This window comes from Equus przewalskii, chromosome 1, assembly GCF_037783145.1.
Source record: "Equus przewalskii isolate Varuska chromosome 1, EquPr2, whole genome shotgun sequence".
In the NCBI taxonomy this organism is placed as follows: domain Eukaryota; kingdom Metazoa; phylum Chordata; class Mammalia; order Perissodactyla; family Equidae; genus Equus; species Equus przewalskii.
The window spans coordinates 185,076,393-185,138,757 of NC_091831.1; the positions used below are offsets into that span (position 1 = coordinate 185,076,393).

Sequence of the window (62,365 nt, forward strand, 5' to 3'; positions counted from 1 at the left end):
CTGAAACTCCAAAGAAAAGTGCTGTTGGCCCATTTAATGGTTTTGTTTTGTTTTTGTTTTTGATATCCTCTTAAGGTTGGGCTCCACAGAGCACCAAGAAAAGGAAAGAATTTTCAGCTTTGATGTGTGGTTAATTTGACTGGGGGTCTATCCGGCAGGAAATCCGATCAAGGGTCCACTGTGGGCCCTGAAATGTGCCTCTCTGGCTGTGCCGGTTGCCAAGGAGCTGGGGTTTCGCTTTGCCCAGTCCTCAGCCTACATCAGGCTCAGCCAGTCTTGAGCTCTGAGTTCACTCCAGACTTTCTTGTCTGTTTGTGGATTTAAGTGTCAAAAGCTCTAACTGAAGCGCGTAATCTCTCTCGAGTAACCCAGTTTTGCCTCAAAACTGGAACCAAGAACAAAGTGAAGAGTCACGACTTCTTCAGAGGTGTTTATTCCTCCTTCCATCTTTATATCCCTGGACAACAAAGGCAACAGAAGATGGGGGTGGTGGGAGCCTGAAGACCTTTTTCTGGTACTCGACCTGAAAGATGAAAATCTTCAGAGAACATGACAAGTCCCAGTAGCTCTTCAGGCTCGTGGAAGAGCAGCAGGCAGGGCTGGTTTTCCAGAGGCTGGGATCCAGAGGTAGAAATGGCCCACAAAACTCTTCTGCTTGGGCATGTCTTGCTCAGGAATCATTCCCTCTGTTGGGTGCAGTCTGATGGGTGAAAGAAAAGGCCAGGATGCTGGACCTCCATCCCAGCTGTGGAAGCTCTGCCCCAGTGGAGGCGCTGTCTCTGCTGCCTGCCCCCAGGGCTCCTCACCTGTTGTCTTCTCACTTTCAGGCTCCTCCTCCTCCTTCTTAGCATTCTTCTTCTTATTTAAAAGATGAGTGCATTGTAGAAATTTACACACACAGAAGAGAAACAAAACCGAAATAACACACCATATTCCTGCCACCAAAAAATTTGCATTATCAACACCTTAGTGTATGTCCTTCCAGATATTTATGTATGTGTGTGTTTTACCAAAATGAGACACACTGTGCTGTTTTGTTATCTGCTCATTTTACTTAAGGTTCTCCCATTTCCGTGTGAATGCATTTTCATCTTGCCTAATGCCTACTCCGTATTCAAGGCCCACAATTTGTTCCCAAATGTCCTTTACAGGCCTTAGTCCAAACCACAACCCAACCCAGGACACACTGTGCATCTGGTGATTACGTCCCTCTGGTCTCTTGATCTAGCGCATTCTCCTTTTTTCTTTTTAATGAATCGTGCTTGTAGAAGAATCCAGCCAGCTGTCCCACTTTCTGAGTTTGTCTGCTGGCCTCTTTGTCATGCCATTCAACTTCTTCAACCCCTGAAATTTAAATCTGAAAGTTAAAAGTAAAGACTTGATGAATTCAAGTTAATTTTTATTTCAGCTAGAATTTGACATAGATGACGTTGTAGTTCATGTTGCATTTTCATCATATCAGAGAAGACACACATTAACTGGTTGCTAGGATTCACCCTGGTCAGGGCAATAAATAGTCTGAGCCTTTTATTGACCAGTTAACACCCCTTTGCAACAGGAAAGTGGTCTCTGTGGTACTACTTGTGGTTTTATAGGAATGTCTGGTTCCCTTCAGTCATGCACCTAAATGTTTTAATAGCAACTGAACATCTTGTCTGTGTCAGTAATTTTAATAGGGGTGACAGAATGATGGCTTTCTAATTCTGTCACTCCTTCTACATTCTTGGCCAGCATTCCTCTGTAAAATAGAACTTTCTCTCATCAATTGAGCCTATTTGGTGTAAGATACACTTCTTACAGGACAGGTTGGATAAATGCTTAAGTGTTTTTCTTTAGTTACCAATTGTCAAGCTAAGAAGTTGATTTACAAGCCTTCTTAATTGGTGACTATGGGTTCCCTTTTGGCTTTCTCTTTTTCTGAGTATCTTTATGTAGACCCATGGATTTTTATAATTCGGTGTGATTGAAATCCACTAAACCATTATTCTTTTTGATGCTCAAATTGTTGCAACTTTAGGCAGTGCTGGGCTCTCTATTTTGACATTTTTTAGCTTAGATTTTACGGATAATGTTCCATCTTCTGGGTACTGTCCCAGTCCTCAATTCATGCTTAATATTTTTTGCTAATGTTCTCTGTCATTAATTTAGGCAATACTCTTTATTATATATCTGTGCATGTTTTGTGTAATATAAACAACTTTCTACCTTTTAGTTTTCAACTTACAGATCATGATCATAGAAAGTATTTCTCTCTGGCCTGCCAAATCAGTAATTTTTTGTCCATTTTTCTTTTCAATTTTCAGAATTTTCTTGCTGTTGTTTCTTCCCCTATTATCTTCGTCTCCATCGAGGGGTAGGAAGGAGCCTGAGCAGGACGGGTCTTATGTGAGGAATTTAGACTTTAACTCGAAGGCGAGGGGGAGACACTGACCAGTTACAAGCAGAGGGGTACCATGCCCAGATCTCCTTTTTGGAATTATCACTCAGGCTGTAATATGGAGAATTGAACTCGAAAACCAGTCAGGAAGCTTTTAACCTGCAGTCTGTCAGGTAACCAGAGCTCAGACGGTGAGGTGGGGAGAGACAGGTGGACTGACCAGAGAGGGAGGGGAGGAAGGGAGGGGGCGAGTCCAACACGACCTAGGTTTCTGGCCTGGGCAACTGCATGGGCAATGATGCCATTCACTGAGACAGAGAACAAAGTCTGAGAAACCAGCTTGAGGGGTGCTCCATGCTGTGAGCTCCCCGCAGCTTGTCCTAACGTAGACAGAAATGGCCACGTGTTGCGTTTTGGTCTTTCCTGCTCTGGAGGCCATTACACACCGTTTCTACTTGAAATCACCCACATTCCTGCTTCCTCCTCTCCAGGACAGCCTCCTCACCTTTATGCAGTTCCGCCCACCCACCTATGTCTGTGCCTCATCCGCTGACACCCCTGCAGCTTCAGGGGGAGAGGTGTGCCCACCTTTCTCCTCGGCCCCTAAATCCTTCTCTCAAAGTTCTCGAGGGCTCCGCACTGGCAATTACTGATTCTCTCTCCTGTGTCAGCTTTCTCTTCCTCTCTACAGGATGATTTCCATCTCTATGCTCTCACCCATTTTAAAAAGGGAACTCCACGACCCTTCCAGTACCACTGAATTTCTCAGCCCCACATAGCTCTCCAAATGCATTTCTGCTGTTGTCTCTGTTCCTGTGTTCCCTCTCTCACCTTTGGTTCTCTCTCCTAGCTCCTCTCATCTCAGGTTTTTGTCCTGACCACCCCACCAAAAGAGCTCTTAGCAGGGTCACCAATGGCGGGCCTCCTGCCAAAGTCACTGGCCGGTTTTCTGCACCCACTGTATTAGACCTCTCAGCAGCACTGGCCCAGCCCACCATGCCCTCCTGTATTCATTCAACACTATTTACTGAGTGCCCACTCTATGCCAGGCACTGTTCTGATTTTGGGATACATCGATGAATTGAAGAGACAAAGACCCCTCCCCTCTAGGAACTGGTCTGACATTCTATCAGAGGGAGATAGTTAACAAGCAAAGAACAGGAAGCAACTAAGTTGTGTGGTGTGCGGAAAGGCAGTAAGGGCTGTGGAGAAGAGAAAACGTAGAGTTCAGCAATGCCTTGTGGAATCTCCCTTAAACACACAATTATCACCATCACAAAACACTCTGTGAGAATATTTAATATCAAATCAAATTATAGGCCATGTCTGTATATCCCCACCTAGTAAAGATGAAACACACATTCATCTGCCATCTTTCTTACGTCACTACACTTCTCCTCCTGGATCTGAGGATGCTGGAGGAAAGAAAAAGTGGGAACTCAGGAGAAGGGCGAGTGGGGATTTGTATTTCTTAGTTTGCGATGGTATGTATTGGGTCCTGGGGGCAGGAAATGGAAATCAAAAATGGAAGTGGCTGAACCACCAGGGCAAAAGCTGACTCATTTTTCACCCCTTAAGAAAGTCGTGTCAAGTGATAGCTACTTTCTGACAGTGAAGACTCAGTCAGGAGCTCAAAGTTTAACAGCCTGGTCAAGGAGTGGAATTTTCTCTGGGTAATACTTTTTGTTCTAATCATAAAGAAAATAAAGCTACTATGTTAAGAATAGTGATTGTAATAAGTGTAGATTTCGTAGTAGGTGTAGCAAATTGTTTGCAAATGGCTTCAGCATTTCCTCCCTCCTCACACCAGCTCCCCACATTAGGAGGGAAGGTCTATTCCCCACCCCTTGAGTCCAGACTGGCCTTGGGACTGACTTTGACTAATAGACAGTGGTGACATGATGGTGTGAAACTACCAGGACAGCTTCCACTTTCACCCTGTGGAACTGAGTGCCACCAGGGAGCAGCTCGGGCTAGCCTGCTGGAAAACGACCAGCCCTGCCAGCTGAGGCCCCTGGACCAACTGCTCCCCAGTCTAGCCACCAGATGACCTCAGCCACAAGAGCGATCCCATACAGACCAGCACAGAAAGCACCACCGGGCTGAGTCCAGTCTGACATTACTAATCATGAGACATAAAATGACCTTTTTAAACCATTAAATTTTGGAATGGTTTGTTACACAGAAATAGACAACTGATACAGTAGGTATTAAATATTTATTATTTATTAAGATGATAAAAACTCATTTTAAAATTGAGCATTGATCCTTTAATAAGCCAAATTTTAATAAGTAATTTAATATTTATGAAGAAAAATAATAGTTGGGAGTATATACTGGAACTTATTTTTATATGAAAAGTTCACTAACGATGTATCTCAGTATTTATTTCTTGGAAATTAAACCCTATTATACATAGTGTTCCATGACTCACTTCACTCATAGTTGCACAACATCCTATTGAACAGGAACCTCTAATGTGTTTACATAACTCCCTTTTACTTGGCATTTAGGTTAGTTCCTACAGCAACATATAAACAATCCTGAAAGGACCTCCCTCGTACTTACAACTCTGAGCATTGGTCCTTCCAGTCTCAGTTTGCTCATCTGTGAAACGACGCCTCTGACACTTCCCATGGAACTGTTCGAGAAGCTAACAAGAGGGTGCGTGTGAAGCCACCAGCAGTTTAGCAGATCTAGCAAGCCCTTAATACACTGTAGTCTTTTCATTATTACTATCATCTGATTAGGAGCTGCATTAGGGCAAGGACCATACTAGGTTACTCAGGACCTTGCTCAGCAATAAAAGGACTGACCCCTGCTGAGTGCTAGCTGTGGTCAGGCTGAGTTTAGCCGCGACCTGTGAAGTAGGCACTGTTCTTATCCCCGTGTGACAGATGAGGAAATAGAGGCACATAGAAGCAAGATAACTCGCCTAAGAGCAGAACTAAAATTTGAATTCAAAGCAATCTGACTCCAGACCCCATGCTCTTAAAACTATACTGTGCTGCCTCAGTAAACAGATGTCGTAATGAATCATTGTTGCGTGAATAAATAAACGGATTATAGATTTCTAGAAGTGCGGTTTCTGGGTCTCAGAGCATGCACATTTTTAAGGCCCTTAATACATATTGCAACAGAAGCTATTCATTATAAAGTTTTTAAAAAACCATATAAAAATTTATCTATAATATATTATCACAACTATGGAAACAAAAAAAGCTGCATAGAAGAAAAATTGAAGGAAACACATCCAAATGCTGAGTGGTCAATTTTGATGGATACATTCACGGGTGAGTTTTCTTCTTCCTTCCGTTTTTCCAAAGTGTCTGTGATGAGTTGTTGCTTTAAGTTGAATAACCATTGCCTTGCTTTTGTGTTACATGTGCTTTTCTCTGTCCCTGGAAGCAAATCTTTCTAAGAAAAGAGAGTGTTCATGATTATGCTGGGTTTTCATCTACCAGTCTTAAAAAGGAAGTTAGAATCCCAAGTAATTTGCCTCCTAGCATCATCAAGTGACTCATTTCATCTAACTCCTGGCGCTAATAAGCAGTGTGTGGATTTACCTTTCTGACATTTCCTGCCTGAGGACAAGAGAACTGTTGTAATCTTACAACCATTTGCAATGCACTTTTTATTGACTCAGGGATTTGCGAAGACTTTATCAAGCTGTTTGTCAAACACTCCTGTGAGGTTGTGATAAGCGACACACACATGCCAAATGAATGCAGATGTAGCTGGACACTAATTGGACATGTTTACTATGTATTTTTTGCCCAGTACTTCCTGAAACTCCAGATCTTGCCCCAGTTTTAGCAGCAGCTGGGGCGTTCTGTGCTGACTGGTTCAGAGAAAGGACAGTGCAACGGAACACAGGCATCAATTCTTGGCTTATGACTTTCGAAACACTAGGCCTAAGAAGACCCAGAGGAGACGATGAGGAGCAAAGTTGCTCCACTTCCCCCAGCTCGTTCCATAGGCTGCAGAGGAGGAAAGTGAAGTGCAAGAGAACAAGAGAGCTTAGATGTCAACACGTGGGTTTCTTAGATAATGTGGCCTGTACCCCAAATCTCAGAGAGGCTTGAGGAATCTGAGAGCATAGAAAACCCCTGCTTCGCTTCTTGGGTGGAAACAGGGCGCGCAGCAGGAGCCGAGTTCTCTCAGCCTCACACAGCGTGGAAGGAGTGAGAATACTTCCCACGAGCACAGAAGCAATGACGACATGGAAGGAAAGGCGACCCGATATGCCTAGTCTTTCTTCTACCACCTCCAAGTTCTGTAAATTGTAGTTCTAGAATTTCCATTTGGTTCTTTTTTATAGTTTCCATTTCTCTACTAAGATTCTCTACCCGCCCACTCACAATTTCCCTGAATTCTTTGAACGTATCTCCAAGCTGGTTTCTATTGACTGCTCTTTTGTGGTTTTGACCATTTGACTTTTTGTTACCACCTTTATGAGAGAGGGACTTTTTGGTGATAGTTGTGTCAGAACTGGGTTAAGCAGTGACCCTAAGGGATGACAAGAATCTAATGTCACAACAGTCACTTGAAGGGGGCAGGGCATGATCTCATTAGAAATGGTGCACAATGTGTGATGATTTCCAGTCTTCAAATAGGAAGGACAGTTGCAAAACCCATGTGAAAAATGTAAGGATAGCATCTCCAATCTTCTTGACCAGGATCAAGCAACTGGCAAGACCATCTATTCCAAATGTAGAACTGGAAGAGAATTTATTTTTCTTTATTTATTTTTTTATTTTTTAGTGGAAGATTAGCCCTGAGCTAACTGCTGCCAATTCTCCTCTTTTCTCTGAGGAAGATTGGCCCTGAGCTAACATCCATGCCCATCTTTCTCTACTTTATATGTGGGATGCCTACCACAGCATGGCTTGCCAAGCAGTGCCATGTCTGACCCCAGGATCCGAACTGGCAAACCACAGGCCACTGAAGCGGAACAAGTGCACTTAACCGCTGTGCCACCAGGCCAGCCCTGGAAGGGAATTTAAACATTAGCACCTAACTCCTTGCCTTCTGCCAAGTAGAAAAGACAGTCTCCTCTAATGATTAAATATTTCTAAACAAAAAGCAGCTTCCTTGAATTTCCTAATATAAAGGTAATACATACTTACAGAAAAATCAACCAAAGCAGACAACCATAAAGAAGACAGTATTTGGGCGGCCCTGTGGCTGAGTGGTTAAGTTCTGCGCTCTGTTTCACTTGCTCAGGGTTTCGCTGGTTCAGAGCCTGGGTGTGGACATGGCACCACTCATCAAGCCATGCTGAGGCAGCGTCCCACAGAGCACAACCAGATGGACTGACAACTAGAATATACAACTATGACTGGGGGCCTTTGGGGAGAAGAAGAAGAAGGGGAAAAAAAGAAGCTTGGCAACAGATGTTAGTCTGTAAAGATGTTAGCTCATCTTTAAAAAAAAAGATTTGAGGAACTTGACAAAGTTAGAAAAGAAAGAAGAAAGTATTACCCAGAGAAATTACCATTGAAACTGCTGTTCATCATACTTCTAGATGTTGCTCTATGCAAATAATTACACATATAATTTTATATGAATGGAATAATATACATGCTTTTAACTCAGTATGTGGTAAAGACCATTATTAATAAATGCAGATATGCATCATCCTTTTAATGACTATATTCCATTGCATAGGTATAGCAAAATTTATTAAACCAATCCTCTATGGAAGGACATTTAGTTCTAGATTCTTGCAATAATGAACATTCTTTCTGCTCCGTGTGTGTGTGTGTGTGTGTCTAACATCTTCGTGTACTTGTCAATAATGTCTCCCTAGGGCAATACATTTCTATAACATTATTTCTGGGATGAAGCATATTTGAAATTTCTAATAATGAATAAACTTTTCCCACCAGAAAGGTTGCACTCCCACCAACGGTGGCCCATTTCTATCTTTGGTCATACTGGGTATGTGCAATCTTTTCAACCTTTACCAATGTGTCAGGCAAAAAGTGACATCTGAATTGTGTTGAGTGATTTGCCAATGAGTTCTGGTGTAGCACTGAGGATGGTTATCTTGTTATGTGTGCCTTTATGGCTTTAAATGGACCATGTGTGCAATATACAGGGGCCTGGGATGTAAATAAGATGGTCTGACTCCCATACTGCTAGCTTTATTGCACTAACTCTGTGTGTCTTTGGGTAAGTCAACCTTTCTATGCCTCAGTTTTGTCAAACACAAATGAAGGACTTGGAGTGGGTGTTCTTGAACGTTCCTTCCAGCCATAAGGAGGGGATGGTGGGGAACGCACTGTGCATATCTCAGCAGACACCGTCAGTTGACTAACCCATGCCAGTCCCAGCCCCTTCCTCCTTGCCTGCCTCTGCTCTAGAAGAGGCTGGAAATGCTCAATACCCTGTTTCTCAGCCTCATCTGGAGCTAAGGGGAGGCCATTTTACCAAGTTCTGGCTAATGAGATATGAAGGGAAGTCTATTGGAGTGCTTCTAGAAAACCTTTTGCTTTCCTAATGAAAGAAACAGGCACAGGAGAGAGCAAGCTCATGGTGCTGTCTCTCCCTTGCTCTCCGCCTTCAGTGCAGACTTGACACCTGGACCTGTGGGACAGTGTGGTGACTTTGTACTGTGTCAGCTCAGCTATGCAGGATCCCCTTTCCAGAATCCTGCATGGTTTCAGGTTAATGTTGGCCATGAGAGAGATGTTGCATGAGATCTGGAAGGCAGATGCAAAGCAACAGCCATGGTTTCCATGCTCTGAAGGACACTGCGGGGCTCCAGGCAAGGGGGTAACTCTGGCACACTGTCACTGATCTGCTGGCACACCTTGTTGGCACGAGACCACACCCAGACTCCAGCTGCTCCAAGTCCTAACCCAAGAACAGGTGCAGCTCAGTGACAGGGGCAGCTTCTCTTGCAGTACAACTGTGTTACTGAGTTTGAAGGTAATGAGAGACACATGTGGATCCAGACTGTCTTTGAGGATTCCAGTTGTTCATGAATTCCAGTTTGTCCTGGCAGGCTCCAAGTCTGTTTTTGCTCTCAAGCACATCCAGCTTTCTACCCTGACTGAACTTCTGGCTGACCTATGGTGACTTCAGCCTCAACATTCGAACCAAAGACAGCAAATAGACCTGCACAGACTCCTCCATCAGCTCCCATGATCACGTAAGGTCTAATGCAGCACTGTCCAACAGAATTTCTGTGCTGATGAAAGTGTTTTATATATGAGCTGAGCAATATGATAACCACTAGTCACATGTGGCTATTGGGCACTTGAACTGTACCTAGTGCAACTGAGAAGCTAAGTTTTTATTCATTTCATTTTAATTCATTTAAATTTAAATAGCCACATGTAGCTAGTGGCTACCATATTGAACAGCGTAGGTCTAGTGCCTAATAATAAATCTCTTGGGCTGGCCATGTTCCCGAATGGTTAAGTCCCCACACTCACTTATGTGGCATAGAGCTCCCTGGTTTGGATCCTGGGTGCGGACCTACACACCACTCATCAAGCCACGCTATGGCAGCATCCCACACAGAAGAACCACAGCGACCTACAACTCAGATATACAACTATGTACTGGGGCTTTGGGGAGGGGAAAAAAAAAAAAAAGAGGAAGAGTGGCAACAGATGTGCACTCAGGGCCAATCTTCCTCAAGCAAAAAGAGGAAGATTGACAACAGATGTGAGCTCAGGGCCAATCTTCCTCACTAACAAAAGCATACCTTCCAAAAAAAAAAAAAAAGAATCTTTCATTCTTTGTCACTCATAGTGGTTCTGTTTCTCTAGTTGAATCCTCATGATACAGGCAGCACTGGTGACCACGTGGGGAGGAGCACGTAGACAGAAGGCCAGCATGTTAGGAATGACGGGCTGGAGGGGAGTCCTGGGAGGGCCACCAGCCGGCCCCACTGAACTTCTTATATGAGAAAAATAGGCCCCCTGTGAGCGTGCCCTGTTGGGAACCCCATCACTTCCCGATCCCCAGGGCGGATTACCAGGGGGAGCCGACATACTCCTGGAGAGCAAGCTGGCTGTAGTGAGGTGCGCTCCTCAGCGGGCCATCTTCCCTTTACGCCAACATCGCGACGTTTTTCCAGCCCAGTTCCGCATGCGGATCATTCCAGTCCTCCCTTCCCTGAGTGAAAAGAACCTTCCTTACACAATGTAATTACCCACATCATCTGTCAAACCGGAATTTTTTTTGTTTTAAACATCAGCCCATTTTCAGACTCTGCAATTACGACAATAGCTGGTCAGCAACCATTTTTTGTCAGTTCCAGTCTCTGAAACTGGCCACTTACCAATAAACTTTACCAGGAATGGGTCTTCCGGACGGTTAACTGAACGTGGAAAAAATTAATGGCTAAACATTTTCTTTGAAGACTGAGCTTGAGTCCAGAGCAATGTGCAGTGGTGTCAAGCTGTGTCCGCAAACACAATTCTACAGAATTACAAGGAACGTTTCTTTTTTCCTTTTGTAAATGGTTGCTTAAACAAGTGGTTGTCACTACGATGTTGACATAGGAAAAGGCGAAATGACGGCGAGCAGATCGAGCAGTAGCGCAGCAGGCGCTGGGCGCGCGGGTCGGTCCCGGCTGGACCGGCCGCTTTCACTTCCTCCCTCACGGGTCCCGCCCTCTTCGGTATCTTCCTGAGAATGCTAAAAAAAGAAAGAGAAGATATGGGTCTTGCTGTAAGCCGTCTTTGGTGTCCGTATTTTCCGTCGTTTCCACTTCTCACGGGTTGGGGCCTCCCCACTTCCCTGCCGTTTGCTGAGTCGCTTTGCTCTCCGGTCGCCCCGCCCTCGGGGAACTCCGCGCAGACCCGCACCGCCCGCGCGCGCCCAGCCCTCCGCTTGAGTAAGCGCCGCCCGGCGGGGGCCAGCGGCTCCGAGCCCCGACCGCCACCCGAGGGGCCGCCTCCCGCTCCGGGCAGCTGGCGGGCGCTCCCGGGACAGCTGGACGCCGCGCGAGCCCGGCCCCGCGAGGAGGCGGAGGTGGAGGTGGAGGTGGAGGCGGCCCCTGGGCGCGGGCGCGGGCCGGCGGAGCAGCCTCGAGCGCCGCCCGGATGCTGCAGCCCAGCGGCCTCTCCGCGAGCGGGAGCGGCTGCAGACCGGCCGAGCCTGCCCTCCGCCCGCGCAGGGGCCCGGAAGGGGCTGCGGCTTCCATCCCTCCGGCTCTCAGACCCTCCTCCCCCCAGGTACAGGCCGGGAGAGGAGGACCCGTCTCCCTCTTGACGCCCCACCATGGGCAATGCCTCCAATAACTCCCGGCCCGGGGACTGCGAGTCTCGACAGTGGCTCCCCTCGGGCGAGAGCCCAGCCATCAGCTCCGTGATGTTCTCGGCCGGGGTGCTGGGGAACCTCATCGCGCTGGCGCTGCTGGCGCGCCGCTGGCTGGGGGACGCGGGGCGCAGCGCCGGCCGCGGGAGCTCCGTCTCCTTGTTCCACGTGCTGGTGACCGAGCTGGTGTTCACCGACCTGCTGGGGACCTGTCTCATCAGCCCCGTGGTGCTGGCTTCGTACGCGCGGAACCAGACTCTGGTGGCACTGGCGCCCGAGGGCCGCGCGTGCACCTACTTCGCCTTCGCCATGACCTTCTTCAGCCTGGCCACGATGCTCATGCTCTTCGCCATGGCCCTGGAGCGCTACCTCTCCATCGGGCACCCCTACCTGTACCAGCGCCGCGTCACGCGCCGCGGCGGCCTCGTCGTGCTGCCCGCCGTCTACGCCGCGTCCCTGCTCTTCTGCTCCCTGCCGCTGCTGGGCGACAGGCAGTACTCCCAGTACTGCCCTGGGACGTGGTGTTTCATCCGGCATGGACGCACCGCGTACCTGCAGCTCTACGCCACGCTGCTGCTGCTGCTCATCGTCGCGGTGCTCGCCTGCAACCTCAGCGTCATCCTCCACCTCGTCCGCATGCACCGCCGGGCCAGGGGAAGCTGCTGCGCGCCCGCCTTGGGCAGCGGCCCGGGCGGCCCTGGGACGCGCAGGAGAGGCGAACGGGTGTCCATGGCGGAGGAGATGGACCACCTCATCCTCCTGGCTATTATGACCATCACCTTCGCCGTCTGCTCCTTGCCTTTCACAGTAAGTCGCTCAGTCCGCAGCCCTGCTCTGCGCAGCCTTCCCACACTTCCCCTCTCACTCCCACCCATTTGGAAACTTGTAAACACATGTCCTGGTTTGTAAAGGTCTGTAGCCTTCCCTCTCTCACCTTCACCCCGCTTCCTTCCTGCCCTAACCCTGGCGTTTCTCAGACGGTCACACAGTCCCCCTGGGAGGGAGCCTTGGCCCTTGGCTAAGCCAGCCCTGCGCCCCGTCCGAGAGTCGGAAGCCCCTGGAGAGGGCCCCGTCCCACCAGGAACAGCCTGGCTCAGGACCTGCGGCGCGGGCAGCCCCTTCCGCCTTCGGAGGTTGTCAGCACAGCCCGACTTCCTGCCGGCTCATGCCATCCTCCTGCCTTGTCTGCTGTGTCTCCCAGGGCAAGTGTGGTACCCAACCCATAGGGGTCAGAGGGGTCCCGTGGCCAACGTTCAGAGCATTTATTATTTGCCCTAAAAGTTCAACAAACACCTAGTTTAAAGGTTTCTCAATTTACATACTGGGAGTATAACTCTCTGTGGCCCTGACAATTCACAATGTGTCCATAGTGATAATTAGAGGACAAGACCTTGGCTTGGAGGAACCCTGCTAAGCTTTGGAGATCCTTCTGGAGCAGACGTTTGTATCCTGTTACAAAACATCCTCTTGATGTTACTGTCACACATGTACAGGTGTTCTTGAGTGTACAGCTGTGCACTTTAGGAGCACAAAGCCACACGCAGGAGTGGCTGGTTCATCCTCGCACCTGCCGTGACCCAGCAGGCCAGAGGCGGCCCTGGGAGCTGGAGGACAGGAGCCTGGGTTCCCGGGTGGGTGCTGGCCTGGTTTGGGGCAACCCCAGCAGTTAGTTCTATGATGCTCCCTAAGGTGTAACACGGGAGCAGAGCCTGGGGTCTGTCTGAGCATGGCGGGCCTCATAGAGAGCAGTGAGAGCTAGAAGTTTTGGTAGCTTTGCTTGCTACTCTTCAAGAGAACAAGACTGACCCTGCAGGGGGTAAGCAGTCAGCAGAGACTCCCACCTGCCATAGTTTCAGAGGAAAGAGAGATGGACAGTGCCTGCCATGAGCAGGTATGGTCTGTAAAGGCTGAAGAAGTAACTTCATCCTCCCTCCTGCCCCCTTCACTGCTTTTGATTCTCTCCGTACGTTCATCCTCGGGGTGGGAAAGGACACAGGGCCCTAAACCCTGGATATGACCTCTCCCAGATCAACTCTTTCTCAGCTGTGTTCTTTTCTCCCTGGTCCCCACTGTCCTCACACTTCTACCCTGTTCTCTGTCAGGGTATAGGCGGGTCTGAGTGCACGGGGGGAATGAGATGGAGGATGTAAAAGGTACGCTGTTATCAAATGAAGTAGGACCATGCGAGCCGCATCTCCCATTACACCCTGAGCCGGGCAGTTTGTGCAACGGGAATGCTAAGATATAGAAACCAATGTGGCTTCTATGCAGTTGTTTTCTTTTACTGGTAGAACCTTTCAATTATTTTAGGAGCTAAATCAAGTTTTTGGGGGCTGGGACTACGATGCAGAACATGTGTCTGAGAGAAAGCATTTGAAGTTCACTAAACAACTTAGAATTCAACTTGGGAGACATAAACCATTTCTGAACTGGGGAGTGCCTGCCTTGGACTGGTGTGGATGGGGATGTCAGTCCTTGGAGTTCTGTCTGTCCTCCGCGAGTGCATGTGTAAAAATATCCCCCACCCCAGCTACGTAAACAGCCTTGCGATGAGCTCGGAGGTGGCCACATACTGGTGAGGAGGGTTGTTATTCACTTTCCTAAGCCTTTAGACAAGAACAGGAGGGAGAAGGTCTCACCTTTGATTGTGACTGACCCTCTGCACAAACTGTATTTTTAAGATAAAGGCAGTGATTTTCAACAGGTTCCCGTTTTCAAGTAAATTTGCCTTTTATCCTGAATTCTATCATTGCCACATGTTGACTTTCAAATATATGTATATGTATCTCCCCTTCATTTAATATTAAGCCGGGGCAGCTCCAGAGGTGCCAAGTGCAAGAGTGGGGAGTCTGCTCTGGAGTGGGAGAGCAGGTTTTCTCTGAAGCTGTGTTTTTCTTTGAATGCCTGTTCATGGCCTGAAGGGCCAGAGGAAGATTATGAGGGGGCTTCGGCTCCCCCAAGCTGCTGCTCAGCATGGACACTATCAGCACACGTGACCCAGGTCTGCTTCTGCAGATAGGCACGGCGAGGACTCTGAGCAGGAGAGCCTCGTGTGAACACACTCAGGAAGACGGGCGAGCTGACTTCTTGCCTTGGGGCCCAGTGACACACTTTCCAGATGACTAGGTAGCCCACTAGGCACCAAGCAGATATTGGAACCCACCTTAAATGAACCCACCTTAAATGGGAAGTATCGAAGAGCCATTGACCAATTCTGTTCTGTCAGTAGATTCTTGGTCCTTGTTAGTGTCTTTTGTTTACGTAGCACTTTAAACCTTATGAAATGCTGCAGTATCCTTACATAGGTAAGGAGGGCTTATCTGATGATTCAAAACTCATGGCCACTGTTTGGTGAGTTTGTTCTGCTATTTCAAATGCCTGTTGTGTGCTCCAGGGCACTTTCCCCCAGGTCCCTTTAGTTTACTTGGCTCACACCAAAACTGTGGTCAGAAATGGCCTGTCCAGTCTCCCACCCGAGGCAGGAATCATTTCCGCATGTCCTGACCGGGGGCACCATGAGATTGCCTTGAGTTCTCCTGTTCCTCTAGCAGAGCACACGCAGCCCAACAGAAATACAGCATGAGCCACATATGGAAACTTAGATTTTCTAGTGGCCGCTGAACAAAAGGTTGAAAGAAACAGATGAAATTAATTTTAATCAGTAATTAATTATACTGATTAATCAGTATAATTTAATCAATATAATTTACTTAATATATCCAAAATATCATCAATTCAAAACGTAATCAATGTAAAATAATTATTAATGAGCTGTTTGAACTAATTTTCTTCCTTGTGTCCCAGAAAACACTGGCAGTTTACCCTCTCTCTGCCTATTCCTTCCTCGGGATAACAGAGCTGCTTTCTGTGCCCCTCCAAAAGGGGCCGCACCACCAGCCCAGTAAGGAGGACAGTTCACGGCTGAGTACCCGGTGGGACACCAGCTTGGTCCAGCCCTTCAGGAGCGGGGACTTGAGAAACCTGGAGCTGCTGCTGTCAGCCGTTGTCCCAGTGGGTGGGCAGGTTAGAATTACTGCTTCCTCCAAGAATGCCAGTCTAGGACTTCCAAAGTTTGGAAATGAAACTATCAAAATGCAAAATGCCAGTGCCCTGTAGTGAAGTCAAGGTCAACCTCAGACACCATTATTATCACCATCCAAATGGCTAACGTCTCTGAGTGCTAATGCTTACTGAGACGAACCTGTTATCTTCATAACCACCTGTAAAATATTCCCATTTTACAGATGAGGCAAATAACTTACCCTGGGTCCCCCAGCTGCTGAGTGTTGGAGCCAGAATTCAAAGCCAGGCAGTTAAGCACTGAGGCTGTGCTCGGAACCACCACACTCTCAGGAGAGAAAGTACTCATCTCAGGGGTAACACGAGAAGATTAATCCAAGATTGTGACGATGGACCACCTGGCCTCTTAATTCTAACTTGTTCACTTTAAAAATAAAATGGCAAAGACCTTTCTCTCCCTGTCAGATCAAGGGCCTGAGCTGAGGCCAAGGGTGTGACCCTTTTTTCTTCTCCACAGACCTATGAATTAAAAGGCTGAGACCCATATTTTAGGAGGTTCCTCATGTAAATGCTGGTCTAAATTAAGAAATAATCAGATTACCCCTCAGATAAAATCTTCCATTGGTACACATAAAACATTTCTTACATGATAATAAAAAGCATGTGGTGTTTAGGAAATGACATTATTTTGGCTGTCCGATATGAAATCTGCATGGGACCAACGTATTCCAAACTGTTTACCCACTAAAGGGATATTGTATAAATTAATAAATTCCTCCTTATGTTAATCAGTGCTGTCATCGTTTCACAGAGATAAATAGAAACTTTCTTCCTGAAATGGAACAGAACACAGGAAATATATCAGACCTCCATCCTTGCATAAGATACTATTTGTGTCTTAATTTCCAACCTACACCAAGCTGCCTTCACGCAGCTTTACTAATCATTGTGGGTAGATTCTGTCCATTTTAAACTGTTCTCCACATGCCATTAGGATAAAGTGCATTTTAATTTGGTTCTAAAATTTCAAGAATGAACCATTGACTCATCCTAAAAATATCTTCATCTTTAGAAATTCTTTAGGGCTATAATTTCTAGAAAATCTGATCAGTAGAAATATGATCTTTGCAATACAGAACAAACTCAAGTAAACAGTACTGAAGTTTTCTCTTCACTCTTCGTATATATACGAAGGCTATAAAACTGATAGGAAGTTGGTCAGTTACATACATGCAAAATATCACAACTCTAGTAGGGATGAAAGAGAAATCCCAAAATCTGTATGCATAACCACAGTGAACTTGCCTGGCAATGTGTGAGTTGATATCCAGGAGCTACTGCAAGGTCCTTTATCATTTAGGACCATTGACGATGCGTTGGGGGATTGTTGAAAAGGTTTCAACACATGACCTTTAAGAGAAGTTCCTCCATGTGTGTTTTCACTTGACATCTTTAACTTTGCCATTTGATGTTATGAAGTGGTGGTTGTGAATAAAGACGCAATTACACTGAGTTTTTAAAATTTAGAGAGTAAGAAGCATAGTCCTTTTCCCAGAAGAGAAGTTGTGCATGGTGTCTACACCCTTGGCCAAGGCGTTCTTCACTGGTGTTTCAGATGAATACGGCCAGGTCCTCAGCTTAAAGAAAAAACAGCTTTTGGGGCTGGTATACTTCTTTTCTGGCACGTCAAGAGCCCATCACAATATTAAGTTAAAAAAAAAAAGAAGACTAGAAGTGGTGGTGACCTCTGGAGATAGCATTTCGGGAAGGCGGTCAACACGTCTCTTCAGCTGAAGGCCTGAGACCCAGGCTGATCTGCAGCTTCAGCTGCCAGGCGTCCGTGGCTTCTCCTGGCCTTTATTTTGAAGTTTCTGATCACCTCTCCCTTTCTCATTTTGAGCTCAGGTCCACTGTGCCTCAAGTTATATCACCAAGGTGTCCTACGCTTCATTTTCTTCAGAATATTTTGCTGCTTAAAACTGTTCCCCTCTAACAGAAAACTAGGCTTAAGAATTCTGCAGTTGGGACACACATGTGGTGGGAGGGGCGAGGGTTAGGGAAAGTGGTTCCTCAGAGGCTGAAACACCCTCTCTGTCAGGCTTCCTAATGCGCTCCATGGACAGTGCATGGGCCACTTTGAAGCCATTTGCAAAGTTTTGTGTTGATCTGAGTTCTGAGTAGATGGTTCATTGTGTCCATCATTTTCCTGAAGGGTTAAGAGCCACCCCCTGGAGTCTACAGGCCAGAGCTCTAAGCCCTGGCGCTGGCTCTCTGTTGTGGCCAGTTCTGGGGTCACCTGAAGCAGAGGGGCCACGCTCTTTCGTGCTGGAGCCGTATGCATGCGCCAGTGTTTGCTTCTGCAGGGAAGTTGGCTTCTGTTCCCTCCACCACAAAGCACATGTGATTTGGGGAAATGGGATTCTTTAAAACATTGTATACCTGGGGAATAATTTCCCCGAGAGAGTTTTTGAAGGAATGGGTCATGCAGCGCCCATAGCCGGGGCGCCCCAGTGCCTTTCACGAGGCGGATGGACATGGAGCGACCTCCCTGCGGTGCCGCTTCGGGAAGTGTGGAGAAAGAAAGGCCCCGAAGAAAGTCACGCAGCTACTTAGATATAGTCATGGTTCTAAATCTAAACAGGAACAGTGATACCCATTACCCTTTGTGACACCTTTGAAAAGAAGTCCCCTCCGAGCCCTAACTCGGGCCGTGACAGTGAGTTTCTGAGAGGAGGCTGTGCATCGCAGGCTTCGTATGCAGACGGCGCAGCTGTGCAGTGGCTGCGGGAGAGCGAGGTCCCACAGCCTGCGTGTGGTCTCGCGGCTTCCATGCTTCAGGGAGTGTGACTGGGTGAGGTGACGCGAACCTTCGAAGTGTGGTTTCCTCCTTACGAAGATGGGAGCAATAGCAGTTTGCAGGTTCGAGTAAGGAGTAAACAGAAGCCACAAATTGCTTGGCACCGTGCCTGGCACGCATAGTTATTCAGGAAATATCAGCTGCTGTCTCCATGGGGTTCAAGTTCCGAAGGCAAATCCGTTCTAGGAGCTGAATTCCAGAAGCTCAAAGCTTTTGCTTGATTGGCCAGGCCCAAGTGAGTCTTTTGTTTTGGGGTGTGATAAATGAGCGATTTTTAACTATTTCAGCTGTTGGCCGAGGTTCTAAGTGCTGGTTCTCAATCTTGGCTGCACGTTAGAATCCCCTGGGAGCGTCTAAAAGCTGTGGTGCCCACGTTACAGCCCAGATTGGATTGATCAGAATTGCTAAGGGAGAGTCTGTATTTTAACGCTCCTCATGTGATTTCAATGAGCAGATAAAGCTCTCATTTGCTCTCAAATTCTGAACGTGCTGGGTGGCTGTATTGGGTAGGAAAGTCTCGGGAACAAACCATACCCAGCCAGGGCCACGAGGACGTCTCCGGGGGAGGCTGTGAGGATTCTATAGAAGATGAATCTGAAACCCGCTGGTTTTCATCTGTGCCGCTGTGTAGGTGTCACTACGAGCTCTGTATTCTTAGCAAAGCCCTGTAGACAGAGCTGGAACAAATGTAAGCTCACTTGACCTGTGGGGTTTAGCGCTTGATACTTTTCCCAGAGCAAATTCATTGGTAGTTAATGCAAAAACATACGCATATGCTACCAGCGTCTGAAGCTGAATTCCAGAATATCTTTGAAACATTGTTAATTGACTTATATCCATCGTGTCACCCTTTAATTGAAATACAGGATTGGCTGGTGGGAGAGGGGAATGTAGAGTTATTGTTTAATGGGGACAGTTTGGGAAAGTGAAAAAAGTTCTGGAGATGGATGGTGGTGATGGTTCTGTTCTGGGTTCTTTTATGTGATGGTCAGTCAGGTGTGGCCACAAGAGGAGAACAGAAGAGCTCAGGAAAGCAAATTGTCTTATACGCACAGGTCCTAGAAACAGGAGGCACTGTACAACACGAGGGCCACATGGGAAAGTCCTAGGGCAGGTCAGGAGCCTGAGGGAGGCTGGGCCCAGCCTTTATTGGAGTTTCTGAGGAAAGGCAGGGCGGGGGGAATGGGTTAGGACTGGCTGCAGGCTCTGAGCCATGGGGGTGCCTAGTCGTCTGGCACCAGGCACCGGGATGATGAAGGCAGAGGATTACTCTCTTCCTGGGCACAGGCCAGATGGAGGAGCTGTGGATTGGTTAGTTTGCACATCAAACAGTTGCTCCTGGGTGAGCCCTTGGCTGTCTCCAGGAACTGGCCAGCCCAGGGAGTGGCCATCTGTCCCTAGCCTGAAAGGTTTTAACACGTCAAAACATCATAATATACAGAAAATAAAAAATATAAACAATAGAGTTGCACTACAATGTGAAGTACTTAATACCACTGGTTATACACTTGCAAATGGTTAAAATGGTAAATTTTATGCTATGTATATTTTACAATTAAAAAAACAAACAAACCAGGATCCACAAGATCAAAAATGGTGAGCTGTAGGCAAAAGACAGGAACCAAAGAAAAAAAACGGGAAGATAGGAGAAGACAACACTTACATCAAGAACTTTGTCACTGAATACATCCCTTTTCCAAGTGTAAAAGAAGAAATTGTCTTCCACAAAATAGTGGCCACCTCCAGAAATGCAAGTTGTAAGCATTTCTAAAAATTACCCAGCATAGTGCATGAAAAGGACAGGAAGCAAATAATACAGAATTGCTTCATTCTCTAGAATCATTTTGCACTTCTCATGGCTCTGTCACACTCTCCAGGGATCAGGAACTGTGCTGTGGGCTGTTCTCCACTGAAAACCTGACTCGTCTCATGTGTGAAGCTGTGGTGCTGGGTCGCTGAGCCAGCCCGCACTACACTGCCCGTGCGGGGGCCAATGCAGTGTTGCCAAATTCTTTGGTGAAACTAGATCATAAACTCAGCTACCTACTTTTCCTACAACGAAGGGCTCGTTGTGTGTGTGTGGAGTCGGGGGGGGGGGCAGGGTGTGAGTAGTGACTAATATATTTTAATCTATCAGACTTACCTACACTAGTATCCTGAATTTCTAAACTCAAAACTCGCTCCTTAAATACACCATATAAGTACTGTATATTTCTCACCCAAAATAGTTCAGCTGACAAGAAAATTATTGCTCTATTGCATATCCCTACCTAACTCTTCTCTCTATAATCAGGGAAACCCTGATTTCTTCTTTTCTTCTTTTCCCTTACTTGTCTGCCAAGTCTTTTCTCCATTCCCTATGCCAAGATTCTCTGGCATAAACACCTGTGGCTGCAAACTTTCCTACTATTGTCCTGACGTAAGCAGCCAGAAGATGACTACTCTTCTCGCTCGCTGCAATTTGCTTTGTATATCCAGTTGCCAGATTCCTGTAGCGTGAGTCTCAGGGAGAGGAAATAAACCCTTCCTTCTTCTGGCAAAGGAGAGTGGAGGCCAGAGGGAATAGCTCACTAACCCTTGGGCCACCACTGGTAAGGAAGTCCCTGGAGCTTTAGAAGAACAGATTTTCAATGACTGAGTGTGATTGACATGTGTTTTCCTCTTTTCTGTAAACCGGGTAGAAGTGGTTGATCTTTGTTGAGTGTATACTGTTCCATTCCTTTCAATCTAACCAAAAAGTTGTGTTACCCCCTAAATATCCAAGGACTCAGATGAGAGCTGGTATCCCAGTGAAAACATTGGCTAGTGTGTGAAGACATGTCAGCTTTCCCGTGTTTAGGACATTGTTCTGAAAGCCTTGGCCCTAATCTCGGCACCTAGATGTAGTGCACAGTGAGCACTGCGCTGGTGTGGAGGGGGCTGGAATTTGTGTCCTGACTTGGCACTAACCAGCCCTGGGAGCTTGGGCCAGTCACCCGCCTCCCCTGCGCCGTGGTGTCCCTGGTGGGAGATGGAGATGACGGCAGGAACACTGAGGATCTCTTAGGTGAGTGCTGTGCTGAGTAGCTCACACATGTTACTTCCTGTTGTCTCCCAACATCCTCTGAGGCAGGTGTCACTGTTATTACGGCCCGTTTTAAGGATTAGAAACTGAGGCACTGAGAGGTTAATTTTCTTACCTACAGTCCCAAGGCTGAACATGGAGCCTGGATTCAAACCCAGGCAGTCCAACAGCCAGAACTGTGTTCCCGAGGAGGGTGCTCTGGCATGTACCCTCTCTCACCGAATTGTGATAATTAAATGAGATTAAGTGTTTGAAAGTAAATGGAACATGTTGTTATTAACTTTACTAATGTTCACTTCCTCATCTGTCAAAGGGAGACAATACTTTGTTTCAGACTAGAAATAAAGTGGGTTTAGTACCCAGTCAATTCATGAGACATACATTAGGTTATTAATAAATGGGAGCTACTAATATTGTTATTAGCATTCGAAGTGCCAAGAATAGTTTATTCATTTTCCTCCATCCCCAGTGACAAGCTCAGGACATGGCACCTATGTTAATGTTGAGTACAATTACAGAAAACGTGACTTCATTCTTTACGATCCGCACATGGAAGAAGACTGCGGTTTTCCTGCCCGCCTTCCACCACCACACACGCCACGCCTTAGGGAGGTGCATGCCGTCTAAGCCTGTCCGCGGCTACAAGGTAACTGACATCTCTTTTCCCCTTTGTGTCTTACAGATTTTTGCATATATGGATGAAGCCTTTTCCCGAAGAGAAAAGTGGGACCTCCAAGCCCTTAGGTTTCTGTCGATCAATCCGATTATCGACCCCTGGGTCTTTGCCATCTTTAGGCCGCCTGTGCTAAGAGTGCTGCGGTCCGTGCTCTGTTGCCGGGTGTCATTGAGGACACGAGAGGCAGCACCGACTTCCTGTTCCACACAGTCCCAGTGCCAGTAAGTAGCTGGCCCTTGTGGATAGTCGCTCAGTAGTGCTGAGTTAGCATCTGGAAGAACGTTTTGAAATGATTCCTTGGAGAAATGAAAACCGTTAGTTTATAAACAAAATGAAGCTACCCTAATAAAACAGACATTTCAGCAGTGCTTGGGCCACAGATGTGCTGACAAGGCCCTTCACGGGAAGTGTCAGAAGATCTATACAACCTGCCCTCCGAGAGCACGTTACACCGCCTTTGAGGAACAACCAACAGTGTTTAAGATCCATTGGACTTTTAAGCTTTCCTGTTGAATGAGAAAGCATGTGGTTTTGTAATTTGTCTAAAACCTTAAATAGTTACCGTGTTTTCTGTTTTAATCTTATATGCTACTACTGTATTAAATACACAGTGTACAGTCTGACCAGATAAGGCTTCATGTGTATTCTCCGGAAAGTCGATCTGTGGAAGCAGCCAAGCCCGGTGCCTTGTGCCTGCCTGACAAACCCTCTCTGATAATGAGGTTGCAGATCGCGGGCCCCTGCTGTGCGATGTCTGTCGGTGGCAGTGCTCCCTCAGCGTGCAGCGTCACGCTCAGATGAGTGGGCTCGGTTGGTCACCGTCAGCTTCTTCACTAACCCCCGGAATCTATGTGTCCAAGTGCCAGGTTATTTATTTTATAATGCCCATTGTGCTAATAGTAATCCAGAGGATTTTAGGAAATTTCCTCTCAACAACAAACAACAGGATATTAAGAGAGGTAATTCTGATTAATGCTCTTCATTCTGTTTCTGGGGGAGGAGATATGAGGCTACACCTAAAGCCGAATAATAGGATTAAAAACCAAAAAATCGGGTCAATTCTTCGGATACATTGGAATCCTTTTAATGCTGATGTTGAGTTCATGACTCACATCTACTTATTAAGATGACTGTGTTGTAGCAAAATTCAAATGTCCATATTTTTAACTGGGACACATGGTTGACTGGTACTATATAGGAAATCATGTGAGTCATATCTTAATATATTTCTAAATCTTTGGCATAGTGTCAACTCAGCATCAAAATGTTTCAGTGAATTTGCACTGTTTAATCATATCTTAATTACTGTGTAAACTCATCTGAAATGTTACAAAAATAAACTATAAAACAGAAATTTGAAAATGGAATAGTATTTGACGAATTCCCCCAAGTAACATTTTATAGTGTAGATATAGTATTTTTTAAATGAGGTAAAAGTGGGAGAAAATATGTTTAATTTGGCAAGTTTGTAAAGTGTGGTTGCATTGTAAATTAGAGTTTAAAATATTCAATTAGTGTTTCATATTAGAGGATTATTTTCCTTACTGCATGATCTTCAAAATACTAGAATCACCTTATTTTTTTCGCAATGTGTTATTACTGAATAGTTGTTTGAAAAACCAAAAAGGGATGCTATTTTTTTCCCAAGTCTCGTTGAGTTGCTTGCGCAAAACCATTTCCTATAGTAGTTATCAGTCATCTGATGGCTGAGAGAAAATGTGAACAATCCAGGCCTCGTGTGTCTTGACACAAACAGTCTATGTCAAATCAGCTATTTTAAACAGAATAAATAAATGGTTTGCTTTTCTACTAAATTAAACAAACCAGGCAAAATTTAACTAAAATCTGGACATGTAAATAAATCTTCCTGTCTACCAAGTATTCTGAAGTTAAGAAATTGTTTTAAATAGGACTAATTAGGCTCTTGGGTTATTCCTAAACATAAAATCCTGAAGTTACAGTGAATCTGGAAGACTGATTTCTTTTTATCACATATTTTCCTTCCTCCAAATGAAAACATTAACTACAATCCTTCACCATGCCTTGCCGCCCCCCAAATTCTGGAATAATGCCTGAGACCCTCAAAAACAAACTTGGACGTGATATCACTAGTGGGAACAAAATGATTCAGTCTGGGGCCCAAAATATAAGTTTAAGCCTTTTATTTAAGAACTGGCCGATTTCCAGAGCTTTGCTTCCTCATGTGCCCTGTTCCTTGCAGCGTGTTAAACGACTACATTCTGTTACTTCATTTGCACCAATATATACATAGAAAGAATTGAAAGTAAATTGCCTACTATTAATGGCAATTTAAAGGTAACAGAAAAATTACTTCGATTAGATATGTGAACACTTCCCTTTTGAAAATCCTGTCACATCAGACGTACCTGTGTAAGTTGACTGACTCATTTCAAGTTAAATAAAGAACATGGAACTTAGCCTGGTGTATTGGAGAACTGAGCCGTGATGAAAGAAGACCTAGATTTTACTCTTTGCCCTCATGAGCCAGTGGAATGAAAAGGAAGAAACTATAGTCGATATTTACCTCAGAATGCCAGCCCCAACTTCAGGTGTCCAGAAGCACGTGGGCTGAAGCCCTCTCTCTGGCGCTGAATTGTCCCAGGTCATCCTTCCCAAGAGGAGCTGGGAAATTCTGGAACCAAATCATGGCCTTGGATCTCCAAAGACCTGAGAGGACCTGAGTTTGCTCAGAAGTTACAGAAAGCCCCCGAAAGTGGAGGGGACCTCAAAGCCGAATCTCTAAGAGGCTTGGACCTATGAGAACCTAGAGCCAGACCAAAGCTCTAGAAACCACGCCACCCCAAACTGCCAGGCTGGAGGCGCTGCAGGCTCTGAGCCGCAGGGCGAGTGACTCCGGCCCACATTCTGGGCGTCATTAAGTTAATCTCTCGGTGCCCCTGCCTGTTCGTGTCTGTGCACTTTGAAAGAAGGATTGTCCTAATGCTACTGTGACGTCAGCTCTGATTTGAACTGAGAAAAACAACATATTCAGGTTTAGAATTTGATGACTTTGAAAGGCAGGGAGGACAATTAGCATGCACTTCAGCAGAGGTTTATTTCACTTGAGCAAATCCAGCGGCTTTCTGAATTTGGGAAGAGCCCCTGCTTGAGTCATTCACAGGGAGCAAAGCAGGCTTGGATCTGCTGTCCTACTCGTGACATGGTATTGTGACTCCGGTATTTGATGACTGTCTGCCTGCATCAAACACTTAACTCCGCTGGATTTCCTCTGCGTGCACATCTATAACATGCCTCCAGTCACCTAATAGCATCATAATTGTTTTTTTAAATTTACGAAATATTGTGATCACCTGAAATACACACTATGGAAATAGATATTATTTTAGCAATTCACAAAAGCTATTGTCTACTTTACACATGGGACCAAGGCCATGTATTGGGCATTAACTTTTATTTCAGCAAGTTACTCTCTTTTTTCCTGGTATCTTTTGTGATTTTTTAAAATTATAGGTAAATTTTCCTGAATTATTTATTTCCTATAAAATGTATGTAATATTAAAGTTCACTTTGAGTGGTTTGATTCTGTGATCCACGTATTTCATTTTTTAAAGTCTATCAAGAGACAAATGTATCAGCAAAGATTCCAGCAGAAAGATGGCACATTCAAAGGGTAACTGAGCACCATTGAATGAAAGGAATTTTACAGAGGGCTGGGCAGGGTCAAGGAAATCACCAAGGATGGGGAAGGATCTCTTGGAAGCTGTTACCACTCCTAGGCAAGAGGGGACAAGGGAGAGATGGCAGAGATGCCACCCAACAGGAGCTGTGGGTTTAAGCAGGGAAGCACACTACCGCCAAACCATGGGGTGGGGATGAGGGACTAATTCCTAGAGGTCATCTCCTCCTACTCTCTACTCCTCTGCCTGTTCCTTCCATTGGCCAAACCCAACTGTAATCCAGGGTGAAGGGGAACCTGGGTGAATCTGCCCATGAAGCCCTATGACAGGTCGAGGGTCAGTCTGAGGAGCCAATGGAGAATATCCAGAGTACACAGATTAAAAATAGATGTTCTCTTTTTTAATTACATCAACACAAAAATTGAAACTGCAAAGTGGGCAGCCTCTCTTCCTGGCTTCTCCAAATACATATTCTCTAGCAAGCTTGGGAATCAGCACCATCTGTATGGAAAGGGGTAAAAATACTGTAGATTCTTTCACCAAAATATTTGTTCTAGACCCTGCTTCCCTGAGGCTCAGCATTTCCATTTATCCAACTTGGGGGGCAGTTTACATCATAGGGGGAGAGAAAGGAGATCAGACCGAACTTCTTTCTGTTTTCCCTGCCCGTGGTGGTGCAGCATGATAGCTGTTCCTAGATGGAGCAAAGGGAGGTAGCCACGTATCGCTCATGTGGAATGAGAAAAATCTAGGAAAACCTCACTTAAGCCATATACCCAAACTTAACATAAGCTGGGATAGGTCTACACAGAGTATATGTAGCAACTCAGCAATTCTGCATAATTTAAAATGCTGATGAAAATATCAGGAAGAAGCAAGTTTTAACAAATGGAAAAAGATTGGACAAAGTAGGGCTCCCAAGGCCATCTGCCCATGTTGCCCTTTCTGCTACCACAGGATGTGTCTTTACCTCGTCTGTACTCGCCTCCATTTGTCCCTCCTGGAGCACACTTCTAGCACAGACCATCTCTTCTCCCCACTACCACTGGGTCCTGTCTTCTCTGATCACACACCCAACCCTTCCCCTCTCAGCAAACTCTAGATTTATCCAGGAGGTAGTACAGATTTGTCAGACTGCTGGTGTTTCTCAACAAGTTATTTAATCTCTCTTACTCTCAGCTTCCCCATCTATAAATGAGGATAATAAAATTATCCATCTCAATTATTTTGCAGATTAAATGAGTAAATTCATGCAGGACCTTCAGCCCAGTGCCTGGGCATGGTAAATGCTAATTAGGTGGGGTTGAGTGTTATCTCAGATGCCCAGTTCAGTGGCCGCCATGACCTCTTTGTAATGTCTGGCTCAGACTGCTTATTCTTGGCAGAGGTCGTGGTGCTAGGGGTCACGGTATCTATTTGTTAACTCTTGGTAACTGTCAGGAATGATGACCATAAGAAGCACGTGGGATGAGTTTGTATTTCAGAGAATGCGATGAAGATTGGCATACATGGGACAATACAGAGGAAGGTGTAAGCATAAAAGAGAGGAGTCCAAGGGAGACAGAAAGACAACAGGACACACAACATGGTCCCTGTCCCCTTCATGGAGCCAAAGAGCAGAGTGAGAGGGATAGCACCTGAAATGTTATTCAAACAGGACATGCTGTGTGTCAGGAAACACAGCTCTATCACAAAGCTGGAATCGAGCAGGTTTCGTTCACACATCATCTTCTGAAGATCTCAGAATAAGTCCAAGTCATGTGCCACAGATGATCTTTCATTTTCCTGAAACCAGCACCCAAGAATTCTCTTTTCTAGGCAAAATATTCTGATTCCTCAGCTGCCCCTCATGTGACACCTCACTGTTTCTGTGCCATCCTCTAGATCTTACCCAAGTTATCAACATTCATCTTAGTATGTTGGGCAAGAACCAAACACCAATATTTCTGAACTGGTCTTACTGGTATTGAGTGCTGACATGTCAGTTGCTGGCTTGATCTGGGCATTCTGTCTCTATTAATGCATCCTGAGATTACAAAGCTTTATTAGCAACCAGGTCATGCCTTTATAACCTTCGACAAATGGAAAAAGCAACAGGATTCCGCTTTACGCAGAGGACAACTGGACACTCGGGTGGAGTGAGCTGCTCTCTAAGGACATCCTCATAAGGTGCCCTGTGGCAATGATGCTAACCTTCTGCCTGAGACCACAAGCCATTTGGTTTCTCTCTTGCCCATCGATTCTTGGAATGGCTCTGTAGACTAGGGATGAGGAGCTCTGAGTTTATCAGCTGAACCTGGTCCTTTGCATTAATAACATGGCCCTCAAGGTGACGTGGAACTAGATGCCGGTGCCGAAGCTCAGAGAATAATTTTCCCTTGAAGATGGAATTCACTACTTTTAGTTATCAACTGATATTTTTGCTAGAATTAACTGGCCAACACTCACCTCAGTCCTAAGAGTGTGCCTGATATGTCGTGATAAATTAAACATTTAAAAATTGCAACAGCTGCACATAAATCTTTGAAGACATAGTTGAGAGTATCTTTCAGCTCTTAGAGAGCTTCTCAATACGTCCACTTTGTGAAGAGCTCAGAGGAACTAGCCGAAAAGCCCTCGACCTTTGAAAACTCAACATTAACTTTTTATATTTTTAAAATAAATGTCCTCATGTTGTTTGTAAAATGAAAGACATGATAACCAAAACATGGCAGGATGCGTACTGTGGTGTACTACTCTTTGACCTGTTAAAATAAATTTTTCTGGTGTGAGTAGGCATTCTGATAAGAGAAGAGCAAGCATAACGATAAACTAGAGGTCTTTCTTCTCTTTACTACCTATTATGGTGACTGGGAATCAGATGCCCACTTCTGAGAGAAACACTAGCTCAGGCATTCATGTCTTTCCATGAAATGCCAGTTTGGAAAACGAAAGAAAGTGGGGAGTCAGATTCCCATCTTCCTTCTACAAATTTCTTCTGTGTTCTCAATGAAGTTATAGTGAACCACAATGGCTGCGGAGAAATACTAAGTGAGGAAGCACAATTATTCTGTTTTCAGTATTAAAGCTTTTTAAAATAAAGTCTTGCCTTTAGTTTATCTACTGGACCATGTTAAAGTACTACTGTTTGGAATGCTTTGTAATAGGAATTTAAGATTAAGAGACAAATCACATGGAAAAAACCCCGAGAGCTTTAGTTTTAAACCAACACATGGAAAGGTTAGCTAAGTGCCGTGAGCCTGCGCTGGAATGCAGATGTCTCATGGTGAGCTCATCCCTTGGTGATGGGGCCCCATTCCCTAGGCACACCCCCCACCCCCTCCCTGACTCCAGCCCCGAGCCTGGAGCACACCAGCAAGTGCCCACCTCAGGCTCATTGCCCTGCTCTGTCTCCACCTGGAATAAATGCTCTTCCCCGAGAGAGCCCTGGCTCAACTCTTCACGTCCTCACCTCCTCCAAAATTTTACTCCAGTGACGCCTTCTCAATGAGGCCTTCATTGACCACCCTTCCTAAAACTGCACCCCTTGCACTCCAAATTCCCTTTACCATATCATTTCCAGTATGAATACCTTGAACGCGTCTCCAGCTAAAGTATTTCTAACTTTCACCGCCCGTCTTCTGTGCTAGAATGTGAGTTCCAGGAGGCAGAGATGTTGGCTGCGTTACTTTGATGCCTCACGTTTTGCTGTTACAGTGGATAGATGTCCCATACACTTGGAAGTGTACCTTATAGATTTCAGAGCCTTCTTCTGTTTTGTTATGTACTCAGTATATTGTGCACCCAGAGAGGGATTAAATGAGTTAATATATGCACATTATTTTGAAAATAATCCCATACTATGTTTTGAGTATTTTCTATATACATCTCATTTAATCCTTAAAACAACACTGTAAGGGAGGTATTGTCCTCATTTTACAGATGACAGAACAGATGTTCAAAGTCAAGGTCACATGGCTTTCAGGGAAAGTGAAAAAATTTAAACCATTTTCTGATTTCAAGCCCAGGGATCATTCTACTGATCCCACAGAAGTGGAGATCTATAATCTCCCACCACTTCTGACCGGATTCCACTGGAACAAAGACTCCATGGGCATGGTCAGGGTTAGGGTTAGGGTTGGGGTTAGGGTTAGAGGGTTAGGGTTAGAGGGTCAGGGTTAGGGTTAGGGTTAGGGTTGGAGTTAGAGGGTCAGTGTTAGGGTTAGGGTTAGAGGGTCAGGGTTAGGGTTAGGGTTGGGGTTAGAGGGTCAAGGTTATGGTAGCCTTGGGGTTAGAGGGTCAGTGTTAGGGTTAGGCTTCAGTGTCAACTTCTCTGTCTTGATTGTTGTGTTGTGGTCACCTGGCAGATGGTCTTTGGACACTGAAGTATTGACAATTATGATGCCTCAATGCCAAAACCTATCTCAAATAATTCAAGCAGTAAAGTTATATGTGCTGTGCTCTCAGTGTTTCTGTGAGTTTATGACTGTTTCAATGTCTAAAAATTATAAAATAAAACAGCAGGCCCACTCCCTGTAAGAGGAAGAAAACGAAAAAATTTGTACTTTTTGTACATAGGGAGAAATTTACAAGGTAAACTAAAATCACAATCTAATTTCTCTCACTCTGATTCACTTTTTCTCATATACTTTGTTTTTGAACTGTGCGTGAGTGTCTATGAAATAAACAATACTAAATATTGATAGATCTTACCTGCTGAGATTGTGGTGGTCCACAAAGCTGCTCTTTAGAAGAGCCATTGTCTTAATCTTTCCAGCCTGTTCACCGATCAGCCTTAACATGATGCAATGGTTTGGATTAAAGGATTTACATATCTGTCATCACCTTTGCAGTAGGAAAAAAGAAACCAAACACATTTATAACTATGAACGATGATTAACTTTACATGAGTTATTTTGGGGGAAACATGCAGTTATTTCAGCATCGAATTAATGATAATTTCAGGTATCACAGGAGAAAATGATTGTGTCCAGAAGGAAACATGGTTTATTGCCAGAGGTCCAGCCCACGCTGTGATTATTTGAATTTGTGGGCTTTTGCAGCTTCCTCAGTATCACAAGTTCACTCTTGGCTATAGAATGGCCCTGCTTCCACCTCCTTGTTTCTCAGTTCGACCTGCACAGGTGTAACAAGCTTTTGAATCTTACAAATGGAGATTAATTATCCTTAAAGATGAATTTCCTCATAGGAAGTCTGTCTGCTCCCTTTTCCTGTCAATCATAAGTCTATGTTCAAAGCACCGAAGGATGATGTTTACTCTGGAGACTGTAACAGGATGCCCAGGTGAGGGCCCAGGGTCAGGAAATTAGTCAGAAGTGCTGCCTCCTGTGTAGCCCTCGTGTCCTCCCAGCCTCCGCGCTGCTGTCAGCGGCATCACCCTTAGAGGCAGGACAGCACAGGGGCTGGTAGAAAGTTTAGGCTCTGAGGTTAGCCTCATTTCAAACACTCACTGTGTAACCTTGAGCGAGTTACTTAGACTTTCTAAGCCTCCTTTCTCAACTCTGTCATGAGGGTAGTACTTGCCCATCTCACAGAATTTCTGAAAGGATCAAATGATATGTCACATAAACACTTAAAACAATGTCTGACACATGGTAAGTGCTTTTAAAAGTGCCAGTTGTTATTATCATTATTGAGTCGTTAAATGAATGTCCGATTGTGTTATTAGGATCCCATATTTATAGTGTATTGACTTCTAACTCCTTGCTGTTCAAACCTTTTTTATTATAAGAGCCACACATACCGACCACCACCACCACCAGTACCAACACCAACACCATCACATTTGTGTCCACTTAATGACTTTGACAGACATTCCCAACAAGCCTGAGGTTGACCAGGGACCCTGAGGAGTCCAGTGAAATCAGAAGGGGTGCAGCTGACCGAATCCATGTCCACGTTTACAGCAAGGAATCACCAAAGAAGCAGGACTTGAGTAACTGCCCACCGTCTTCACACATCCAGACATTTGGAGGCACCCATCCATAGCTTTTCCCCCCACAGTCTCATTGCTCGTTCTCTCATTTCATTCAGGTCTCTGCTTGAATGTCACCTCCACAAGAAGCCTTCCCTGACTTATATAAAATAACTCTGTAAAATATCACCATCCTTCTCACAACCCAGCGTGTGTGTGTGTGTGTGTGTGTGTGTGTGAGTGAGTCTGTGTAGGGGTGACTGTGTATCTTATTTCTTTCTCTCCAAGTAGAAAAAGACATCTCCATGATGGAGGGTCTTTGTCTTTTTTGTTTACCATTAGAACAATATCTTATATAGTAGGTGTTCCATAGATATTTATTAAATGAACAAATGAATGAGTCTAATTGTCAGGTAGCAGTTTAGAGACAAATGACCATAATTCTTAATTGAAGTCAAAGGTCTTTGGAAAAATAAAATATTCACATGTTTGCTACAGGGAGACTGACAAGGAAAGGAAGCCAACTTCAGTGCAGTTCATGCAAAACAAAAGGTAGCCTCCATGGCATAGCTCTTAACACGCATTTGTAAAAATGTATGTTTGTTTTATTCCTTTGCTGTTTATTTTCATGATTGGGGTTTTTCTTCTTATGAATGGGTTTCCATGAATAGAACCCCACTCTATAACATTAAACCTATAGGACCTAGGAGTCTACCCTGTGATTATTGTCCTGAACCAACTCATTCCTAAGTCCTCAGTTTCCCTCCATCATTGGCTGCCCATCACCCCAGGGTAAGATCCAAGCTTTATAGACAAGGGGGCCAGGGCTGCCCACTCCCTCCCCTCATCTCAGGGCTGAGAAACTGCCCGTTTCCCATCTCCACGCCTTGGCTCGTGCTGCCCTCGTTCTGCAGTGCCTCTGTGTCCCTGTCCTGGGACACGCCCATCCATTTTTAAGTCTCCGAGGGAGGTATTGCTGACCTGCTCTTCCTCCATGACATTCAGAAAATCAAACTAATTTAACATTATGATGAATAACACATTTGTAAACCTTGGCTAAACTGATTCAAGTAACTACAACTAACTCAGCCCTTGCTTTTTATATAAAATTCTACTTACCTTTGAAGGCATATCTTTAAATGTTTTCTTTTAATTTATTAAAAGGAATTCATTCCATGCCATATCAGCTGTACCTTCTGAGATCCCAATTATGATGATATAATATGCATCTCACCAATTGTACCATGATCCAAATATGCCAAAGAAATTACTTACAGATAGAAAAATACACCTCAGACTGGTTGTTTTACCCCCTGCAAATCATCTTACCAACAGTACCCAACTTTTAAGAAAAAGCAAAAAACACTTAACATGGATTTGGTCAGATGTACTTCTGTGAACCTACCGTATCATCTTTTAATTCAGCAAGAACTTTAAGGAAGCCCGGTTTGGTCATTTACAAAATTAGAGATTCTGGGAAGATTTCGAGAGTATAATTTATATCTCAGAAATAATGGTTTATACTTAGATACATTATTTTACATGAAATTTCTCCAGGTAAACCATAAAATAAAACTAGTATCATTTTGCATTTATTATGCAAAAAACAGTACCCCAAGGACTAACACTACAAGCTGTAGTTTGAGGTTCCTAAGAATTCAAGATAAGATCTCAAAATAGTGACATAAATAATACACTAGTCCACATATCATATTCCACACCTTTTGTTAGACTCTCACTTCAAATCTTTGTCCAAAAACTTTGTTTTGTGTTCGGACTGTTTTGAGTGAAAAATCCCGACCAAGAATCAGTACTGACACAGGCATCCAGCCTTGATTGAAAAAGAAACAAAAGAGAAATTAGCAAATGCACCTTAGAGGAGAAGTCGTACTTCCCTGGGAAGAGGCCACTATGACCGTCCATCTTGTGTCCAAACAACGAGAAACAGGAAGTGCCCACGGAGAGGACTCCTCTCTGGAAATGAAACAACGGGAAACAGGAAGTGTCCACTCGAGGACTCCTCTCTGGAAATGAAACAACGGGAAACAGGAAGTGTCCACTCGAGGACTCCTCTCTGGAAATGAAAGTGTTGAGTCAGAGGATTCTTCTTTGGACGTTGCTTTGGAAAGTCTCGTGAAAATCAAACGTAGTCATGGAAATATCCTGTTTTGTTTTTTTATCCCATGCACTTCCAAAAAGGATATGAGGAAAGCTACAGTGGCAAATCACACATGTAACACAATCGTGTATAATTATGTGTATACACACTGTTTTAGTTAGTTAATTAAATGTTTTGCCTGTCTCTCGTGCTGATGATGTGGTACATTTGTTATCTAACGTGAATAAGGAAAGAAAAATTCAACTGCTACCCATGAGGGCCTCTGGGAAATGTGAAGGACGATGTCCAATGTTGGAACAAAAGATAGATTTTTCAAATTAAGCCTTAATAGACTTTTATTAAAAATTTTAAAATTTGGCTAAGCGAAGGTATTCTGTATACAGTCAAGAGGATGTGATATACATAAGACGCTTTCCATCTAAGAGACAATAACTGTGGTAGCTTTTTATTGTCAATGTAGTTAAGCTAGAACTGTGTTTCCCAGAGTTCCCTTCTCTGCATGGTTTTGGGCACAGGTTGGCCACAGGAGAAATTTTTACCAGATTTGGGAGGCAGAAGCGAAGCAGCAGCCATGTTTATGCTTAGAAGGTCGGTGTTAGGTCAGGCACCATTGCCACGCATGCATGTTGCTGTGGATTTGCTAGCTCACTTTGTTGGTGTGGGAGGGCAGTGGCTGAGTCCCCAGTTTCCACCTCCTCCCAGATCTCCCTGAGATGGCGGTTGGCCCCACTGCACCTCAAACAGGGGCTGGATTTCCTTATTCAGCTGTGGGACTCCCGGGCCAGGTTCCTGTGCGGCTCCAGAGTCCACCAGGTCTTCTGCAGGGCACTCCCATCATCGAGGATGCGGTGGGAGCCCTGTAAATGTATCCTAGACATCTATGCTGGACATCCTAGGCTGATTAAAGAGATCCCAGAAAAAAACATAGTGCTACTATTAAAATTTATTTGGCTTATTGCTCCCTTTGGGGATTTTCTTAATTTCATACCATAAACAGGGTTTGTAACGGAAAGCCCACCAACTTTCCAAAGGAGGCTGTCTTTTGGACAAAGGCAAACAGATGGCACAGAGATGGAGGATCATTGTAGAAAGATCTTTGTGGAACTGACCGTGTAAAAGAGGTAGCTGGTCCCCATGGCTTGAACAGTACAGGTTGTTTCATTGTTCAAAACAGGAAAGAACATGTAGAACTACAAAGCCGGCTGACCAGAACGAGAAGGGAACACCATCACTGCCTGTTCTACTGGCCTGGAAGCTTACCCACTGCACTTAGACAAGGCACAGAGAGCAGAGGGCGAGGACTAGAAGGGAAGACACACCGTTTGTTAATCACCATTGTCTATATGGAAAATCCAATACGCACTTTAGGCAAATTAGGAGAAAATTTTTTTAAAGTTGAGCAAGTTTGCTGGAAAAAAGATCAATTTGGAAAAACCTATAGTGTTGCTATATACAGACAATGACAAATGAGAAAATGTAATTAAAAAAATTCTGTTCCATGAAAAATAAAAACTACAAAGTACCTCAGAATAAATCTATCAATCAAAAGATGTGGAAGACCTTTATGGAGATAATTAGAATACAGTTGTCTGTCTCTTAATGACTGGGACGCATTCTGAGAAATGTGTCATTAGGCAATTTCGTTGTTGGGTGAACATCACAGAGTGACTTACACAAACCCAGATGGGACAGCCTACCACACACCTAGGCTACATGGCACTAATCTTATGGGACCACCGTCGTATATGTGGTCTGTCGTTGACCAAAGGATTATTAGGCGGCACATGACTGTACTTAATTAAAAGACTGACTAAGTGTACAGGTATATTATGCTCATGAATGAGAAGACTTAATAAGCTACAGATATCACTTTCCACCAATTTATCTATGAATTCCATACAGTTCCAATCAATACTTTCTGTGGAATTTGTGGATGTGTGTGGAACTTAATAAAATTATTCTAAAATTCATGTGGAAGAGTAAAGAGCAAGAGTAATCTAGCGTAATAGTTTCCTGTAATAAATTACCACAAACTTAGAGACTTAAAACAACACAAAGTTAATACCCTACTGTTCTGGAGGTCAGAAGTTCAAAATGAGACTTACAGGGCTAAGATCAAGGTGTCAACGGGGCTGCGTTCCTTCTGGAGACGGGAGAATCCTCTCTTGACTTGCCCAGTTTCTAGAGGCACCTGCATTCCTCGGCTCATGGCCACCTCTGACCTGTGCTTCTGTCATCATCTACTCTAACACTGACCCTCCTGCCTTCCTGTCAAAGGACCTTGTGACTACTTTGGGTCCACCTGGATAATACGGGATATCTCTCCACCTCGAGTGTTAACTTAATCACCTCTGCAAAATCCCTTTTGCCACGTAAGATAAGAGGGTTCCAGGGATTCAGACGTGGACATTTTGTGGGGAGATTGTTTTATCCACCACAGCAGGGCAATTTTAAGAAGAACCAGGAGAGAGCACTTGCCATACTACATACTGAGACTTATAATAAAGCTGTAGTAATTAAAATTGGGTGGTACAGGGAGAGGTACAAACAGAAGCCAGAACAGGGCTATTATATATGAGAACTTGGCATACGACAGAGGTGGTGTTACCGATTAGGAGAGAAAGTCAATAAACATTGTTAAGACAATTGGCTATCCGTGTAGAGAAAAAAAATAACTAGACCCCTACCTTACCATATATATAAAAGTAAATTCCAGATAAACTGTATGGGCCTAAAGTTTTCATATTTTCCTCAAAATATGAAAATACAGGCAAATAATTTTATGATTTCAAAAAGAGAAAGATTTCTTAAACAAACCTGAAAAGTACAAATAATAAATTGTGTACATTAAAATGTAAAAAATCTACACAATAAAAGACGCCATAAACAATGTAAAAAGACAAATCACAAACTCTAAAAGACCTTTGCCACCCATGCAGCCAAAAAGCATCATATCAAGAATATAAAAAAGAAACGATCTGTAAGAAAACGCAAACAACACAGTGGAGAAGTAGACAAGGACACGATCAGGCGATTCATAGGACAGAGAATCTGCAAGGCCAAAACAGTATGAAAAAGTGTTCCCGGGATCACAAGGAGATGTGAACATAAACGCCCATAATCGCTTTGTTTGCTATCGCCAAAAGGACGGGAGAGGAAAGAACTTTAAATGTGTGGATAAACATATTTGGGAATAGTCCCACAGCAGCCAGAACGAATGGATAAACTAGATCTAAATGCTTCCTACGGATAGATCTCAAAAACAATGTTGAGTGAAAAAAAGACAAGTTTTGGACTGATTTACAGGTTAAATTGTTACTTGTGTAAAATTTTAAAACGCAGAAGTGAACCAAATGTCGTCACTGCAGGCATCTGCGGTAAAGTACAGAACCTTAGAAGCAAAGGCTGCCCAGCGACTTCCCAGGGGTGTCTGTCTTAGGAGTGGAAGGAGGGGAAGGGGTGGCACCAAGGGACACTGGCTCTCATTCTTATGTCTTTAAAACACTCACCCGAATAAAACACATTGTTTATATGTGTTAACTCTGAAGAGCAGGCACCCACATCTTTGTTATTACTTTCCTCGCTTTCTGTGAGTCTGAAATTTTTTGGAATAAAATAACCAATAGTCTATTAATGTGGAGAAATAAAGTAAGAAGCAACTTTGCAAAGACTAAATACATAAATGTCTAAATTTTGCTATGGCGAGAAAATTGACTAGGTCTTTGGGGTATGTTTGGGAGTGAGACAGAAAGAGAGATGCTCCATGCGATGGACACAGCCACGTTGTGTTTCTTTGGAGCAGAGACCTCACAGCCACAACTTCGGTGACACTCCCTCGTCAGAGATGCCTGGACAGGGCAAAGCCCAGAGACTCGCATGGTGGCCCAGGACAATGTGTGCTGCGGCTGACAACAGGCACGTCCTGTTGCTCTTCCAGAGAAGGCAGTCAAGTGACAAATCCAGAACAAAAACTCTATCACCGGCTCCTGACTCACCCAATACTTTTCATAGATCCTGGGCTCGTTTATTTGCTTATTGACTTAAACCTGATATAAGACATAATGCTATTGGTTGGCTAAACACAGTACTTAGTTTACTTTAGCTATTATAATTACTGCTGTGATTTCCAACCCGTCTACTTTTGAGGCTGTTTCCTGACACCAGCTCACGTTTCCTGAAGGGTAACAAATGGAAACTGTTATCACCACTCATTTGACAGACGATCTGCTGTTGACTTCTGGGCTGTATGTTCTGAGTTTACATTCAAATAGCATTTGGAAATGCTGGCTGCTCGACAAAGGGGCTAAGAAGTCCAGGGCCTCACAGTTCAGATCCTTCTTGACGTGCTGCATCCAGATCGCCCGCCTGCTCAGCACGCAGGAATGCTTAATTTACATGCTACTTTTTCCAACTAATAAACACTCCTTCCTAATGCAGGGCTTGCTGGCAGAAGCCCAGACTTAGTGTTCTTGGGGTTTTTTTAACCTTACCACAGGAAATAAAGCAGGGAATTCTGTTCCTAAGAATCATCACAATTTTATAAATATTGTGTGTCAGCAATGCTACACTAAGATAGGACTTCTGTTTGGTCTGATTGCTGCCTGCTATTGCACACAAGCTTTCTGAAACAAGGAGAGGGTACTCACTCCTTAAGCAGAGTACACAATACAATTCATAATCCTTTTCCTACATCTCATCATTCAAAATTTTCTAGAATACAACCTTCCCAGTTGGAATATACACGTGGTGGGGGAAGAACTTAGTCCCACTTATTTAGCACCTAGTCAGCACCTGAGAGCATAGTGCACCCTGAAGATGGCCACATGGGTTACGGGCTGCGTCAACCAACCAGGACACAAGAAGCATGTCTCCCCTCTGGTCTTGGGTGACCGAACGAGAAGACAACAGCAACAAAAAAGAACTAAAAGACTAGGACTCCAATCCTCCTCAGTCAAGACAACTGTCCTTTTACACATTAAGAGATAAGTACAGTGATTGTGATTTTGGAAAAAGACAACTCACACTAAAATCTGTAATGATAAATAGTTCATGAACCGCTGACAGCGAGCAGTGGACTCGCTCTCTTCACAACGATTTGAGCCCATCAGTCATGAGTTAGGATCCAGAAAGGAAGTTTAGTTAGATTAGCCAGAATAATCGAGATGATGGCAGACTAATGTCTCAAAAACCCATCTTCAAGGATTACAGAATCTTGAGCCAGTTACGCAGGGAAAATGGGCAGTAAGAAGAGGGTTTCCTTCAGGCGTGACAGACTCCAGGGCCTTTGATTGTTCCATTCTTCTGTCAGCTGTGATGGATGCCTTGTAGGTGTGTTTCCCTGTGGTCAGCCTGTTCCTGGAGAGAAACTCATAGAACAAAGTTTTAATTTATCAAGCTATCAGGGAGCACATAAGTGGAGGCCATAAATCAGGAAAGCACGTGAATTTTTTACAGTACGTGTAGAGTAGCGAGTAGTCAAACAGAGGTGGGGCTGGCGCCCTTTAGCGTAACACGATGGCCTCGCTATGCTCTTACACAATTACCCATTAATCTCTAAAGAACAGTTCTTTATACGGAAGGACAAGAACCAAGGTATTAATCTTTAGTGTCTACATACACACACAACAGGAAACACCTACTTTCATTTATAACCCTTAGCTTCTGAACTTTAGGCGGATGAGACTCGGTCCAAAGGCAGCCGCGCCTTGCCAGGCAGCCTGGTGGGTCTGGGTGTGTAAGTCTGGCTGAGACCATCGGGGCAGGCCGCGGGCCTCGCGTCACAGCAGAGAGGGGATCTGCAATCCGACGGAGGTCAGCGCAGAGCAGAAATGCATCTGGACAACAGAAGCGCCCGCGACAGCGGGGGTGCCGCGCAGAGAAGGTCAGAGCGCTCCTGTGCAGCCGGCGCCAGGGCAGGGAAGGGCGTTGGCAAACAATGGGCTAGTTAGTGCTCAAGCTGCTCGCCACGGGATTCACGACGTAAAATGCCTCCCCTTCTCCTGAACCAAGTCTTCAGCTCACATTGCTCCTTAACACTTTTCTGCATGAGAGAATTCTAGTTTAGGATCTAAGAGACACGCTCAGTTCTGTTTCTGGGTTTACATGGAGCAACAGCGAGAGGGGACACAGGGACAAAGGAGGCAGAACCTGGCGGTTCAGCCAATCCCAGCAGTCCCTTTTGGGGTCTCCTAAGCACCTCAGGTTTAACAAGGTCAAAGCAGAAGTCTGTTCTTCCACCCCAACCGCGCTCCTTCCCAGACGCCGCTCGTTATTAATCGGCGCCCCGGAAACACACCACAATCCTCGCAGGCCGCCGCCTCGTCCAGAGCCACATCCCCCGGGAGCAGCTGCCGCGGCCTCCTACATGGGCCTCCTCCCTCCGCTGCCACCGACCACCCCGCTCGTGCTCGTGCTCACGGTGTCTTCCCGCAGCCCCCGCAGTGACCCTGGCGGCGACTCAGACCGCGTGCCCCGTGCTTAGAGCCCCGCTGCTCTTTCCTCCCGCTGGGAGCGCAGTCTCCCCTGGGGCGCCTCTCCTTTCCCTCTCCTTCGCTCGGCCCCTGGGCTTCTGCTTCCCCCGCCTTCCCGCAGAGCATGCCCTCTTCCTGGCGTGGCTCTTCCTCGAATCCTGCAGGGCTACCTCCTTTTTCTTAGAGGACCTCAGCTCAGATGTCACTTCCTCAGAAGGCGGTTCTCGTTCTAATGCAGCTGCCTCTCCCAGACACTCTCCATGACAGGACTCTGCTTTATCGCCTTCGTGGCCCTTAGGACAGCTGAACTTTTTTTTGCCTCTGTTTCCCACCTCTCCTCACCAGAACGCATGATTCGTAAGGGCAAAAGCTGTATTCACTACCGTATCCTGGGGCAATGCCTGGCTCACCCCAGAAATCAGTAGCCGCTTGCTAAGAGGCAGCGTGGCATAATGGTGGGACATCTGACCTCCAGCTGGAGGCAGCCTGGGCTTGAGATGCAGCACGGCCACTACTGGCTGTGAAACTAGGGTTACTGACTGAGCCCGGGTATTTCCTCCTCTGTTAAACAAATTGATGATAGGAGCAGTTGCCTCGCAGAGCCTCTGTGTGGATTAAATAATCTTAAATGTTTTGAGAAATTCCTAGCACATGATAAGCATTACTATTCGTTTCCTCTGACCTGTCCTTAATTTCTTATGCATAGGCAGAAAAAATCCTGGATCTTCAGATTTTTTAGTTCATTGACAACCACCAACATACACCCAGTGATTTACATACTTTCCACTCCTCTTTATAGCAGCCTAGAAAAGAGTCAGCAAGGGGCCTGGCTGCCCCCACTCTGCGGCTGAGAAAGCATCCAAAGAGCACAGGACCAGAGGCGTCTGAGGTCACAGACCTCACGGAGGATGTGGGACTTGGGACTGAGAGCAGAGCCTCAGCCCCCAGAGAGCCAGCGACTTCCTGTGCAGGTGCAACAATCAGTGATTCTCAAACGTATTCTTATCAGAGCGGAATGAGACCTGCCACACTACAACACGCAGATCACTCCTCCCAACAAGGAAGCTTCACGTTGGTGGGGTTGCCAGATAAAATGCAGGGTGCCAATTAATTTGAATTTCAGATCAGTAACAAATAGTTTTTTATTTGAACTTCAAATTTAGCTGAACGTCCTGTATTTTCATTTGCTACATCTACATTCTGGAGACTGAAGGGCAGCTCTGCAACAGACAGACCTGGGATCAAATCTGAATTCACGGACGTAGTATGGAAACAACTTTGAGCAAATTGCTTGACTCTCACTGAGTTTCAATTTCCTCGTCTATCAACAAACCTGCCTCACCCAGCGTTTACAAGGCTTTACTGAGTGAGGCTGTGTGAGAGCACTTGGCAGAGCACCAGAGGGCTGGAGCCATGGGAGACTGGCAAGAACACATTAATCCGCCTTCCTCTCCTTCTGATGCTGCAGGTCTGATCTCTGGCTGAGACGCTGAAAGCCAGTTTTCATCTAGGATAATTAGGATCAGCCTTGAGGGCAATTGAATTAAGGAAATAGAATTATATTTGAACATCACATTCCCTGGATCAATGATCTATTGCCACAATAATGCCGTGTAACAAACAACCACAAAACCTGAGTGGCTTTCAACAGTTAGCATCTATTCTTGCTCATGAGTCTAGGGGGTGGCTCAGCAACTGTACCAGCGTGAGCCGGGCTGGTGGGGTTCACTTATGCATCTGTGGTCAACTCTCAGGTCAGCTGGGGACTGGCTGGTCTAGGATGGCCTCAGCTGGGATGACTTGGCTCTGAGCTACAGGGTCTTTCATTCTCCAGTAGGCTGGCCTGGGCCTGCTCTTAAGACAGGGATAAAGGCCTGAGAGAAGCAGCAGACATGTGCAAGTGCTTTTACAAGACCATTTGCATCAGATTTGCTATTGTCCCACTGGCCAAAGCAAGGCATGTGGCCAAGGTCAGATTAGGTTAGAGGTGCATGACCAAAAGGTATAAATATATAGAGGCATGAAACAATGGGTCCATTATGTGATTGATCTACAATGTCCAATCCATTGAACTTATAGAGTAACATTTGAAACGTAGGAAGTCAATGAATGAAGGCATGAACAACATGGTAGACACGTGCTGAGAGGTCTGTGCTCCCCTCATCTCTGGGATCCACTCAGTCCTTCCACAGGGGTGGGTTCCTGGCAGCTTATGCTGTGTGACCCCACACCCTGGTTTTGGCTGGCCAGCAAAGGGGGAACCCCTGACACAAGCTGACCTGGTCCCATTCTCTTTCTGGAATTTGGAAATGGAAGAAGAGAGTTGAGTCGGCACCTCCGTGTGGCAGAACCTGCAACGTGGAAGCTTGGGCGCTTTGGGGAGGCTGTGTTTCCCACATCAACTGAGGAGCGGAAAGAAACAGCCAGTCTCTCAGCCAGTAGAGAGAGACAAATGAAGTAAATGCTGCATAAATTTCCTACTGATGCTGTAACAAATTACCATAAACTTAGTGATTATGCGAGTAAGTGTCTTATTGTGCAATTCTTGAGGTCAGAAGCCTGGAATGGGTCAGCAGGGCCACGTCCCTTCTGGAGGCTCCAGGGGAATTTCGTTTTCTTTCTTTCCCACCTTCCAGAGGCCACCTCCGTTTCTTGGCTCATGGTCGCTCCTCTACAACCTCTGCTTGCATTGTCACATCTCCTCAACTCCGACCTTTCTGCCTCCCTCTTTTAAGGACCCTTGTGATTACACTGGACCCACCTGATAGTCCAGGATAATCTCCTCATTTCAACATCTTTAACTTAATCATGTCAGCAAAGTCCCTTTTGCCTTGTAAAGTAGTATTTTCACAGGTTCCAGGAATTAGGATATCTTTGGGGCCATTGTTCTGCCTTCCACAAATGCTCAGAGGTGAAAGGTGGAGAAAAGCTTAGCCTTCTGCTTCTTGACAGAGTGGAGGCCTTCCCGCTCTCCTGCACCTGGTGCCATGATGCACTCCTGCACCTGGTGCCGTGACGCACTCCTGTATCCCGATGAGGAGGCTCCTGGGGGACAGCCGCCTGTGGTGCTCTGCTGGGAAGAGTCCTGAAGGCCTGTGGAACACCTGATCCATTAACAATGTTCCACACACGTCCCAAACCAGAGAGTTATGTATGTGCCATAAACTCACCATCCTTGCTCTGGGTTAGAAATTGTAGGGTTAGCATAACTGAGTAATGAATAACTTTTTTCCTTATCAAGGTGGGGCTTAAACTATGAACACTTAAATCCTTTTTAGCGCAGCAGAACCTGAATTAGGTCTCGCTCAGGAGACTGCCTGTAACACGTAGCATGTCACCACATACCAGATACCTACACCTAGAAGACAAAAAAAATCAATTTGGGGATTTTTCTACCCAATGCTTTTCCCTTTGAACAAAACAGATGACAAACCTGCATCAAATGCCATCGCATTCGGTGCCCCATCCTGAAGTGTGGCCACGGCTGGAAGGCATCTGTCACTGTGCAGAACATCCCTCCTTGTTAGAGCACTTCTCACATGAGACGTCACTGGTTCAGGAGCTCCGAGTTTTGTTCCTGCCAGTTCTGTTGGTGCCATGTGCCAGGAGCCCACTCATGCTGGGTCCCTGGCCTGGCTTTTACAGGGAACTGGTCTTGAGTGATGCTTCTCCTCACTGACGCCCATCGGTGTTCTCAGTGACCTCACGGTGCTGACATTACGGTGTTGTGTTGACACCAGACAGGAAGAAAGATAAGAGGGGCCTGTTGTGCCCAGAATTTAGCAGGAACCAGAGGTGGGCTAGAGGGTGTTGCTCTATTTTCTAAGTGGCATCACTTAGTGTCTCTCAGAGTCAGTGAGAACACAAAAGGAGAGAAGACAGACCAGAGACCTTAAGCAGAGCCCCCTTCCTGCTGGCTGCTGTGGAGTTCTCTTTTCATGAAGAATCTTTTCCTCTCTGGAGGCTTAAGGAGGCATATGTGATTTAATACCCCGTGGCTTTTAAACCCTGCAGACTGTGTGTTTACAAAGTAGGATCTTTTACTAGATATTGTAAAAGAGATTTCTGTGCAGACGTTTTGCCAAGAAATTAAAATCTAGTCTTTTCCAGGGTCATAAATATACTTGACAGAATCCAGAGGCTCAGTAGCAGAGATAGAAGTAGCTGTTCTCTTCAGCCAATTGCTCCCACTTGTGACCAACACCCACCCTCACCCGGGTGAGTTCTCTCCCCTCTGCCATCGGCTGGGGCAGGTCTCAGCCTCTGGCTCTGGGAGGCATTGAAGTGAGGCGCTCTGAGCCACGTAACCACATATCTACGCTGCTCCAGATGCACACACACCTCAGGGTTCAATTATCAACCTGAGAGAATTCATCTCTCAGCAGTCTGATAGTCTCCTCTCCAGCAATGACCAAGTTTTCAAGGAAGACATTTATATTTTAACTATGTCATTCTTTTTGCTGCTTTAAAATCAGATTTGATTTTCTTCAGCTCGCTGGGCTTTACACAAATGTTGGTAAGCTGAATGGGGTGTCAACACTTGGACCGGTGACCAGTTCACTGGAGACTTCTCAGCTCTCCCTTCAAGGGAGCACCCAGGGACTGCTTTGTAACTGCTGCTTTTCAGGTTCCCCTGAGCCCTTTGTGTGTCCCTGAGGACTCTCAGCCCCGGAGAAAGCCAACCACAATGGTCTGATTCCAAGGAAACCTCTCTGTTCTTCCTTTTCCCATGGCATGTGCCCAAAACCAGCCGATTATCAGAAAACTAAAAATTTTTGTAACCCAAATTTAAGATTTTTTTAACTAGTTGGAACATGTTAACATGATTTAAAGGTCAAAAAAGCCTAACATTTCAGCAAAAACTTGAGTCTTCCTCAGTAACTAAAATTTGATAATATTTCTTGGCAGTTAATTCAATTTGCTCTACGTACTTGACAATACTACAGCTGTATTTCTTTTAAAAATAGCCTATAACGCTTTTAAAATTACTCAGTTGCTGACTTATTTAGAACTCCAGTTGTTTGTGTACTTGTCTCGCTTTTCCTCGGAACTGTGGGTTCCTGGAGGGGAGGCCCCTCGAAGCCTCTCCCCAGGAAACCAAGTGCCACGCAGTCCTTCAGGAGCTCAGGCAGCGCAAGGGGCGGCCACACAGTGCTCTCCCCCTCTCTGAGGCCTCTTCTCTTCCTCCTTCCGCCCACTGCTACCCTTCCCAGAAACAGAAGCATTTCTTATTATTCATTATTTAGCTTTTGTTGAAAGCTTCTACGAAAAAAGCAGTCATGCAGATCCTTTTTGAAAAAGAGTAGTGTACATTATAAACCGTTCCTGTAGGGGCCCAGTGGCGTAATGGTTAGTTCACATACTCACCTTTGGCAGCCCAGGATTCACAGGTTCAGATTCTGGGTGCAGACCTGCTCCACTCATCAAGCCATGCTGTGGTGGCATCCCACATGCAAGACAGAGGAAGATTGGCAACAGATATTAGCTCAGGACCAATCTTCCTCATCAAAAGAAAAAAAAGTCATTCCTATAAATCATAATAATGCACAGTAAAGGTGCTGCTTGGAATTCTTAGGGCTGGGAGTGGAGTAGAAAGAAGGAGGGAGGTCTCTCCTAAGACAGTGACTGGAGTAATCATTGGCTCTAGGGTGATACTGTTGTTCACGCTTTAAATTAAAATTGCACATTGCAGATTCTGATTATAAATTAGTTTTAAAAGTCAGACATCTTGGGGAAACGTTTTTAGTATGTTAGTAATATTATTACTGAGATCTTTCCTGCAAAACTACAAATAAAGCGCCATGGTTCTGCCCATTTCATGTCTGACAAGTAGTTACACAAACAAAATTTCTTTTAATAAACCAAGCAAGTCAAGTTTATTTTAGGAAAAAGCAAAAAGTAAAATAGAAACAAGTTGAAACCTACTATTAAGATTTTTCAGATGATAAAACATTTAACTCTCTTCCACCTTTCTTTAGCAAACAACACACCAAAACTTGGTTTATACATACAATAACCTAGGAAATTCTTCTTGGATAATGTGAAGTAAAATTTCCTTACATATTCAATTTTTCTAGCTCTATTAAGCAGTTTTAAAACATAATTTTAGTATTGTATGTGTTAAGTTAAACAACGTATATCCTCATGGGAAACAGCCTCCCTTATGAGTAAAACACAAACCTTCCAAGATTTTAGCAGAAAATGACAGTTCCCAGGAAGTCACTCCAGAAGGGGAGTCCCCTTAAATTTCCCGCACGTTAATTCCCCTTGAAGTTGTGACTCAAGAATAGACACCCCACATTCTTTAGTTCCCCTTGACCCGGTTGAAAGTTAGGTAATTTTATTTTGATACTTGTGAATGTGTGTACCCGTGCCGCTTCTGATTTCGTTCTTGTGGTTTATCACTAACCTTAAAAACACTTGACTAAATAAGGGAGAACACAAAAAACACTTGTTGAAAATCCAAACTGAAAAAATAGGCACATTTCCAAAGCACACATTTCTGATCCTAAAATAACCTCCCTCTAGCCCTAGAGGACCAGCAGAGCTTTGCAGACACCTTGCCCAGCTTCCATCCAGCTCCCTGCACTTCTCAAGCTCGCCAGGAAGTCTCGGAAGCTGTACTCACAAGAACCAATCTAAAATGATGTATCTTAGACACCAAGTTCAGTCTTTTCCTTTCATTTCCTTCCCTTCAATTTCCTTCACCCCTAGACTCTCCACTTAAGCCTGAGGAACACAATGATTTATAGGAACATGACGATTAGAATCACCTGTCCACACCTTTCCAGCCCAGGCCACCGGCTCTGTCCACTTTTGTAGGAGACTGTGATTCGGTGACAGCTCACCAGATATAGAGCCCCCTGCATATCCCCAAACTGGACAACAGCCATCGCGTGCACAATGCCATGGCTTCTCCACACCACTGCCCGGAAGGCTTGGAGTGCAGGGGGCCCAGGTTGCCCAGGTCTCGTCCATAAAACCATTCACATCAGCTGAGAATGCAAAGGATAGAGTCCCCGAAGACTGCAGGAACAGATCATGAGACACTTGTAAAGAAGGGAGCCGTAGGAACGACCGTTTGAGCAGCAAAGAGTGTGTGGGGCCCCTAGGAAATGAAACTTCAGATTAACAGCCCCAGGAGAACTCAGACTTGACCACGTTGTTTATGGCAATGTGGAATGTTACCAAATTCCATCCATGGACTTTTATTCATATCTGAAACATAAACTAGGGAAAAGAATCCAACAATCAAAAAACTAGCAACAAAGGCTCAGTAATCAGAACAGGGTCTACGTTCCTGCTTTTTGTAGAAAAACTATAGCTTGAGAGTGGTAGCATCTTATAAACTAGGTAACTCCAATCCCAGAGAACATAGCAGAGACCAAAGTCGGGTGAGTTTCCATTTTCTCAGATGGGCTCTTGACATCCTTTCCTTCTCTTGGCTGCCATGCTTTCCCTCTTCTTGAGTTGAGATGTGCATTGAGAGTAAAGATGTCTTAATGAGGATGGTCTTTTTACAAATTGGTGTTCTGATCTTCACAGACTTGCCATGAACATAATCCCTTTCACGAGATCCAGCCAAACTTTCCTTCCAGGAACATCTGTCTCCTGAAGCATCCCACCGCTGCCCTAAATTCTAACGGGTGGCTCTAAACCAGATACTCACATCGTCTGACCTCAGAATTATCTTCCATGAAGGATGTCTGGCTAAAAGGTAAGATTTTCAATGTTTAAACGTGGTATTTCTGAATGAGATTTTTTTCTTCAATGGCTTGTGATATTAACATTTTAAACTATCTTTCAAGAGAAAAGTTTGTATCCAATTAGTTATTCAAATATCTCTTACCAGGAGTTGAATAGAAAAGAGCCTGAAATTGGTAAGATTTATATAATCTTAGCACAAGCCTTCAATACACTTTACATTATGACACTCCTGTAACTTCTCTTGGCCCTGAGAATCACTTTGCGCAGTGATGAAGTGAGGGCGAGAAGCACGCTCTGAACAAAAGCTGACAGCAGAGGAAGGGGACCAAGTGCTGGAGCTTTAGTCAAAGTTATTATCACGACAGAGCTGACATGAACTACTTGGCTCTTGGGCGCGTCCACCTCCAAGGGGCCACATGCTTGTCTGGGCTGTTTCTTGGGTTGCATGATCTGTTAAGGAAACAGATATTTGTTTTGATCTCTATAATAAGCCAGACACTAATTAGTGTCAAAGAATTGTATTCTTGCAATAATCATACTGGGTTTTATTTTTATTTTGTTTTCTTTCTGATAGGTGTTAAATGTGTTCTGATGCTCACGATACAGTCCTTTTACTGTCGTCCCGGGGGTTTTGCACACACAGAACAGAACCTGTCACTAGGCAACAAAGCAGCCCTGGCTGCAGGTTGTAGGAGCCAAGTGCCTTTTCAGCCGGTGTTCACCATGTATGCTGCTTCTGGGCCTCTTTGGCTGCCCTTTCCTTGGGACAAGCCTCCACTCTTCATACCAACAAAGACTCACAGCCCTGCAGTATTTTTCTCCCAAACACATGACTTTGAGTTTGTGCACAGGCCTAGAAGCAAAGTGTGAAATACTGAGACTCTGAGCTGGCAGTCCGTCTGGCTGGCAGTCTGTCTGACTGTCAGTGTGGGCACCCCCAGAGAGAACTAAGGCTTGACATGGGAGAGCTGTCTCACCAGATGTGCTTATCTGGAGCACCTGAACCTTGACGTCCATAATTACGGCTTCCCAGCACTGTTGTTCTTATAAAACGTCTAACGTCTATAGAGCACTCATAAATGCAGGCATTTATGTAGACTTATCTCACTCAGTCTTCACCACATTCCTATAGGGTGGGTTCCTAATCTTACAGATGAGGAAAAGAGGCTCAGAGAAGTTCATAATTGCTCAAGATCACACAGCTAACTGTTAGTAGAGATGTGGTTTGAGTGCAAGCAGTTTGACTCCAGAGCCCGTAACCAGCTTTTGGACAGTAGCTTACCTTGGAATGAAAGAATGTAAATAAACTAAATTAATAAACAAACAAATAAATAAATAACAACAAAATGCACACAAGAGTTCTTTAACTCAGGCCTTTATGTGAAAATCATAGAAGAATTGGTTGAGAATGACTGGGATTAATCTGAAGTATCCCATAAACTATGTAAAAACGTGGTGAGGTTCTTACTCCACGGAGTCGACGGGGAGCTTTCCAGGAGGGGTGAAGAGAGCCGTCTTTCTTCTTGTCCCGTCTAAGTGCTTCTCTCACTGTTCGCTCCCCCAGACTCTATTTATCTCATGTGTCCTTGCCCCAAGATGATCTGGAATTGCTCAATATAAACATTATAAGTTTAAATAAAAAAGTAATAAAAATAGTTACGCATAGGAGAGGTAGGAAACAGAACAGAAGGATCAGGGATGCAGGCAGATCTGCATTAAAGGAAAACATGAGTGAATTCATTTAAAACTTGGCAATGAGGAAAACCTTTTTATCTAGGACTCAACATCTAGACATAATAAAATAAAAAAAGCTTTCATGTGGCAAAAAGCTTCACAGGCAAAGGAGAGAGACAAAGCACAAATTGGGGAAACAGTTGCAATGCTTATTGTGGAGCTAATCTCTGTGACATATAAAGATCTCTTATGAATCGAGAAGAAAAAGACTAGCAACCTGGCTGAGGGACACGGGGCGACGTTGGTCAGAGGTGCAGACTCCCAGGGGTAAGATGAGTCAGTTCTGGGCATCCACGTGTAGCACGGTGACCCTAATCAAGACACCGTGTGATAAACTTGAAAGTTGCCAAGAAAGGAGATCTTAAACGCTCTCACAACAACGACAACAACAAGGTAGTCTTGTGAGGCGATGGGGGCGCTAACTACTCTCACTGTGATAGTCATTTGCAATACATGCGTGTGTCAAATCATCCTGTTGCACGCCTTAAACTTACATAATGTTACATGTCAACCACATCACGATAAAGCTGGGGGAAAAATGACTGACAGCCTGATGGAAACTTTGGAAGAGACATGAATAGATAGCTTACAGAAAAATAAAAGCAAATGGCCTTTAAACATAGGAAAAAACTCAACTTCACTCACCCTAAGAAAAATGAAAATTAAAGTGCAATGAGATATTATTTCCCTACCAACAGATTAGCAAAATCCAGGCTCCTACAGTCCACGCTGTACACCAGGTTGTGGAGAAACAGGCACTCTTATGCACTGTTGGTTGGGAACGCATAATTGTGCAACCTTGTAGAGTGGAATTCAGCAATGATTAGGAAAACAATATGTACTGACCCCTTGACCCAGTCATCTCACTGTTAGAAATGTATCTCAAAGGAAAAGATTTACATTATATATACATAAGTTATTTGTTGTGACATTACTTATAATAGCAAGAGATTGGAATCAACCCAAATGTCCATCAATAGGATACTGGTTAAAAAAAGCTACAGTGCATCCACACAGTGAAATCGATGCAGCTCCAGAAAATATTAAGGCAGTACTTTATACATTGATATAGAAAGATCTTCAGGATACATTATTTAATTGTGATTTTAAAAATCAAAGCGCAGGAAAGTGTGAGTAGTATGGTATTTTGGGGGTAAGAAAGGGAAATACATACATATATGTGTGTATATATGCTTATATATAAACATATAATATAAGCACTACAAGTTTAAATAAAAAATTAATGAAAATGTTTATGTGTGGGAGAGGTAGGAAACAGAACGGATGGAGGCATATTTCTCCTAAGCTCCTTTGTTATAGTTTGACCAGGGTTTTTTTCTTAACTCATTCAAAAAGTAAAATTAAGTCAAAACGAAAAGAGAAATCTCTATAAATTGAAAGCAAGCTGAAATAGTTGAAGCTAATCGTATATTGTGTTGGTAGCATAACCTCACAGAGAAAGGAAAACCTTCGAGTAACCTCAGAACACAGTAGTTTGACCACCTTTTTTTTTTCTTCTTCTTCTTCTCCCCAAATCCCCCCAGTTCATAGTTGTATATTCTAGTTGTAGGTCCTTCTAGTTGAGCTGTGTGGGTCACCGCCACAGCATGGCATGATGAGTGGTGCTAGGTCTGCGCCCAGGATCCGAACCTGCAAAACCCCAGGCTGCTGAAATCGAGCATGCGAACTCAACCCCTCGGCCACGGGGCCGGCCCCTAATCACATAACCTCAGTGGGATATAGTCAGTAATTGAAAATAAATTTCAACATCATTCAGCAGTTTTGTTAGCAGCAGTAGCATATTCATATTGTTGTGACTGTTATTTTGAAACTGTTTTACATTTTGAAGCATAAAGTAAATAAGCAATTATATTAATATAGGGAACCACCATTTTTAGGATAAAAATAGACACAAGAATAAAATCAAACAAGTTAAGTAAAAAATCTGTAATCGTATTTTAATTAGAAATATCAGTATGGTCTCATTTTTTAAAATGTATTTTTCTGCCTCTGACCACTGAAAAGTCCTGTAACAATGAACGCCTACAGCACCCAGAGTTAGGTCTCTAAGGACCATCCCCACCCCAGGGAAAATCAAAATTCTAAAGAGGATCCTTGGAGGAATGATTAATTCCAGGTTTGCAGAGAAAAACAGAAAGAAAGAAAGAAAATGTACGATATGACTCTGAGCCAGTTTGTTGTTCCAGAAAGTAATGAAGTGTTTTGAAGGTGAGTGAGTCGTGTGTAAAGAACAGGGAGCAGCTTCAATGTGTTCCCCGCAGTCCATTTGAGAATCAAAAGAATCAAGACTAAGTGATCGAAATCGCACTAAATATTAAAAAATCCAGTTTACGATGACACTTAAAAAAGAGAGAGCCTTCAAAAAAATCTGTGTCCACTGGAAATAGCTTCTGCATTAACTTTCTATGGCGGTAATTAAAAGGAAAGAATTAGGCATTTAGTGTACTTTTCCTACACAAATTATATTTCAAAGTATCCAAACAGCCCTATCTGATGTCGGAAAGTGCCACTTTACAGAACACTTCCAGCTGATAAGTGCAGAAGGAATGACAGAATCCAAAAATAGCTATTTTAGAGTCCCTAATGGAATGCTCCATTCGGGCTACAGTCATCAACAGATGTTAAAATTCTAGAAGAAAGGTCAAGGGGAAGCAGATGTTTGCAGAGTGCCAAGCACTGATGGCTCCTTGTTATGAGGAGAAAAGAAAACTTATACTGGAGAGCCCAGGCTGACTCTTGTTGACACCAGGAGCCGTCTGAAGGGCATGGCGCCCCCCAGGAAGTGTTCTTGCCAAAAAGTTGATCCTGAATCTAATCAACTGTAGAAAGACTTTTTTGCTTTTTACAATTGTAAAAAGACACTCACAGAAACTGAAAATAGACGATATTAGATGGAGGGATTATTGTCAATTCTGTTAGGTGCAATTAGGAAAAGGAGCTTTTTTTTGTGGAGCTGTGTATTGAAGTATTTAGGGGTGAAATGTCATGATATCTAGGATTTGCTTTAAATATTTCGGCATATAAAAATAGATTAAAAAGATGAAATACGGCAAAATGTTAATCACTTTTGACACTCAGAGAGAGGTACTTGCATAGAGAGTTCATTAGATCTGGCCTTGCTTGGAGAAGTGATGGTCAAGCAAAATGCAAGAGAAATAAATGTATTGTTCCCCAAACGCAATAGAATCTTAGCTGCTCAACAAGAGAAGTGGCTGAACTATTGGCTGCAAGAGAGGACAAAGGTTAGGAGCTGGAGCCAGCTTCCAGGGGGGCCCAGGGGTCAGTCAGCTGTGGACAGTGCCTAAGGTCACAGAATCTCTAAGACCTACACAGAGGCCGTGTTGTGTTAACCTGGCAGGACAACCTGCTCCATTCCAAGCCAGAGCAGAAAGAGGTGCTGAGGCAGGGGGAGAAACTGGGTAGGACTTCCTGCATGGAATTGGTGGAGCTGCGTCCGCAGAGGGAGAGAGCCGAAGGGCCAGTGGGAAAAACGGAGGAAGAGGAGGACTAGGGAATTAGCCAGGGGTCACCCAAGCACAAAACATCTTGGAGAAAAGGACACTCCAGTTTATTTACAAACAACAGTGCATTACTTGAATTCCCCAGAGTAGAGTGAACTATTAACTACAAGTACCTCTAGACTGCAAACTTTTCTCAGAGCAATAATAAAGCATCTCGTTGGTAAGGGTTAGGATTAAGGAGAGGGTGACGGTAGGGTGAGGATCAGGTTCGGAGCCAAGGTCAGGGCCAGGGTTAGGGGTTAGGGTTAAGGTTAGGGTTAAGGTTAGGTTTAGGGGTCAGAGTAGGGGTTAGGGTCAGGATCAGGGTTCGGGGTGAAGGGTTAGGGTTGGGTGTTAGGGTAGGGTTTAGGGGTAGGGTTATGGTTATGGTTAGGAGTAGGGTGAGTGTGAGGGTTAGGGTCACAGTCAGGGTCAGGGGTAGGGTTCTGGTTTGGGTTTAGTTTAGAGTTAGATTTAGGGTTAGATGGTTAGGGTTATAGGGTTAGGGTTAGGGGTTAGAGGTATGGGTAGGGTTAGGATCATTGTCAGAGTTTAGGATTTGGGTTAGGGTTAGAGTTAGGGTTAGGGCTCGGCCTAGGGTGGTTAGGGTATGGGTCAGGTTGACATACTGGTGGGAGAACCAGGATCAGTGTCTGGCTCCAAACTTTAGGTAGGAACCTGTATGTATGTGGGTTGGGTTGAGCTCATAGTGAAAACAGGCATGGTAAAGTGCATGGTCTGCTTGAATTCAGAAGTTTACTTCACACATACACATTCCGCTGTGAGTGAGGTGGGGAGGATTTCAAAATCTACAAGGTTTCCACATTTATACTTCAGGTACAATAATTGGCAGAGTTTCCAAGATGCAGAAATGGAGTAGGAAGAAAAGAATCCTGGGTAATCTAGATAGGTGTGCTGCCTGCTCACTCCAGTCGATAGTGTGCACCTCTTCCGACTCTGCATGGGTAATGACACACTGGTAGCTTGGAACTGGGCATGTAGGAATATTTACAGAAATTGGTTTATACCACAAATCATGATGTTCCCCTCTCTCCCCACCAGCAGAGCTGACTGTTAAACACTTACATGCTCTATTAGTTGGAATTCTTCAGAGAAACCGAACTATTACGATATATAGATATAAAGAAACTTACTATGAGACATTGGGTCACACAATTACGGAGGCTGAGAAGTCCTGTAACCTGCCCTCCACACCTGGAGGCCTGGGAAAGGCTGTGGCATAACTCTGTTCTAAACTTGAAGTCCCGAAATCCTGGAGCACCAAAGTCCTAGGACAGGAGAAGACTGTGCCCCAGCTCAGGCAGACAGCAATCCGCCCTTCCTCTGCATTTTCGTTCTATTCAGGCCCTCCATGGATTGGATGATGCCCATCCACATTGGTGAGGGGGGTCCTGTTTACTCAGTCAACTGATTTAATGGTAATCTCTTCTGGAAACACCCTGGCAGACACACCCAGAAATAATGTTTTACCAGCTCTCTGGGCATCCCTTAGCCTAGTCAAACCAACATATAGAGTTAACCATCACACCTGCACATCACTGGTGGTACCTGTAATCCAGGTGGACTAACATGATCGTCTGAGAAGGCTTTTTCCCAGGTGACACTGTCTCTGCCCGGGGCCGGGGTTCTGAGGCTGACTTGCTGACAGTAGAGCAGGGCCTGACAGAAGCACATCGGTCTCAGGTAAGCTGGCTATGAGCAGGAGAAATGCCAGGCAGTACAGGAGACATTCTCATCTAACGACTGGGGAAGGAGGACTGTAGAACCCATTGTCAATGGAGCCCCACAGTGTGGGGGGCAGAGTGGAGGGTAGTTTCATATGGGCAGACTCTACAGGGGTCTCAGAGCTTGTACTAGTTCATTCTCCCAGGGGAATGATGATTTGTTACTAAATTCTACCTTATGTGCTGTTTAGAAAATGTGGGAGAAAGTAAATCCACCTGCACATGGTGCATGAGCAGGAAACCTTGTCCTAAATCCAGAGTTGGCTGGGAAATCTTCTAGGAGCAGAGTTAGCATCATCCCCATTAATTTGGGGGCCCTTCCACCACACACAGACATAACCTTGCCACGAGTCAGATAAGAGCAGTCAGCCCTGTGTCTTTTGGTCTATCTCTCCATCTTCTTGATCGGTGATTTACACATCTGCCCACCTTTCAATGTGGTGAGTCCTGAGTGAGACCTGAGTTACTTCACAGGCATAACAGGACCTCTAAGCTAGAATTAAATCTCTCTCTTCTGCTTCTTTAGCACCAGGCCAGTAGAAGAATAATGCATAGGGATACAGATCGACTTGAGTCTCATACTTTTGGTGATAGGAGTAATTCTAGCTGTGAATAGGATCTATAGGATGTGGAAAACTTCACTAAAACCTGGGTAGACATGGGTTCTTAGGAAGGCTGCACCAGAGGGAGCCATTGCATTGCAATTAGTGATCTACTTTGTGTGCTGGCCTGTTGACACAGTCTCTTGGGAACTAGTCTGGGGTCCAGTGAAAGTGATTGGTTTTTCTTTCTGACAAATAGAAATGGCAAGTAATAGGATATACTGGAGAATATGAGGAAGCCATTTTGTGTAAACCTAATTCGGCCTGACCTTGTCTTTCCAAAAGGGCCTGACTGAGGCCGTTGAGCATGCATTGTATATCTGCTTTAGAGATTCCCTATGGCAAGAGCAAAGGCCCTTGAGATAAAGGTGCAACTTCCCTCCCCCTCCTAATGTTGGCATTTCTTTAAGGATTAAGCATGTTTCCTTAGGCTAGAAACTGATTGCTGCACTCACCTGTGACCACCCAGCTCGAGACAATAGACTTGCCTCCTGCTATGCCCTCCCCTCCGAGAGAGCAGACCCACTACCTGCTGTGTCCATCAGGACAATCTTGTGACTATTGTGGGAGGAACATTTCAATCATATGTGAAACATCCTGTTTGGGGGTATATAACCACTCTGTATACCTCACTTCTTTGTTGCCCTTTCTTCCTTCGGGAAGAAAGGCCCCCGGCCATGGTCCTCACATTTTAGCTCAGAATAGACTCACCCAAATTTTCATTTACAGATTGGTTATGGATTATTTTCTTCGACATTTCTGAGGTAGCCTATAAAGGAGAGAGCCTGATGCAAGTGACCTGGAGCAGTCGGAAAATACTTCCAGTCAGCAGATGAGTGCATCTCAGCATCAGGATACTTATGTGCCCTTTACTGGGAGAAACCATGATCAAAATCCTACCCAGCATCAGGTCAGGGACCTTTGACCTGTGACCCAAGTGTGTTACTGAGTTGTTGCTAGAGACAGAAGTGTCAGAGGCAGACAACTCTGTACTTGAGCTCTCCAGGCCAAACCAAAGCAAATGCAAACAAACAAGCCCGGGACTGTGGCAGGATGTGTAAACGCTTCCAAGTGGGCATTCTAGTGAGCAGAGGGCAGGAAGGCAGTTCTAGCTGATGTCTTAGTCACTTTCCAGAATGCTAGGGGGAAAAGTGTCTTTACAACCTGAAAATCTATGCAATCGGGAAATGAGTCCAAATCTTGTTTGGATCAGTTTCAGGATCAAGCTTTACGAAGTAAATTGCTCTAAGTGTAATTAGAGTATGATTGCTCCCCCTCTTCCCACAACTTCTTTTGGTTATTAAAGCTGAAGGCAAGCTGGGAGAGGGTAAGAAAACATTCCCTAGAAGGCAAATGACACTGTTCAAGGTCCAAACCTACCAGTGCCCATGAGAATATATCAAGACAGATGTGAGTTTCAATAGCAGTGTGATTTCCCTTTGAGTGGCCCCGGGGAGACACTCAAGGTGCACCACCTCAGTCAGTTGTCATGCACCCAGACAGCGAAGCAGTATGGTGACAGGGAGAAAACTGTGGCTGCAGATGGCAGTATTAGTTCTTTGAAAAACATAGGTGACAGCTCCAGATTTAGATTTGGCTTTATTTTCCTTTCTTTACTTTCTCTTCTCTTCTCTCCTCCTCTCTCTCCCTCTCTCTCTCTTTCTGCTAAGGTCTGGAACCTCTTCATATCTGTGTAATGGTATCATTTCATTGGAATTTCCTTAACAAATAATAGTAGTGTTCAGCAGGTAGATACTGCCACACTTATATGCCAGACACAGAAAGAGCTCAGAGGTGTAGATATTTCTGATTGCAATGAATTCCAATGTTATTCTTTAAGTGCTGGCTCAACACTGTCAGCAGCAGGACGACACCCGACAACTGGACACCCTTCCTTTTCAGTTCTGTGTACTGATGCAAGAGTGGCAGAACAGAGAAGCGAGTCATTATCTCCAATTTCTCTCATATCTAGAGTATTTGGAGTATTCCCAATATCAAAGCCTAAAAACTGAGCTGGGAGCCAATGTGTTCAGAATGGGAGGAAAACCTATGGAAGAAACCCCAAACCAGAAGAAACGGTTTCTCTATCCGCGAGGAACACAGGATAGAGCCCAGTGAACTCTGGACATTTGGGGAGAACTCTAGGGATACATATTGCCTGGAAACAAGAAGTCGAAGCAGCACATTGAAAATCTGCAAGTTAGCAGTGGAATCTCCATGACCTGTACTCTATGTGCATATATAACCACTATTGGTGGTGGTGCAGGAAAAAGAATCAGACAAAATAGAGTTGCAGTAAAGTGAATGAATGCATCACACCCTGAGTTAAAGATGCCTCAGGCTCTTTACTCGGGAATCAGTGGACAATGCTGGATGTAAGTGATTTTAGCAGACACCCAATAGCTAGTGAGGACAAACAAGCAAACAAACAAAATCCCAACCACAGCCTCCTGTACCACTGCCTCATGCAATTTATTCATGTCCTCAATTTTATTAATTTTAACTTGGAGATATGAATTTCCTTGAAGTGTTGTTATTATTTTATTTAAATACCATGATGTCTTCAATAAGATGCTAAAAAAGCACAGCAAAGCTGTTATGGGTGCTAGCTTCCTCACGGTGTGCAGGTTTAAGACGTCTCTGGATAAATACTGACATTCCCCACTTCTATGAAATATAGGGGGATAGTGACTAAGCACTTGCTGAGCACCAACCCTGAAAAGTATACACCATTGCTGATTGGACTTGACCTACTAATCACAGAAATTACAAACATTTGGGGGGTTAGTGGCTACTAAGGGAGCTTTGAGGAGTATAACTTGAACATTAAGTGATTCGATGACTCACCTCACAATTTTGAAAAGAAGGCCTGGTTGCATCTAAGAAAGAACAGCCTGCCTTCAAGACCTGTGGATATTTTAGAAACTTGGGAACGGACAGAAGATGCTGACAGGCCCTTAGGGTACTTGAAATTGTCTTTTAATGCTCTGGTTGAGCTTCCCTGCATCTTGCTAACTCACTATTACTACAGATGGCAGCTTTGAGAACGTAGAGAAGGTAATCTCCATCAAGATAAGGCTGGGAAATGGATTCCATTAGACTTTGCTAATTATGATCAGTCTGAGATTGAGACTCAGTTCTTTACTTGGAAATTAGAATTCTTGGCCTTAATGTTGGTCATTAAGACAGATTTTAGAATTTTATGAATTGGGCTCCTTTGAGGAATGAACTTATTAACTTAATTCACTTGTACATAAAATCTGTGTCATTTCAGATGCTGAGGTTCAGTGATGAGTGGCCATAAAAGGAACTTTAATTTCAGGCCATGTCTTAGCAAACCAGATTCATAGGCCATTTTATTTGTCCCATTAGTTGGACACGGGAGTAAGTTTCCATGTATACTCATAATAATTAGCATACTCACATTCTTATTCTTGGCAAAGAGAAAAAGTGGTACTCATGCTGGAAGAGACAAGACCAGAAGCACACCCCAGTAGATGCCAATCAAATAGGGAGTAGAAAGATGGACCTTGCATTTCTAGGACCAGGGAGACAGTAGATGCTGCCTCAGCACTGAGCTGTCAGTGAGGGAAGACTACCAACCGCCCATGGCTAGTGTCTGCTTCGTCATCTGCTTCCATTCCTGACATGTAATGTGTGCACCACATCTATGCAATGATATGGACAAGGTAAGCTCAGGGACACAGTATGTTTTGGTGAGAATGGACAGCCTCAACACTAACTGACAAAGCTGATTGGACAGAATCAGGCAGAAGTAGGTACTCTGTGACATAAGGTGGCAGTACAGACGCAGCTCCTGGTACATCCTCCTAACTTATCACAAACAATTGTTTTCAAACAAATGACCAACCCAATTCCAAAATACTTTCCCAAGGTTCAGTTCTATATCCTATTTCTAGTATCAATTTTCTTAGCCTAGATCCTCTAGAAAACAGAGTCTCAAGTAAGGAGTAAAGTGCTGAGAGGTATTTGGGAAGTGCAAGTCTCTGTAACCCAAGCCTCTTGTCTTTGAGACCACCCTCCTCACTCACTTAGGAGTGGGCCTTTGGCAATGAAGTATTTTGTGATCCCATTGCTCTGGTCTAAAGGGGACCAATGTTCACAGAGGAAATAACCCATGTGTCATCAGTGGGGAAGCTGTGGGGCATTCACACAGCAGAACACTCCTCAGTTGTGCTCAGGAGCAGATGCTGACACACACTTCATGGGTGAATCTCACAGATGTGATGCTGAGGGAGGTGAGCTGGACATAAAACATGAATACTACAGGGGAAGGAGGTCCGCTTTTCTCTTTTTTTTTCTTTTAACATAATAGGTGCCTTGAATCAGGCTCTTCATTGGCAATATCATGTCATGAAAGACTAACAGCTTGAGATTCAGGAGACCCAGGTTCTGGCTGAGCTCTGATTGCCATGGGCAATCTTTGCTTCAGTGTCCTAAGTTGTTCCCTCTGGTCCATCACTCCTCCGAAAATACTAAGTCTACATCTGTTCATCACTGTGACTCTAATTTTAAACCATAACTGACGACGGTGTACCTATGGTGTCCTGGTGCCTCCTGTTTTATCCTTATTGGCTTTCAAGATGTTATGGCTCACATTGAGTTAGGAATCCTATTGTGGTACCAATGACAACTTGTGAACCATTCTCCTGGTGAACATCTTTCCACCACAGACACATGGCTTAGAATCTTCTGCTGTGAACTGGGTGGTCAATCATGGAGAAGTTTACTTCCTGCAGAGGAGCCAAGTTCTGTGCTAAAGAGCTCTTCTCTCCCCCCTATTGCCCCAGACAGGGCCTTATGAACCTTCCCCAGTCAACTCGTGCGGAGGAGGGCAGCCATGGTGAATGTCACGCCATTGGCCTTGAACAGAGGGAGCACCCTGGCTGAGAAGTCAGAGGGAGGGGAAATCCCTGGTGCTGCCTTCAGGCTGCAAGGTCTGAACCTCTTTCCAGAATGGTCCTGTTACATGTGGTGGGCAAGTTCCAGGGCAGCAGAGTGCTGATTCAGTTACACTGGGGCCTGATCGATTTCCAAACATTCTGCTACACGTTACTTCTATTAAAAATGTGCGGCTACCAACCAACTCATAAACAGGATGATAGAAGGTAACTCTTCCATAATTTGGGCTTAGACCACCTGGCACAATATTTTAAAATGACTGTAGTATACCGAATTTTAAAATAAGTCCTGTGCCCTACCTTAGGCAAGATTCATTGATGAATGCAAAACTGTGGGTGAAATTTAAAGGAGAAACTGTGTATTTGCAGAACCTCAAAGTATCTCCCTCCAAATATTTACTATAACATTTTTCTCTTAATTTCTTTAAAAGACCTATGACTATTTAAGGCAAGAATTTAACACTGTATTGTGGGATTAAAACATAGGTGGATGTGGAATTCATGCCGACAATAGCACGAAGGGTAGAAGGAGGTCGATGCTCTGTTCTGTGGCAGGGCTCTCCATTTTGACATTGATGAAACTAGGACACTATTAACTCCAAGCAGATTGTGCTATGTTAAAGACACATATCTTGATTCTGGAGCAGCCACTAAAACTATGCAAAGGAGTTGACTTAAATGCTAATAAAGGAATGAAATAGAATACAGAAAAGTATTTGTACAAGAATGTTCACAAAGGAAATAACCCAGGTGTCTATCCATAGGAAAGCTGTGGACAGTCACACAGCAGAACGGTCCTCGCCCGTACCAAGGAGCCAATGCTGACACACACGGTGGGCAAGTCTCATAAATGTGATGCTGAGCGAGGCAAGCTAGACGTAAAATAATCCACGTATCATTTCAGCCTAAATGAACCTAGAGTGGAAAACATCAGAACAGTGGCTGCCTCTGGGGGAGGGAAAAATTGCCTGCGAAGGAACATGGGGGTCTTTTCTGGGGATAATGGAAATATTCTATTCTTAAAAGGGGTGAAGGTATATGGTGTATTTACTTGTCAAAACTGTACAGTTGAGATCTGTGCCTTTCAATGTATGTACATTTTGCCTCACAAAAAAACCCTAAAACACAATAAAGCGAAGGGTGGGGAATGGGTTGAAGTACAGATGAAACAGAAATGGCAGATGAATAGTAGTTGTTGAAGCTGAGTGACAGGTCTACTGTGCTATTTTATTATGTATAAGTTCATAATTTTCTGTAATAAAACACTTCTATAAAAAGAAAACTGACCTACAGTGTTAGCTGGTGAGATGTTGGTACCTTTGGGGAGGAGGGAGGGGGAAAGTGATGGTGGGGGGCATGAGTGAAGCTGCTTCTAGTTCTTGGTTACACACGTGCATCCACTGCCATAACCCTCCAGCTGCACAGGAATGATTTCTGCCTAGATTTCTGTAGGCAGGGTCTACATCAATAAAAAATTTAGATCCTACATATTTGTCCAAAAATTCTACGTTCGACATTTCAGAATAACATTAGTGTGTTGTTTCGTTTCATTTTAAAGTGGAACATGTTCATTCCTGACATCAGGATGGATTTTAATTTCCAAAGTATCTACCAATGTCCTCACCCTTGCGTGACCCCCTGGGTCTTTCTATTTTTGACTCAATTTGGTAAGTGGCATGGTTTTGAGTTATTATGATGC

General features: G+C 44.6%; 1 protein-coding gene and 2 long non-coding RNA genes across 3 annotated transcripts; 1 reads left to right on the forward strand and 2 right to left on the reverse strand.

The window, feature by feature from the left end:
* Positions 1-8,044: 8,044 nt before the first annotated feature.
* Positions 8,045-12,185, reverse strand: LOC139085040 (uncharacterized). The gene is made up of 3 exons (XR_011543024.1): positions 12,047-12,185; positions 10,677-11,035; positions 8,045-10,510 (listed from the first exon to the last, which is right to left on the reverse strand). It is a non-coding gene; the product is annotated as an uncharacterized lncRNA (long non-coding RNA).
* PTGER2 (prostaglandin E receptor 2) lies at positions 11,031-25,843 on the forward strand. The gene is made up of 2 exons (XM_008540603.2): positions 11,031-12,463; positions 22,280-25,843. Exons 1-2 carry the CDS (start codon positions 11,621-11,623, stop codon positions 22,496-22,498), a joined length of 1,062 nt encoding a protein of 353 aa, XP_008538825.2. The 5' UTR covers positions 11,031-11,620; the 3' UTR covers positions 22,499-25,843.
* On the reverse strand, positions 25,572-39,598 carry LOC139085043 (uncharacterized). The gene is made up of 3 exons (XR_011543027.1): positions 33,719-39,598; positions 30,625-30,756; positions 25,572-26,433 (listed from the first exon to the last, which is right to left on the reverse strand). It is a non-coding gene; the product is annotated as an uncharacterized lncRNA (long non-coding RNA).
* Between the last annotated feature and the right edge of the window lie 22,767 nt (positions 39,599-62,365).

Excerpts from the sequence above, each read along its gene's own strand:
- PTGER2 (XM_008540603.2), top strand. The coding sequence starts at position 11,621 with ATGGGCAATGCCTCCAATAACTCCCGGCCCGGGGACTGCGAGTCTCGA. Across the intron at positions 12,464-22,279 it reads TCTGCTCCTTGCCTTTCACA|ATTTTTGCATATATGGATGA; the intron begins GTAAGTCGCTCA and ends TGTGTCTTACAG.